General features: G+C 44.3%; 4 protein-coding genes, 1 long non-coding RNA gene and 1 other non-coding gene across 16 annotated transcripts in view; 1 reads left to right on the top strand and 5 right to left on the bottom strand.

Moving 5' to 3' along the window:
- Positions 1–574, bottom strand: part of Rbm3 (RNA binding motif protein 3) — a 9,746-nt gene extending 9,172 nt beyond the window's left edge. For all 4 annotated transcript variants that reach the window (XR_009226642.1, XR_009226643.1, XM_046442482.2 and 1 more), the window contains exon 1: positions 425–574. The gene's annotated coding sequence lies outside the window, so the exon portion shown is untranslated. The remainder of the gene's footprint in view (positions 1–424) is intronic.
- Positions 575–11,216: 10,642 nt separating this feature from the next.
- Positions 11,217–23,490, bottom strand: Tbc1d25 (TBC1 domain family member 25). 2 transcript variants are annotated; one of them, XM_046442480.2, is made up of 6 exons: positions 23,273–23,490; positions 21,511–21,620; positions 20,399–20,553; positions 13,379–13,506; positions 13,053–13,241; positions 11,217–12,777 (listed from the first exon to the last, which is right to left on the bottom strand). In XM_046442480.2, exons 1-6 carry the CDS (start codon positions 23,393–23,395, stop codon positions 11,419–11,421), a joined length of 2,064 nt encoding a protein of 687 aa, XP_046298436.1. In that variant the 5' UTR covers positions 23,396–23,490; the 3' UTR covers positions 11,217–11,418. The 2 variants fall into 2 exon arrangements, with proteins under 2 accessions (XP_046298436.1, XP_046298437.1); XM_046442481.2 differs by lacking the exons at positions 20,399–20,553; positions 23,273–23,490 and adding an exon at positions 22,084–22,867.
- LOC124091521 (U6 spliceosomal RNA) lies at positions 13,695–13,801 on the top strand. Its single transcript, XR_006851365.1, has one exon. It is a non-coding gene; the product is annotated as a U6 spliceosomal RNA (small nuclear RNA).
- An 8,954-nt stretch (positions 23,491–32,444) lies between the features above and the next one.
- On the bottom strand, positions 32,445–39,610 carry Ebp (EBP cholestenol delta-isomerase). Of its 2 annotated transcripts, none has more exons than XM_046442478.2 (5): positions 39,469–39,610; positions 37,992–38,354; positions 34,371–34,407; positions 34,118–34,248; positions 32,445–32,939 (listed from the first exon to the last, which is right to left on the bottom strand). In XM_046442478.2, the coding sequence occupies exons 2-5, from the start codon at positions 38,290–38,292 to the stop codon at positions 32,716–32,718; spliced, it is 693 nt and encodes a 230-aa protein (XP_046298434.1). In that variant the 5' UTR covers positions 38,293–38,354; positions 39,469–39,610; the 3' UTR covers positions 32,445–32,715. The 2 variants fall into 2 exon arrangements, with proteins under 2 accessions (XP_046298434.1, XP_058434662.1); XM_058578679.1 differs by lacking the exon at positions 39,469–39,610 and adding an exon at positions 38,916–39,150.
- Positions 39,611–40,539: 929 nt separating this feature from the next.
- Positions 40,540–53,477, bottom strand: Porcn (porcupine O-acyltransferase). 6 transcript variants are annotated; one of them, XR_009226641.1, is made up of 16 exons: positions 53,336–53,477; positions 52,506–52,678; positions 50,997–51,189; positions 50,553–50,596; positions 50,005–50,186; positions 49,794–49,924; positions 49,659–49,676; positions 48,491–48,505; positions 48,267–48,392; positions 48,008–48,108; positions 46,698–46,774; positions 46,544–46,607; positions 46,355–46,440; positions 45,024–45,235; positions 44,786–44,896; positions 40,947–40,963 (listed from the first exon to the last, which is right to left on the bottom strand). XR_009226641.1 is itself a non-coding variant. In XM_046442472.2 (15 exons), the coding sequence occupies exons 2-15, from the start codon at positions 52,639–52,641 to the stop codon at positions 40,862–40,864; spliced, it is 1,386 nt and encodes a 461-aa protein (XP_046298428.1). In that variant the 5' UTR covers positions 52,642–52,678; positions 53,336–53,477; the 3' UTR covers positions 40,540–40,861. The 6 variants fall into 6 exon arrangements, 5 of the variants coding, with proteins under 5 accessions (XP_046298428.1, XP_046298429.1, XP_046298433.1 ...); XM_046442472.2 differs by lacking the exon at positions 45,024–45,235 and having other exon boundaries at positions 40,540–40,963; XM_046442473.2 differs by lacking the exons at positions 45,024–45,235; positions 48,491–48,505 and having other exon boundaries at positions 40,540–40,963.
- Positions 53,478–65,993: 12,516 nt separating this feature from the next.
- LOC124091510 (uncharacterized) lies at positions 65,994–67,719 on the bottom strand. Its single transcript, XR_009226647.1, has 2 exons — positions 67,266–67,719; positions 65,994–67,060 (listed from the first exon to the last, which is right to left on the bottom strand). It is a non-coding gene; the product is annotated as an uncharacterized LOC124091510 (long non-coding RNA).
- Between the last annotated feature and the right edge of the window lie 1,877 nt (positions 67,720–69,596).

Genomic DNA, 69,596 nt, shown 5'->3' with positions numbered 1-69,596 from the left:
GTACAGTTGAGCTCGGACATTTGGGGCCGCCAGAGCGCATGCCCATTACATGCTACGCCGCCACGCCCGTCATTTTGTGCTGTTGCGCAGGCCCAGTACATCCTTGCATTCCCTCCGCGCCCGCAGAACAAGATGGCGGCGGTCACGTGGAAAAACGGGGACAGCAAGTCGGCTGTCACGCAGCCGCTGCGGACACCTAAGCTGCCAGTCCCGCCCGGTATCCCTGGCATTGAAGACACAGAGAGCCAACCTCCCACCAACCAAGAGGTTGAACCTCAGAGCCTGGGACCCGCCTATCCCAGGAAAAAACAAGCCTACGTGTCAAGCAGCCGCTAATCTCCTCACTCGGGTCCTCCGGAGATGCCGGCATGGCGCACGTAAGTGAGGTGAGGAGCAGCCTCTCCTCAGGACCTACGCTACTTACCTGGAAATTGAAAAGTAAAAGCGCTGGAGAGACAGGAAGCTCTGAGGAGCAGGAAGAATAGGGAGGCTGCCGCGCGGGAAGACGCTTGATAAAGCAGACGTATATGGACACGTCACGGAACGCCCTTCCAGCGCGCTTTGGCGTGCGTGCTCATTGGCTGAGGCCAGCGTTGGGGGGTGGTGGAGAGGAAAGGACGGCAGAGCAAAGGGAACAGTCACCCCGCGCGCTTCCGCAAGTGAAGGGGACCTTTGTGCAGTTGGTATACCCTGATGTCAGCACCCCACCCCCACCAACTGAACAGTTTTCATTCTGTAAACGCGTGAAACTTCTCCCTCTCAATCCCTTTCCGTTTATGACGTCATCCTCACCACCCTGATGTCATTTCCCCCATTGCATCTGAGGTCCTGCACGCTAATGCACTAGATCTCTGCCAACATAATTAATGTCCTCTAATGTCTTATTTACTTTCAAGACCTTTGACCACATATCCATGAAGAATTTGATGTTTGGTCTTCCACTGTCCCTGAAGCATCATACTTTTTGGTCCTTGATGATTTTCTGGGTGCCTGACCCTGGTCCCTTTATTTTCTCCTCTGTGCCCAACAACTAGCCGCCTGTCAGGGACTCCTCTCCCTGTTTTCATCCTTCTCAACTCTGGCTTCAGCTCTCATCCTTATCTGACTGCCCACTTAAGCCAGATTTGATTTTCTCATCAGTAGATTGCCTGAGATGTGTTCTGCAAAACATGCTTTTTCCTAACTTAAGGGGGTGTAAATCCCAATCCACAGAATGAATTTTAGGGTCACTCAGGGTACTGAGCATTTGCCCCGTAGAATGGACTTTCACAATATGCAATGAACTATAAAGCAAATATTGTCCCAGCCTGCTGCCCACAATTTGGTCTTGTCATGCCTTCAGTGTCTAAGCTACCTTTACAAGGGATGGATTTAACAGTCTTCATTTCTGAGTTCCTATCAATGGAGAATGAGTTAGTTTTCCTACAGATACTCTGATCTTTATCCATACAATGAATGTGTCTATCCTTCCAAAGGCCTGCCCCCGACATAACCTAGATTTTTTAAGCTTCAGAGTACATACTATGCTACTTATCCATATACCTATTGGGCCTATTCCCCTACTTCTCTTATTATTGATTTCAGGAGTTCCTCATATAGTCTAATTATTAATCCTTTTAAGTGTTGAAAATTGTAAAATCATTCTCCCTCTATGGCATTTGTGTTATTCAGTGGTATCTTTAGTTGAATAAAGATCTTTAATATTGATATAATCAATTTTCCTTGGATGATGAGTGCTCCTCCACCCCATTCCTCGCCCAGGCACTTATGCTTGTGGGTACTCTACCATTGAGCTACATTGCCAGCCCTGGTCTGTGCTTTTAAAGAAATCCTTCACTTCCTCTAGGACACAAAGATGTTCTCCTAGTTTCTTCTATTAACTTTATAATTTTAGATTTAAAGTCTTTAATCCTTGTATGTGATATGAGATAGAGATCCTGTTTTAGGGCTGGGGATACAGCACAATAGTAGAGCATTTGCTTAGCATAGGCAAGGCCTTGGATTCAATCCCCAACACTACACAGGGAAGGAAAGAGAGAGAGAGATATGAGAGATGCCTAGTTTTATTTTTTTCCCATGTCATTGAGCCAGATGTGCTATCACATTTACTAAGCAATCTGTCAAATTCTCGTGTGTGTGTGTGTGTGTGTCCATCTCTATCATATACTAAGATGTGTAAATATATAACTCTGTTGCTGAGCTGTTTTTTTCTCTTCCATTGGTCTAGTTGTCAGCTCTTGAACCGACATTTTCTTTCTTAAATGATTAGGACTTTAGTTTGTAGCAACGTCTCCATGTTAACTTACTTTTGGAGGTTGCCTTAGCTATCCATGATCATTTAGTATTCTAAATTCTTTGTGTGTGTGTGTGTGTGCGTGCGCGCATGAGATACACTGGGGATTGAACCCAGGGCACTCTTCCACTGAGCTACACATCAATCTTTTTTATTTTATTATGAGACAGGTTCTCATTAAGTTGCCCTGGCTGGCCCCAAACATGCCATCCTCCTACCTCAGCCTCTCAAGTAGTTGAGATTTCAGGTGGGTTCCACCATGCTAGGCTAGTATTCTAAGTTTCTAATGGAAGTTTATTGTAGCTCAAAAAAAGTAATAAAATTTTTACTGGGATTGCATTGAATGTATAGATTTGTGGACAAGTATCTTCATAATAATATTAGCTGTTTGGGGTGTTAAGTATCACATGCTGATACTGCTTCTGTCAAGAGTTGGCACCTAGGAACCAGGTGAGGTGGTACATGTCTGTAATCCCAGTGACCCAAGAGGCTGAGAAGCAGGAGGTTTGCAAGTTCCAGAAGAGCCTGGGCAACTTAGTGAGACCTGTCTCAAAAAAGTAAAAAGGTGGGGCTGGGGATGTGGCTCAAGCGGTACTGCGCTTGCCTGGCATGCGTGCAGCCCGGGTTCGATCCTCAGCACCACATACAAACAAAGATGTTGTGTCCACTGAAAACTGAAAAATAAATATTGAAATTCTCTCTCTCTTCTCTCTCTCTCTCCCTCCCTCTCTCTTTCTTTAAAAAAAAAAAGTAAAAAGGTCTAGGTATGTAGCTAAGTGTTAGAGCACCCCTGGGTTCAATCTCTGGTACTGGAAAAAATAAAGAGAGAGAGTCTAATTCCCTTCCCTGTGAGTGTGGCCTGGATTTCCTGACTTAATTGTAATGTATAGAATGAGGCAAAAGTGATAGTGTGTCACTTTAAAAATTAGGCCATAACAGGAATCTCAGCTTCCTGCTCCCGACCCCCAAGGAAGATTGCTCATTCTGTGGGACATTAGCTGGTATATCTTAATCAGTCCTATAGAGGGGCTCTGGTGGCAAGGACCTGAGGCCTCTTTCCAACAGCAATGTGAGTAGGCCTTCTTCCAAGCTTGAAATGACTACAGTTCTGCCTGACATTCTGTCAGCAATCTCAGGAGAGATTCTGAGAGAGAACTACCCAAGCCACTCCTGGAATCCTGACTCTCTAAAACCATTTTTGATACTAGGGATTGATACATTTTTGATACTAGGGATTGAACCCAGGGGCGCTTTACCCTGAGATACATCCTCAACCCTTTTCATTTGTTTTTAAAGAGAGAGAGAGAGAGAAATTTTTAATATTTATCTTTTAGTTTTTGATGGACAGAACATCTTTATTTTACTTTTATGTGGTGCTGAGGATTGAACCCAGCGCCCTGCACATGCCAGGCGAGCATGCTACCGCTTGAGCCACATCCCCAGCCCTTCATTTTTTATTTAGAGACAGGGCCTCACTAAGTGATCCTCCAGCCTCAGCCTCCTGAGTCACTGGGATTACAGGTATGCACACCTGGCATGTTTTTTTTTTCCTTTTTTTTTTTTTTTTTGGGTAGTGGTATTGGGGGTTGACCCAGGGCCTCATATGTTCTGGACAAGCACTCTTTCAATGAGCTACACCCCCAGTCCACGTTTATTTTTTGTTTTGTTTTGTTTTTTTAAAACAATAAGTTTTGGAATAATTTGTTACCCACAGATAACTAAAACTTCAGTAAAATCTTCCCAGCAGAGCATGACATGTCTCTCCTTAGCTGAGTGAGGTAGTGCATACCCGCCTGTAATTTCAGCAAGTTGGGAGGTTGATATGGGAGGATGACAAGTTCAAGTCCAGCCTCAGCCATTTAGCAAGGTCCTAGGCAACTTAGCAAGACTCTGACTCAAAATAATAAATTAAAAATAAATAAATAAATAAGTAGATAAATGTATGTTTGTCATTGTATTCAGATCATCTTTCTATTACAGTTTAACCTTTTTCTTTTTCTTTCTTTCTTTCTTTCTTTCTTTCTTTTTTTTTTTTTTTTGAGACAGTGTCTCTCTATATTGCCCAGGCTGGCCTCAAGCATGTCATCCTCCTGCTTCAGGCTTCCAAGTAACTAGGATTACAACTGTGTGACACCTTGCCCAGCTTTAGATTTTTCTTTTTTAATAAAGGTCTTTTGTATTGGTTAAGTGCATTCCTAGTTACTTTATTTTTTATTGCTTATTGATAGTGTAGAGAAATGTTTTTGATTTGTGTAGGTTGACCTTGTATCTGCAGGCCTCATTGAACTCTCCTTAGTCCTATTACTTTTTCTCATATCATTTGCAAATTAGTTTTATCATTTTTTTTCTACAATTTATACTTAATTTATTTTTCTTTCCTTATAGCATTAACCAGGATTTTTTTAAAAAATAGTTTTTTAGATGTTGATGGGCCTTTATTTTATTCATTTATTTGTATGGGATGCTAAGAATCTAACCCAGTGCCTCACACATGCTAGGCAAGTGCACTACCACTGAGCCACAATCCCAGCCCCACATTAACCAGTTTTATATTAGAGTATTGAGAAGGACTATTCTTTCCTTGTTCACTTGTTAACTGGAAAATGCACTTAAATTTCTATAGTAGAGGCATGGAGTGTGGCTCAGTGTTAGAGTGCTTGTCTATCATGCAGGCAGCTCTGGATACCATCCCCAGCACTCCCCCAAACCAGCTCCCCCCAAAAGAAAATTTTACTAGGCATTTTTGCTCTAAGTTTTTGCTGTGTTACCTTCATCAAGTTAAGGAGGTACTCGTTTGCTAGTTCTTTTCCTTCTTAATATCATAATCATGTATTGAACCTAGTTAAATCCTTTGCTGCTTTGAGATGATCATATGATTTTCTCTGTTAATAATGTGGTAAATTATATTCACAAATTTTCTAATTTGGATCATGTTTGCATTCTAGGATATATGCTCTCTTTTTTTTTCAAATGCACTGTTTAGCAAGGTGTGATGGTGCACACCTGTAATCCCCAGCTACTTTACAGTCTGAGGCAGGAGAATCACAAGTTCAAGGCCAGCCTCAAAAATTTAGCAAGGCCCTAAGCAACTTAGTGAGATTTTTGTCCCAAAAATTTTTAAAAAGGGCTGGAGATGTAACTTTGTGGTTAAGCACCCTGGTACCCCTCCCCCCACAAAAAAAGGGCTGGGTATGGCTCAGTGCTAAGTGCCTAGCACAGAAAAGACAAGGCCCTGGGTTCAATCCCCAGTGCCCCCAGAAGAAACAAAACCAATTCAAACAAAAACCCTGTTGAGGGGCTGGGGTTGTGGCTCAGAGGTAGAGTGCTCGCCTACCATGTGTGAGACACTGGGTTCAATCCTCAGCACCACATTAAACTAAAATAAAGATATTGTGTCCACCTATAACTGAAAAATAAATATTAAAAAAAAAACTGTTGAGGGACTAGGAATATAGCTCAGTTGGTAGAGTGCTTGCCTCGCATGCACAAGGCCATGGGTTTAATTCCCAGCACTCCCACACATACACAAAGAAACCAACCCTGTTGAATTTGGGTGGCTAATATCTTATTAGAATTTTTGCATCTATTTTCAGAAGTGAAATGGTTATGTAACTTTATTAAATTATCTTATGTGCTTTTAGAATCAAGATTATCCTAGCCTCATAAATTGAGCTGGGCAGCTTTTGTTCTTTTCCTATTTTCTGGAATGATTTGTATAAAATTGGAACTAAGAGTTCCTGGAAAGTTTGAGAAAACTACCAAATGCAAAATATCTGGATCTGGGATCCAAAGTATTTCATTACAATGAGATAGAGTGCCTTTGACTACCATTTTAATTTTTCTGAGAAAGTATTGTTATATGTAAGTTTTCTCTTTGCTTTTATATCTAGTTAAACACACTTAACTTTTTTTCTGGAAACTTTGCCTTTTGTTTTTTGAATCATGTTAACTTAAAACGTTAGCCTCTTTTGTGTGGGCAATTTTTTTTTTTTTTTTAACACTGGGGACAAGGTAGAACCCCAGGGCCTTCACAAACCAGGCAAGTACTGTACTGTGGAGTTCCAACTCCAACCAGAAAAGCAACTTTTTATTTATTTAAACTTTACTATTTATTTAGTTTGCAGTACTGGGAATTGAACCCCGGGGTACTCCACCACTGAGCTACATCCCCAGCCCATTTTATTTATTTATTTTTTAAATTTTGAGTCAGGGTCTTGCTAAGTTGTTTAGGGCCTTGCTAAATTGCTGAGATTGGCCTCAAACTTGTTTGCCATCTTCCTGCCTCAGCCTCCCAGTCACTGGGATTACAGGAGTGAGCCACTGAACCTGGCTTTTATTTTTCATTTTGCTATCCAGGTCTCAGTAAGTTTCTGAAGCTGGCCTTGAATTTAATATTCTCTTGCCTCAGCCTCTTGAGTCATTGGGATTACAGATGTGCACCATCATGCCCAGCTCCCAACTTTTGATTTGAATGCTTAGATCATATTTTTAAATCTTTCTTCTTTCCTGATGAATTGATAAATGTATTTAAAACTGTACCTTTTGTCCTCTTAACTAACTTTGCTGTGTCCCACAAATCTTCAGATTTTTTTTCTTTTTCTTTCTTTTTTCTTTTCTTTTCTTTTTTTTTTTTTTTTTGGCACTGAGGCTTAAATCCAGGGGCTCTTTACCACTGAGCCAGCCTCAAAATTTTAGTGGCCTCAAAAATTCAGCCACTTTTTATTTTTTATTTCAAAACAAGTTCTCACTACGTTGCTGAGACTAGTCTTAACTTGTGTTCCTCCTGCCTCAGCCTCCGAGTCACTAAGATAACAGGTGTGTGTGTGTGTATACTGGGGTGCTAGGGATTAAACACAGGGGTGCTTAACCACTGAGCCACATCCCTGGCCCATTTTCAGTATTTTAATATTTTTTTTTTTAAAGAGAGAGTGAGAGACAGAGAGTAAAGAGAGAATTTTTTAATATTTATTTTCTTTTAGTTATCGGCAGGCACAACATCTTTGTATGTGGTGCTGAGGATCGAACCTGGGCCGCACGCATGCCAGGCGAGCGCGCTACCGCTTGAGCCACATCCCCAACCCCATTTTCATATTTTATTAGAGATAGAATCTCACTGAGTTGCTTAGGTTCTTGCTAAATTGCTGAGGCTGTGTGAATGGCCTTAGGCCTGAGCCTATACAACTCCAGTTTAAAAATTCCTGGTTGAAACAAGCAGTCTCACCAGGCACGCTTAACAGAGCCCTCCAGTATGGCCTGCAGGCATAAACAAATCACTTCTCCCCACCCTGATAATCTCAGAATAAGCCTCTGGCAGATAAGAAGGAAAGGCCTCAGATAAGAGGGAAAGGCGCCTGATAAGAGGGAAAGGCGAAAATATCAGGGTGTGGACCACCAGACCAGATGTTTTAACCCCAGGGTAAACAATGTCATCAGGAGATCCAGTGGCAGCTGATAAGGACTGAAAGGGGGGTCTAAAATCCCAAAATTTGGTACAAATAATAAAGCAAATGAAAGACTTTCAGCCAGCCAATACTGATGCCCTCCCGCTGAGGGCCTGATGAGGACCTGGACTGACATCCCAACACTTTTCATCATTTGGTGATCTTTTGCCTCTTCCTCACCGCTCTCAAACTCTACAGCCACATCTAGACCCTAATGAGAGCTGCAACTTCTCTCTATGACCCTCTCCTCAGCCAGCTGTCAGCTCCACCCCAGGAGAAGCCTGCCTTGGTTCCTGATCTGATCACCGCCATCTGAGTAAGGGTGCATCTGTAGGATTTAAAACCTAAGGCTTGATATTTTTTTGTGTGTTTTTTGTAAGAGAGAGAGAGAGAGAAAATTTTTAAATATTTACTTTTCAGTTTTCGGTGGACACAACATCTTTAGTTTATGTGGTGCTGAGGATAGAACTCAGGGCCTCATACCTGTGAGGCAAGCGCTCTAACATGGAGCTCCAGCTCCAGCCCAGGATTGTCATTTTCTTCATTAAGAACCTATAGAGTGAAATTGTATGGAGTGATTTGAGTGAATAAAGTATTGAAAAGGGCAGAAGCACTTGGACATTCTTTATTTCTCCCCCGGGACTGCATAAGTTTCACCTTTTGCCCATTGCAACAGCCTGGTCTTGAACTTTCAATCTTCCTGCTGCCTCCCAAATTGCTGGGATTATAGGCTTGAGCCACCTTGCCTGGCTTTTTTTTTTTTTTTAAGGCACCAGGGATTGAACCCAGGGTTGCTTAACCACTGAACCACATCCCCAGCCCTTTTTTGTATTTTACTTAGAGACAAGGTTTCACTGAGTTGCTTAGGGCCTTGATAAGTTGCTGAGGCTGGCTTTGAACTTTTGATCCTCCTGCCTCAGCCTCCCAAGCAGCTGGGGTCCCTATCATTTTATGTATATATTTCTTAAATTCATATGATTCCTTCTTTCATCCGAGGGTTATTTAGTAATGTTAGCTACCCAAAATTGGGAGTCATTTTTTAGCTGCTCCTGTTAATTGTATTACATATGGTCAGCGAACATGCTTAATATAAACTTTGTGTATGGTACTGGGCCTTGAACCCATGGCCTTGTGTGTGCTAGGAAAGTTCTCTATTACTGACCTACCCACCTTGTTTTGAATATTGATACTTATTTATTGAGGTCTTCTTTGTGCCCTAACATGATTTACTTCTGTAATTGTTAACTGTAAACATAAAAGGAGTCTTCTCCATTTATTAAGTGGAGGGTTTAAAAAACATTTTAGTTGTAGATGGACATAATACCTTTATTTATTTATGTGGTGCTAAGGATCAAATCCAGTACCTCACACGTGCCAGGCAAGTGCTCTACCACTGAGCCACAACCCTAGCTCCAAGTGGAGGGTTTTATATATAGTACATATATGTAAATACATACCTATGTAATGTATATCAACATAAAAATTCAGAATATATATATATATATGTATAAATGTATGTACATATGTATGTGTGTGTGTATACATATTTCAAGCTTAAAAATGTATTATCCAGGGCTTCCTAGGAATATACATGTTTATGGCACACATATCTGGTGTTCAATATATGGTGTTCAATTCTATATTAGCTATTAGGATGGCCATCTCAGCTTTCTTTGGTCTTTTATTATCTACTCTATCTTTTCTTCATCCTTTCACATTGAACATTTCTAAATTCCAAATATTTGTGTGTATGTGTACTGTTGGACTTTTCTTATTTTAATCCAGTGATGGTCTCTGTTATATATATATATATATATATATATATATATATATATATATATATATATATATATATTTGTAATTACTATTATGAGGACTCAATTCTGACATCTCATTTCATGTTCTCCACTTACATTATATACTTTGCTTCTTTTTCCTTTTTTTTTTTTTGGTACCGGGGATTGAACTCAGGGGCACTCAACCACTGAGCCACATCCCCAGCCCTATTTTATTATTTATTTAGAGACAGGGTCTCACTGAGTTGCTTAGCACCTCGCTTTTGCAGAGGCTGGCTTTGAACTTGTGATCCTCCTGCCTCAGCCTCCTGAGCCGCTGGGATTACAGGCATGTGCCACCATGCCCACCATTTCTTTCTACCATCAAACACATACCTTAAATTTTGGAGGGTCTTTTTACAATCTTTTTCCTGTTTTATATTCTGATATTATCTGTCATTTTTTAAATTTAATTAAAAGTCTTCTGTCTGTTCCATTACTTCTGCTTCAGATATTGTTACCTAGTGCAATAGCCAGCCTCTATTATAGTCCTCAGTGGTTCCTCCTATATGTGGTCCCCTCCCATGTTTTACTAGAGTTGGTCTATATGACCCATTTAAATGTAACAGAAATGATGTTATTTCTGAGAAAAAGTCGTAATAGGCATTGTGTCTTGACTTGGTCATGGTCTCTTGCCCGCTTGCTCAGATCACATGTTGTGAGGAGCCCCGGAAGAGCATCAAGTGGTGAGAAACTAAAGCCTCCTGCCAACAGAGCCATGTGGAAGTGGGTCCACTAGCCAAGTCAGGCCTCCAGCTTAATGCAGTCCTGGCTGACAAACTGAAATCTCAGGAGTGGCCCTGAATCAAAACTACCCAGATAAGCTGCTCCTCAGATTCCTGACCCTCAGAAACTGTGAGATAAATAAATCCTTGTTGTTTTAAGCTGATGCCCCTCATTCTCTGGCATCATTGTCCAGTGGAACAACTTCTGTCCAGAACCTAGCACAACTAAGCCATGATGTATGGACCCCAGTTATCTCACCCACTGTCTTCCATGTCCGCTGTAGAGGATAGCACCCAGCCTGAGAGAACCCTACCTTCTGAGAAGTGGGCAAAAGGACCTGCTTTTGATGACTATCCTCCAAATAAACAGGTGAATTCTTTTAGGGCCGGATTTTAATGGTGCTTGATTTGTTTGTCCATATTAGTGGAGTGGAGAAGAAAAATAAATGGTTTCTATTGCCGAAAAAGTTAAGACAGGTACTCATGAGCTGGAGACACAATATAGGGCCTTAGGCATGGCAAGGTCACAGTTCCTCAAGCTGGCTCCAAAGGACGTGGTAAGATAGTAACTGTAGAAAGATCCCTGACCAGAGTTGCCAGCATCAGTGCTTAAGACTCACAGAGAAGGGTGTAGATCTAGAAAGGCTGGCCCAATGTTTCTAAGTAGGCCATGATGTCTTCTTTTCCCTTTAAGATATTGTTATCTAGTGCAGTAGCCAGCCTTTCTGAAAACTGGGCATTAGACATCCTACTCTTTGTACTGAATCTTGCAAAAATTTCTCAGCAGCCCTCTCCCCACCACTGGAGAAGCAGGAGCCCACCTCACTATTTTGGCCTCATCAGGTAAAGAGCCACTAGAGACTCCATTTAGAGTAAAATCCAAGAAGGGGGCAGAGAAACACACACACAGACTACAGTAACCTTCATGTGTTCAAAGTATTGTTGTTTAAAAACAACACAACAAAAATAGGAAAAAGTGCCAAAGCAGAGCCCTCCACACTCAAACCTGGGGAGAGATGGTTCCTGGCTCCAACAGGTCTAGGGCTGGCAGGCAGGGAGGTGGGATCTCACATGTGGGCCCTGATGGCAAAGGTGGGGCTGATGGGGGGTTGGAGGGAGTTCAGTCAAGATGGGGCTGTGGCCTCGGCCCCCTCCTCTGAGTCCCACACCTCTGACTGCAAGTAATCAGCAAACAGAGCCTTGGCTCTGCGCAGGACACGCCCCAGGTGGTGTTTTCGCACTAGGCGGTCAAAGTGCATGGCCAGCTCATTGTAATCCAGCCCATTGCGCATGATGTGGTCACGGTGCTCCAGCAGGATGGCCAGGCAAAGAAAGAGCATGAATGGGTTCCCCCGGCCAAACTCCTGGGGTGGGGGCAGGCCCATTGGGGGTGGTGGCAAGGACTTCCGAGTATCTCGTGGGGATCCTACCTCCTGCATCAAGGGGGAGCCTATACCCATGTCACCAGCAGGAGAGGCCTCCTGGGTAGATGGTGGAGATGAGGAAGATGGGGAGTCAGGGCGGGAAAAGGAGGAAAGCAGTGGATCTGGGGAGTTCAGCAAGGGCTCAGAGAGGGACTTGGAGCTAATGAGGGAAGCTGGGTGGGGTAGTTGGACCAAAGGGTCCCTCCTGGGGCCCATATTATCCCTGAGTTGCTGGAGGCCATCCAGGCTGGCTTGTCTCAGGAGACGCCCCCCACTACCAGGCCCCTGGCTGGACGTGGTCAAGTGTTTAACAGCATCTTCGAAGGCACTACCTCCTCCACCTGCAGGCCTCAGCATGTGCCTCTGTCGCATGGGCCGCCCCCGGTGGCCACCAAAGCCAACGTCTGCTACTTGGCTGGGAGGTCCAACAAGCTCTACTTCATGTTCAGGAGGATCAGGAGGCAGTGAACTCCAAGTGACCTCGAGCATGCGGAGGGCATCATCAAAGGCAAACTCACGCTTGAGCTCAAGCAGTAGCCATCGGTAACAGAAGAAGAGGTCATCAGCACCTGCTTCTTGAAGGTACTGGTAGAAGTCAGGGTCAGCATGTCGAAGAAGCAGCTTGAGGTGGGCAAACTTAGTGGCCATGGCGCGACCATCAGGATGGAAGTTGGCAGCCAGGCGCTTCATGATGCCACAAAAGCAGACAAAGGCATGGCCCTCGTGGTCCATGACAGCAAGAATGGGCGAAGCCAAGTCACTCATGCCCTGGCAGTAGGACACCTGTGGGTGTGTAACAGCATAGGTGGTGAGCAGATCATGTAGTGCCCGCAGATGTGGGCCATCCTCAGGCCCTGCATAGTAGGGGTGGGCCCGGTCAGTGCGCAGCACATCCTTGAGGACAGTGCTGCGGATGAACTCCAGGTCCTCAGGGCTTGCTCGCTGGGCCCACTCACTCTTGAGCTGCTCATACTCGCGACTCTTGCGTTTCATGTAGTCCATTCGTTCACGGCCTGTAAGCCCATCTGGGTACACATTCAGCAGGTACCGCCACACCACCTGGCCATGTACGAAAGAACGGGAGGCTAAGGTTCTGGAGGTGAGCATTGCAACACTGTGTATCAGTCACCACCCACCCAGCCCCTGGGGCCTCTCTACTTCTTATGCCAAGTCTGCCTTCCCACTACTGACTTCTAGTTCCACCTGAAAGACAGCTTCCTACCCTGGAGTATCTCCACCCCACCTACAAGAGTGTGCCCCACTAATGTATCTCATGAGCTACCTCTGAGCACAGCAGTGATGGATGCAACAAGTGAGTGGGAAGACAGATTTACCTTTCGCAGAGAGGGTTCTACACCCCCATGATAGATTCGCAGGCGCAACTCCTCAGGTCGGGAGAGCTGGCCTTCATGATTCAGGTATGTGTGAAATTCAGCATCACTCAGGGGTGGCTTAAAGGGCTTCACATCTTCACCATATGACCAGCTCAGCACCTGCTGGACTTTAGACAAGGTTCGACCCACCTGGGAAGGAAGGAGGGAAGGAAGCCACCAGTCAGTTGGGCAGGCTAGGAACAGATGACAACCAGCATGCTTTGGATCAGATCTAGATAGGCTCTGCCCTCCCACCACAAATGGGCCCCCAGGGTCCCTGAGACCACCTGAGATAGGATGGACTGTGTAAAGGGCAGGGCGGCTGTCGTCAGTGATGACCGTTTCTCAGCCAGCAGCACATCAGAGCCAATGACATCCTTGGGGCTGATTATGTCCCAGTCTTCCAGCAGTGGGCCTGAGTACACAGAGTGAAGTGCTATGAGAGTGAGGAAGAGCACTGAGGACCTAGTTTCTCTCCTTCCAAAGTCAGGCTACCTAAAGAACAATGACTCCCACTCGCTCTTCCCATATTATCCAAATCATGTAAAAACATCAAACCATAAAGAAATCTTTTGTAATAAATGTCTCAAAAATGGTTGGGAAGTGCTCGCTTCGGCAGCACATATACTAAAATTGGAATGATACAGAGAAGATTAGCATGGCCCCTGCTCAAGGATGACACGCAAATTCGTGAAGCGTTCCATATTTTTACAATGAGAAAAAAAATGGCTGGGAAGACTCTAATATTTTATTTTTATTTATTTATTTATTTGGGGGGTACTGGACATTAAACACAGGGGCACTCCACCACTGAGCCACATCCCCAACCCTATTTTGTATTTTATTGTGAGACAGGGTTTTCACTGAGTTGCTTAGCACCTCACCATTGCTGAGGCTGGCTTTGACCTCACGATCCTCCTGCCTCAGCCTCCTGAGCCACTGGAATTACAGGTGTGCACTACTGCACCCAGCTAATATTTTATTTTTATTTTGGTACTGGGGATTGAATTCAGGGGTGCTTTACCCCAGAGCTACATCCCCATTCCTTTTTCTTTTTTTATATTTATTTTTTTAGTTGTAGTTGGATATAATACCTTTGTTTTATTTATTTATTTTTATGTGGTGCTAAGGATTGAACCCAGGGCCCTGCGTTCGCTAGGTGAGCACTGTACTGCTGAGCCATAATCCCAGCCCTCCTTTTTCATTTTGAGAGAGACTGTCACTAAATTGCTTTATGGCCTTGCTAAATTGCTAAGGCTGGTTTGGAATTTGTGATCCTCTTGCCACAGCCTCCTGAGTTGCTGGGATTACAGGCATGTACCACCACACCCAGCCCTCTAATATTTTAATAACATAAAGTAATAATATTTATTGAATGCTTACCATGTGCCAGGTACTGGGACAATGACTAACATAACAAATAATAATACTAATGAGCTGAGCATTGTTATGAGTACCTATAGTCTCAGCTACTGGGAGGCTAAGGCAGGAGAATCACTTGAGACTAGGAGTTTGGGACCAGCCTGGACAATAGAGCAAGACCCTGTCTCTTAGCTGGCTGTAGTATCACACACCTGTAATCCCAGCGATATAGATAGATAGGACCAACTGGGCTGGCAACTTTTAAGAAGAAAAAGAAGCTAGGTGCAGTGGCACACATAGCGCAGTGGCTCAGTAGGAAAGCACACCTGGTTCAATTCCTCATACCAAAAAAAAAAAAAAAAAAGGTTGCTTACAATGAAATGAATGTCAGACTGGAAACAAACAGACTGCTGTGACTCAACTTTGGAAGCAGGACAGTAGCTCAGGCACCCAGAATACTTGAGATCCAACAGGCCTACACATAGTTAAGATAGTAAAGACCTATTTAGCCAATTTTTGCAGTGCTGGGGATCTAACCCAGGGTCTTAAGCATGCTGGAGAAGCATTATACCACCGAGCTATACCCCCAACTCAAGAAAGAAATTTTTTGGGGGGGTACTAGAGACTGAACCCAGGGGCACTCTGTCACTGACCTACAGCCACAGACCATTTTAATTTGAGACAGGGTCTCACTAAGTTGTTTACAGTCTCACTAAATTGCTGAGGCTAGCCTCAAACTTATGATCCTCCTGCCTCAGCCTCCCTAGTTGCTGGGATTACAGGCATGTACCACCATGCCCTGGTAAGAAAGACATTTTGACCATTAGAGTACATCTAACCCATGCACCCTATTGGAGGAGAACAAAGAAGTTCTGGAAGCAAATGACCACTAAAGGGTTCAAGATAGGGAAAAGCAGGCTGGGGTTGTGGCTCAGTGGCAGAGCACTTACCTCGCACATGTGAGGCACTGGGTTTGATCCTCAGCACCACATATAAATACATAAACAAAATAAAGATATTGTATCCATATATTACTAAAAAAAAAGAAGGGAAAGGAGAAAAGGAAAGAGTAAAGGGTTAGGGGGTGTAGAGTGTGTGCTGAGGTTTGATCCCCAGCACCAACAAATTTTTTAAAAGAGAAGGGTAAGTGGTGGTGGGGCATAAGTATTTAATATACACAGTCATTAGGTTGGGGGAGTGGCTCGGTGGTAGCACACTTGCCTAGCATGTGTGAGGCCCTGGGTTCAAACCTCGGTACCACCACCAGGAAAAAAAATACATTTCAAATACAAGAATACTAAAAATAAGATAATAATATATGTGAGCCAGGCTCAGCGGCGCACATCTGTAATCCCAGTGGCTTTGGAGGCTGAGGTAGGAGGATTGAGAGTTCAAAGCCACCCTCAGCAACCTATCAAGGCCCTAAGCAATGTGGAAGTTCTTGTATCAAAATAAAAAATAAAAAGGGCTGGGGATGTGGCTCATGTAGTTAAGCACCCCTGGGTTCAATCCCAAAACAAAAACCTATCATAAAGCTACAATGATTAAAAATACATGAAACAATTTAGGAGTTAATGAAGAGATCAGTATGGGCTGGGGCTGTAGCTCAGTCATAGAGCACTTGCCTAGTATGCATGAGGCACTGGGTTCGATTCTCAGCACCACATAAAAATAAAAAAAAATAAAATAAATGCATTCTGTCCATCTACAACCACAAATAAATAAATAAATAAATTAAAAGATCAGTGTAAGAAAATCAGTAATTCAGAAACAGACCTGTGCATATGCAGGAATTTTGTAAGTCAGACAGCTTCTAAAAACAGTAGGGAAAGAAATGACTCATCAATGGAAAAATGAGTCTCTTTAAAAAGATAACTTTCTAAAATGTATTTTTGACAGAGATGGATATCTTTGTTTCTCTTTACTTTATTGGCACTTATATAGTTGGAGTATTCCTCATATGTTAATTAGCCAGGCAGATTTAATTTCTTTACCAAAATAGTGCTACTTGTCTACTTTACAGGTAAGGAAACCAAGGCCTAGAGAATGAATTAATTGACTGACCTAAGTCACTGATGCAATGGCAGAAATTCCTGTCTTTAGCTGTCTATCTTCCTCAGTTTGTCTTTCTGTGCATCTCTGTCATTACCTTTCTGTCTGACATTTGTTCTCTCTTTCCCTCAGCTGCCAATCTTAAACTCAAAATGTTGTAGAGCCAAATGATTAAGAACAAGGATGAGGGGCTGGGGTTTTGGCTCAATGGTAGAGCACTTGCCTAGCATGTGTGACGACCTGGGTTTGATTCTCAACAGCACATATAAATAAATGAATAAAATAAAGGTCCATCAACAACTGAAAAACAAAATTTTTAAAAAAGAACAAGGTGTGGTGGTGCATGTCTATAATCCCAGCAACTTGAGAAGCTGAGGCAGGAGGATTTCAAGTTTGAGGCCAGCCTTAGCATCTTAGTGAGGCCCTGTCTCAAAATAAAAAATAAAAAGAGCTGGGGATGTGACTCAGTCGTTAAGCACCCCTGGGTTCAATCCTTGTAAAGGGCTAAGGAAAATATTAAAGATCTCTGTCCATGTGCCTGCTGTGACCTTTGTACATACATCCTTGTTAGAACATCTAAAGAATACAGATTTATTGGTTCAGCTCACTCATGGGAACTCAGAGACATTCAGTTATCTCAAGGCAAACACTCCCTCCATTTGGGGATCTGACCAGTTTTGGGGAGGATGAAGTATTCTTGAGGGAAACACTAGGTCATGCAGGTTATTGGAATGGAGCTTTGTTTGTTCTAACTTGTATTTAAAGAGCCCCACTGGGAGTAAGATTTTGGAGTCTCACCTGTGCAGAGGAGGCACTGCCTGGAACTTCCCAATCAGGACCCTGAAAAGCTGCCCCGGGACTCCCCAGCTATATGACTTCAGGTGTTGGTGTTTCCCTGATCTGGTGATGTATTTTCTTCTATTTTTCTCTCACCTATCACTTTTGATTTTGCTCTTGCTTTCATATCATTACTAAAATAAATGCTATTGTGTATAAAGACAGTGTCTTTATTGTCTATCAGATCTGACCTGCCAACATATGTAATACTTTACCATTACACCCTGGTAACAAAAAAAAAAAAAAAAAACAAAACAACAACAACAAACAAACAAAAAAAAAAAACACCAAGGTGACTCAAGCCAGTTATTCACTGCCTAGGTTCAAATTCTATCCTTCAATTAACTGTGTGTGACTGGAACAAGTCCTGTCACCACTCTAAACTTCAATTTTTTCTTCTATCACATGGGGAATTTACTGAAAAAAATAAGTGCATAGAATGGCCCGAGTGTTGAATCCATGTTGGCTATGGATATATTACTATAATGTCAATAAAATGCCTCACTTATCCTAAATAGTCATGTGAGCCCCCTCAGGCTGGGAACAGTATTTTCTACTATATAACTTCCTATTTAAAAAAAAAAAAAAACTTGAAACACACATTAAACAATAAAGAATACAGTGAACTACTCAAATATCTCTCACCTTGATCCTGTTATACTTGTACTGGGGATTGAACCCAGGGCACTCTACCATTGAGCTACATCCCCAGCCTTTATTATTTTTTATTTTGAGCCAGGGTCTTGCTAAGTTGCTGAGGCTGGCCTCAAACTTGCAATCTTCCTACCTCAGTCTCCAGAACTTCTGGGATTCCAACCTGATAACATTTTTTTTTTGCCACATTTGCTTTATCTCATTCCCTCTACATAGAAACATGTTTGCCAAATCACTTGCAGACATCATGACACTTGTCTGTTCTTACCTGTTTTTTCCAATGAACAACGACATTTTTCTTAAATAGCCTTGCTACCATTACCATACTGCTATGATTTGAATACATCTCCCAAAATTCATATGTTGAAACAATTGCCAATGTAATGGCACGGGTTGAACATCAACAATTTGAAATCCACAACCCAAACTTTTGAGTGCACATGATCTCATGTTCAAAGTGTATAGGATTTGGTAGCATTTCAGATTTCAGATTTTTGGATAGGGAATGCCCAATTTGTACAGTTTCTGAAAACATTCCAATATCTGAAAAATACCAAAATCTGAAAGATTTCTGGCCCTTAGAATTTTAGATAAGGAATACTAAACCTTAATTAAGGAGTGAGGCCATTAAGAGATGATTAAGACATGAGGGCAGAGCCTTATAGATGGGATCAGATCATATAAAAGGGCTTGAAGGAGTGGGTTCGTTTTCTTCTGCTCTTCTACTAGGTGAGAACACAACATTCCTTCCCTTTACTTTGCTCTTCTATCCCTTCTGCCATGTGAGGACATAGCAAGAAGGCCCTCACTAGACATGAAATCTGTCAGAACCTTGATTTTGTACTTCCTTGCCTCCAGAACTGTGAGAGATAAATTTCTGTTCTTCATAAAGTCCTTAGGCTGTAGTATTCTATTACAGCAGCACAAACAGACTGAGATAAGTCTGAGGAAGTTTAACACTGATAGAATACTATTAACTAATATGTTTGGTCCATAATCAAATTTTTTTTTTGGGGGGGCTGGGGTTGTGGCTCAGTGGTAGAGCGCTCACCTAGCACATGCGAGGCCCTGGGTTCGATCTTCAGCACCACATAAAAATAAATAAATAAAGATACTGTGTCCAGGGACTGGGATTGTGGCTCAGTGATAGAGCGCTTGCCTAGCACGGGTGGGACCCGGATTTGATCCTCAGCACCACATAAAAATAAAGGCATTGTGTTGTGTCCATCTACACTTAAAAAATAAATATTTTTTAAAAAAGATATTGTGTCCAACTAAAAAAAAATTGGGGGGGGGCCATGTCTTAATTTATCTGTGTGTTTGCAGGGACCAGCGTAGGCTAAATTGGAGGAACCGATATGAGAAGAAAATAAGTAGCTGAGAGATTTAGGGAACAAATGAATTAGTGAGCAAGAGTGCAAACAAATATAGGTACAGGATGAGTGAATAAATAAACAAAATTGCCATTAATATAATGGGCATTGTTATGTTTAGTTATTATAACTGAAATACACAATAATACAGCTATACTGTTATATTATATATTACTAAGTTATATGCTCTAACAGTATAATAGAGCTAACTTTTCTTTTCTTTTCTTTTTTTTTGGATCGGGGTAGGGGGCACTTGACCACTGAGCAATATCCCCAGCCCTATTTTGTATTTTACATAGAGACAGGATGTCACTAAGTTACTTAGTACCTCGCTAAATTGCTGAGGCTGCCTTTAAACTCAAGATCCTCCTGCCTCAGCCTCCCACACAGCTGGGATTACGAGCATGCGCGGCTCATTGTTTTTCTTTTTGTACTAGGGATTGAACCAAGGGGTGCATAAACACTGAGCTACATTCCCAGCCATTTTAAATTTTTTTTCATTTTGAGACAGGGTCTTGCTAAGTCGCTTAGGGCCTCCCTAAATTGCTGTCTGGCCTCAAATTTGTAATCCTGGGCTGGGATTGTAGCTCAGTGGTAGAGTGCTTGCCTTGCATGTGAAAGGCACTGGGTTTGATCCACATAAAAATAAAATAAAGATATTGTGTCCATCTACAACTAAAAAAATTTTTTAAAAATTGTACTCCTCCTGCCTCAGCCTTCCAAGGTGCTGGGATTATAGGCATGAGCCCTGTATCTGGCAAGTAGTAACACCTCTTTAACATTAACTGTGCAGCCATGTATTGTTCTAGGCATTTGATGTGAATTCCCTATTTAATCCTCACAATAGCCCTAAAATACTACCATCTTTGTTTTATAGGTGAAGAAATTAAACCCCAGAGGCTAAGCCAGGATCTGAGCCTAGGATACATTGCTGCCCAGCCCACTGAGGGAGTGTACTGTAAGGGGTGGAGTCATCCTATAGGGAAAAGGTATGACCCAGAGCAGTGCCCAAAGGCACTGGGTACTCACTGTCCTCTGAGGGCCGAATGTCTACACGCAACTGCAGGTAAGGTTTAGAAGCAGTGGCGAAAGCTGTGCTGAGGTCCCAGTCAGACAAGAGAGAGAGGTAAACTTCCTGTCCTAGCCGGTCCCGGGCCAGGTAGCTGATGCCAAAGTTCTTCTTCCTGGACAGAGGATATGAGGGAGCTCTCCAGAGGTCCTCAATGCCCTGGAAGCCTCAGGGACAATTTCCAAAACAAGAGGGGTGATATGGAAGGTACTGAAAACAACTTCCTACTATCTGCTGGGTACTATACTAAGTACTGTGGGTAGTTTGAGGTCAGGTCATTTATATCCACTTTGTTACACAAATACAGAAACAGATACACACCTGCTTATATCTGGAGGGCACACTGAAAACTGGTAAAATGTTGATCCCCTCTGGGGACAGTGACAGTGTAGTTGAGGGACAGAAGTGGGAAGAAAGCAGCCTTCTTACTACATAAAAAAATAAAGCGATCTGTATGTTTGTTATTTTTCACAACAGAAAGTGTTTATGTGAAAAGTCAAGTAACAACTAATTTATTCTTCAGCTAGACTTGTGCAGCTAAGCAAAGAAGTATGTTATAGGATAATCACTGTAACCATGGAAACATCCTAAATACTCAACAGTTCTTTATTGTTTACATTTGTTACCATGGGCATGTCTTCTTCCAAAACAACCACCCCACCAACACAAAATAACCACCACATCTGCCCCCAAGAGATACCAATGTTTGGCTATCAGACTGGCAAATTTTGAGTGTTTTCTAGCAATCACTGAGAGGGGGTGAGGGAAACAAGTATTTTATATGCTGCTGTTGAGATTTTAAATTTGTAAAAACCTTTCTGGAGAGCATTGTGACAATATCCACTGCAAGTTTAAAAAGCACATACCCTTTAATCTAGCAATACCACTACTAGGAATTTATCCTATGTGGGGACTAGACGTCCCCATGTATTCCAAGCTATTCATATCTGGATGTTCACTAAGGGATTATTTAATAGAAAAGTAAACCAAAATCCCATTTAAAAAAAAAAGCAAGACAACTGCTGTCGAGGTGAGTGGCCCACTGGCCAGTCCCCAGTATCCCTCTACTCACCCATTCAAATCAAAGGCTCGGATGAGGATGTGCTGTAATACGTCCAGTGAGGTGATTTGGGGGTCTACAGCAAAAGAGCGGAACTCATGTGGCAGGAAGCTCTCACATTTCTGGAGAGAGAAAACATGGGGTAGGCCATGAGGGGCCACATTTCCATGCTGAAGGGTAAGAAGTGGTAGAAGGCAAGATTGGAGAGGTGTTCTGGGCCATGGTGGGGACTTTGGTTTTTGTTCTGAGTGATGGGGAGCCACAGGAGGTTTCTGAGCAGAGGAGGGATGTGGCCCAATTTACCTTATGGCTGCTCTGCAAATAGACTGTGAAGGGCAAGGGTAGAACAAGGGGTCCAGTGAAGAGGAGGATACAGCAATAGTCCAGGCATCCAAACTTGCTATATTCCTTCAAATATGGTTGCCAGAATCATGATGACCAGTCTAACTACAACACTGCACCCAATCTAGCACATCTATCTATCACCTGCCCTGTGAATCTCTTCAGTGACAACCCTAGGGTCCCCAACAGGTGGGCCTGAGAGACCCCAGCAAGCCACACCACAGTTACTTTTTTATTTTTTACCTCTACACTCTGGTAGTACCAAATTGTTGGCTGTTATCTTCAACACATCCTGGTTTCAGGCCTTTGTGTGTGCTGATCCCCCTGTCTGGAACATCCTTTCCGCTTTCTTCATCTGGGTCACTCACAGATCAGGCATCCTCTGTTTTTCTTAATTCCCAAACTGCTCTCTTACAGCACTATTACACAAAGCGATCTATTGACTCTCTTCTCATCTCTGCCAATTCCACCACCCTAGTCTGGGCCACCATCACTGCCTGCTGGAACTACTGCAACATCTTTCTTCCTCAGAGTACACACCAAAGGCTCTTTACCACCTGTGCCCCAGTTGCCTCTCTGTTTCACCTCCTTACCACTCTTCCTTCGCCTCACTCTTGCTGTTCTAGCAATATGGGAACCTACAGGAGCATGCCAAGCTCATCACCAACCCCCAGCCTTTGCCCTGCTGTTCCCTTGGCCTAGAACTCTTGCCCATCCCACTACCTGCCATGAAATTCACATAGCTGACCCTTCTTAATTTGGATCCCTGAGCCTTTAATATTTTCTCCAGAAGGTTTTCCTATACAATCTGTACAACCTTGGCTAAACTCCCTAGTTCATAACCTTTTTCATTCGTTCCTCATGGCATTTAGCAATGTCTGAAGTATCTCATTTATTTAGCTGTTTATTTCCCCACAAGCACAGGGGCTCAAGGGTAGGGACTCGCACAAAAGTGCACTTTTTTTATTCTTTTGCCATGTTGAGGCTCAAACCCAGGTCCTTGTACATGGTAGGCAAACACCACTGAGCTACATCTCCAGCCCCAGAAGTACACCCTCACCATCTCTGTGTTGGGTCTGATTCGGAGCTCCTTTTTCAGTCATTATGGGCATCCCAGACATTAGTCAGGGCCCCACCCCTCCACTACTTCGACCCCTCCTCCTATCCTACAACCCCGCCCCTTCACCTACAAGCTCCACCCATCTATTTCATAATAGGCCTTTGCCCCTTCATTTTCAGTCCCACGCCCTAGGATGTGTCACTAGGACCCATTCCCTCAAGCCCTCCCCGCCACAAGGATCACTCTGCCTTCAAGCCTCACCCCTCGGGTAACGCCCCAAATTTCAGATCCCGCCCTCCATCCTAAGACAGCCACCGCCTTCCCTTCCCCTGGGATGCCAGGGCAGGTTGGCCGACCGGCCGCCAGCTTCACCTTGACTCGGACCCGTACCACCTCTCGCTCTTCCTCCTCAGCTGCCGCCGCCGTCTGGGCTGCCCCGCCAGGCGGGGGCGCTCCGGATCCCACCAAATCCGAGGACCCGGAGGCCGTCGCCATGCCGCCGTCGCCTGCCTCAAGGCGACGGTTGACCGTTGCCCCCCACCCCTGCGCGCACCCTACAGTGCGGGCGCTCACGGCCCCACCTTGCGCCTCAACGCAGGCGCAGAAGGCACCACGCGACCCTGCCCCCCACCGCCCCTCCCACCTGGCTCAGGAGAGAGGTCGCCTCTGCACATGCGCCTAGAGTGCCCTTACGCGGAGCTCCACCCCGGCAAAGCCGGGCATTTTGCTTCTTTTCTGACAGTGTGTAGCCGCCTCCTGAGGCCCCGCCTCCTTTGGTTCCGTGGCAGGTTGTTTTGGAGGTCTACTTCCGGATTCATATTCCGGTGTGTTAAACTGAGGTCCCTTTTGGGCGATGGAAGGGCGGGGAAAGGAAGCTGCTGCGTGAGCACGTGAAGTTTGGACACCCTGCCACAAATTGTCCAGCACCTCTGCTGACAGATGATGTAATCTGTTTCAAATACTGTGGCCCTCACTTCAAGTGAATCTCCTAGACGGGAAAAGAAAATCCTTAATCCAGAGTCTTTTTAAAAATAATGTACACGTTGTGAAAATTCATGGAACTGTACATTTATGATTTTTGCAGTTTGTATGCTTATACAAATTCAACAAATTTTATTGTTTTTATTATTATTTTGGTACTGGGAATTGAATGCAGGGGTGCTTTACCACTGAGCTACATCCTAAGCCCTTTTTAAAAAAATTTTTTTTGTAGTTGTAGATGAACAGCATGCCTTTATTTTATTTGTTTCATTTTTATGTGGTGCTAAGGATCGAACCCAGTGCCTCACACATGCTAGGCAAGTGCTCTGCCACTCAGCTACAGCCTCAGCCGCCTCCCCCCACCCCAGCCATTTTTATCATTTTATTTTGAGACAGTCTGAATGGCTTAAGGGCTGGGCAGGATGGTGCACTCCTATAATACCAGCTACTCAGGAGGTTGAGGTGAGGGATCGCGAATTCGAGATCAGTCTCAGCAATTTAGCGAGGCCCTAACCAACTTAGCTGGCTCAAAAAACATTTTTACACTCTCTGGAAGTCCTATCTTTTTATTTTTTATTATTTCTTTCTTTTTTTTAATACAATTTTTTTTTAAAGAAAGAGAGAGAGAGAATTTTATTTTATTTTTCTTTAGTTTTCGGCGGACACAACATCTTTGTTTGTATGTGGTGCTGAGGATCGAACCCGGCCGCACGCATGCCAGGCGAGCGCGCTGCCACTTGAGCCACATCCCCAGCCCATCTTATTATTTCTTATATTACAACAGGTTTTTATTTCTTAAACCTTTAAGACTGGTCCTAGGTTTTTCAAGTCTGCCTTTGTTTAATTTTTTTTTTTTTTTAGAGAGAGAGAGGGAGAGAAGAGAAAGAGAGAGAGAGAATTTTTTAATATTTATTTTTCAGTTTTCAGTGGACATAACATCTTTATTTTGTTTTTATGTGATGCTGAGGATTGAACCCAGTGCCCCGTTCATGCCAGGCGAGCACATTACCTCTTGAGCCATATCCCCAGCCCTGCCTTTGTTTAATTTAATCCTCACAATATGTTGAAGTAAGTCCTGATATTAAACAGTGTGTCAGGTTAGAAGTATCACTCAGTACTACAGCATTTTCCTAGTATGCATGAGGCCCCAGGTTTGGTCCCCAGCATCGTAAATTAAGAAGTGTCCAATAAACATCAACTAAATGATTGAATATATTTTGGATATTTTTTGAGAAAACTTATGTGTGGCAAAATGCAAAAAGGTATTCTTCCTACTTTATTCTACAACATAGCATCCATGTGGTTTGGACAAAATATAGGCTTGCCCTAACAAATGTTAGTTCTAGCCAAGGGGTTTTGTTAGATGGCTGGACTTTACCTAATGCAATGTTGGTATAGATAAGCTAACTTTTATTTATCTATCTATCTATCTATTTATTTATTTATTAGTCTAACTTTTTTGAGAGAGTACTGGGGATTGAACCCAGGAGTGCTTAATCACTGAGCCACATCTCCAGCCCTCTTTTTATTTATTTATTTTTTAATTTTGATACAAGGTCTCACTACAGGCTTAGGGCCTCAATCAGTTGCTGAGGCAGGCTTTGAACTTGGGATCCTCCTATCTCAGCCTCCTAAGTCACAAGGACTATAGTTGTGAGCCACCATGTCTAGCTAACATTTTTACTTTTATATGGTGCTGAGGATCGAACCTGGCGCCTCACGTATGTGAGGCAAGCGCTCCACCACTGAGCTACAGCCCCAGCCAACATTTTTAAATTTTTAACATTTTGAAACAGGGTCTCACTAAATTACCCAGGGTGGCCTTGAATATGCCATCCTCCTGCTCCAGCCTTCTGAGTAGCTGGGATTATAGGTGTGTGCCACTGCCATTTTAGACAAGTCTGCAATTTTATTTTGGTATATTTTTAAATGTACATTAAATAAGGGCTGGGGCTATGGCTCAGTGGCAGAGCACTTGCCTAGCATGTGTGAGGCACCACATAAAAATAAACAAATAAAATAAAGGCATTCTGTCCATTTCCAAATACAAAAAAAAGTTTTTAAAAATAAAATAAATATACACATTAAATAGATATCTTTGGAAGCTATAAATAATGGGGACTTTTACTTGAAAGCCAGAAGATGACTTATGGGTCTCTCTTGTCCCACATCATGGAGTCAAAAACACCTATGGTAGCTGAGCATAGTGGCCCATGCCTGTAATTCCAGCAACTAGGGAAGCCAACCTCAGCAATATAGCCAGGCTATAAGCAACTTAGTGAACCTTGTCTCAAAATGAAAAATAAAAAGGGTTGGGATGTAGCTCAGTAGTAAAGTGCCTCTGGGTTTAATTCCCAGTATCAAAACCAACCAACCAAACAACAACAATAAAAACAAAAAACTCTCCTATGACACTGGAGTTTCTTTTCTTCTTTTTTTGGGGGGAGATTACCAAGGATTGAACCCAGGGATGCTTAGCCACTGAGCCACATTTCTAGCCCTTTTTAAAATATTTTATTTAGAGACAGGGTCTCACTAAATTGCCTAGAGCCTCACTAAATTGCTGGGGCTGGCTTTCAACTTGTGATCCTCCTGCCTCAGCCTGCTGAGTGGCTGAGATTACAGGTATCTGCTACCACCACACCCTGCTTCTTTTCTTCCCTTTTTTTTTTGTGCTGGACATTGAACCCAGGGACTGGTACATGCTAGGCTAGCACTTACCACTGAGCTACATCTTCAGCCCCTGCTGGGTTTTCTAATGGAAACAAGTTGGACAGCCTACCTCTCATTTCAGTTATCACAGGGTGGGATGAGGAAACCCTTAGCCTGGAGCTGGGAGTTTATCCTGAAGGCATGGAGCATAGGTTTTAGACAGAGGTATGGTCAGATGCTCCTGTTTTGGTATTGCAGAAAACTTTGGACAGGAAGATACTGGAAGCAAGAAGATCAAAAAGGAGACCCTTGTCATAGTCCTGGGGAGAACTTTCTCTTTCATTTGTGTATTCATTCTTCCATTCAAAAACTATAAAGTATATGCTAAACCGTCTACATATATCAATTCATTTAAACTGTATAAAAACCCTATGAGGGGACTGGAGTTGTGGCTCAGAGGTAGAGCGCTCACCTAGCATGCCTGAGGCACTAGGTTCAATCCTCAGCACCACATAAAAATAAAATAAAGATAGCGTGTCCACCTATAATTTAAAAAATAAATATTTTGTAAAAAAAACCTATGAGGTAGGCATTATTATTAGTAGTAGTATTTTATATACAAGACATTGAAGGCCAGGGAGAAGCAAGCTCAAGGTTAACAGGTAGTAAGTGGCACAGAGAATAAGTAGTGCAATGGACAGAAAGATGGGCTATGCCTGGTATATTTGAGGCAGAGCAAAATCAGCATGCCTTTATAGTGAGTAAACAACAGAGTGATAGTATATTAGATGAGAAAGTAAATGAGTTCAGATTATGCAGGGCTTTGGCATTAACAATTAGACATTTCTTCAAGTCTATACTGTAGGCCTGAAGAGAGCCAGAGTTTGAACTGAAGTCTGGCTTTACACAGGTCACCTAAAACCAGTATTCAAGTATCTGCCATTTTATTATTCATTCTTTACCATCTCTTTGAAATCCTTCAAGGAATCAATTGCTTAATGATAGAGAGTATGGAATAAGGGATGGGGTCTTCAGGGTGAGTGAGGAGGAGTTCCACAGGGTAAGTGTGGAGCATCTATGGAGTGATAGGTTGCCATTAGGGAGATTTGCAGGTGGAATGAAGGGACTCTGAGTGTGTGAAAAGCAGTCTGTATAGTAAGCAACAGGTGTCTTTGGGGTGATTAAGGCATCTGTTGGTGACCAATGGGTTATATACCATGAATGGTGGAGAACTGCAAGTTGACAGATGGAATGATAGGTAAGGTGAGTGATAAGAGGTCTGTGGGATCAGTGATGGAACCTGGGGGTGGTCTATGATATGAGGCATGGGTTCTGTGAGATGAGTTAGAGGGCCAGGGATAGTGGCTCATATATGTAATCCCAGTGGCTCAGGAGGCTGAGGCAGGAGGATCACAATTTCCAAGCCAGCCTCAGCACACTAGTGAGGCCCTAAGCAACTTAGTGAGACCCTATTTTGAAAATAAACAGGGCGTGGGATGTGGCTCATTGGTAAAGTTCCCCTGGTTTCAATCCTTGATACCCCTCCTAAAATGATGAGTTATGGGGAGTCTATAGGGTTAGTTATAAGGGATCTATAGGATGAGTGGTGTATCTGTGATGTCAGTGATAGGGTTGGTAGGGTGAGTGATAGGGTTTTATGGGATAAGTTATGTGGTTTTCAGGGTGAGTATAGGAGACTTTGGGGATGAGTAGTAGGATTTAGTGGGGTGAGTGATAGGGGACTATGGTTGAGTGACGTGTCTAGGGTAAGTGATAGGGTGAGTGATAGTGTATGAATGATGGAGGTCTGTGGGGTCAGTTGTAGGGTATGTGGTGTGGATGATGGGCAGAGTGTCTGTGGAATGATTTATCAGAGTCAAAAAGGCTGAATAGAGAGGGGGGCGTGTGGTGTGAGCATTGGGAACCCTGTGAGGTGTGGGATGTGGCACCCATGAGTTCGGGGGGGGGGGGTCAGTGATAATGAATTTGTGAACTTAATTGTGTATCCCTGAAAGAAAATTCTTATGTTGAAACCCCACCCTCTAAAGTGGAAGATATTTGAGATAGAATCTTTAAGAAGGTAATTAAAGTTAAATGAGACCATAATGGCAGTGGTCTTTTTTCTTTTTCCATTTAAAATATATTGTTGCTCTGGTGCAATGGTACATGCCTATAATCCCAGCAACTTGGGAGGCTGAGGCAAGAGGATCATAAGTTAGAGGCCAGCCTCAGCAATTTAGGCCCTAAGCAACATGGTGATACCCTGTCTCAAAATAAAAAAAATAAAAATGGCTGGGGATGTAACACAGTGACAAAATGTCCCTGAGTTCAATCCCCAGTACCTAGATAAATAAATCAAATTTCTAGGGGTGGGGATGTAGCTCAGTGGTAGAGTGCTGGCCTAGTATATGTGAGGCCCTGGGTTTGATCCCCAGCATCACAACAAATAAAATAAATCAAATAAAGTTGGTATTCATGTAAAAACTTCATTTTAAAAAATAAATAACCTAGGCATGTAATCTCGGTGACTCAGGAGACTGAGGTAGGAGAATGGCAAATTTAAGGCCAGCCTTAGCAACTTAGCAAGGCCCTAAGTAACAAGCAACATAGTGAAAAAAAGGGGGGTCTGTGGATATAGCTCAGTGGTAAAGTGCCCCTGGGTTCAATTTCTAGTACCAAAAAATAAAATTAAATAAGTAAATTTCTGTTGTTTAAGCCATCTGGTCTGTGGCATTTTTATTATGGCAACCCTAGCAAACTAATATATATTTTGATACTGGGAAGTGGGGTGCTAATGTAATATATAGAACTGTAACTTTGGAACTGGGTGATGGGTAGAGGCTGGAAGAGTTAATTTTTTTTTTGTAGTTGTAAATGGACAGACTGCATTTATTTTATTTGTTATGTGGTACTAAGGATCAAACTCAGTGCCTCATACATGCTAGGCAAATGCTCTGTCACTGAGCCACATCCCCACCCCTGAGGCTGGAACAGTTTTTGAGGTATATGTTAGAAAAAGCCTTGATTGTGCCACGTATGGTGGTACATACCTATGATCCCAGCTGCTCTGCAGGCTGAGACTCTGCAGGAGTCTGCAAGTTCAGGAATGAACTACAGGAGGATTGCAAGTTCAAGGCCAGTCTAGGAAACTTAGTGATAACCCTGTTTTAAAACAAAAAATAAAAAGAGGACCTGGTATGGTGGCAGTGGTGCTCAACTGTAATCCCAGTGACTTGGGATGCTGAGGCAAGAAGATGGCAAGTTTGAGACCGCCCTCAGCAATTTAGTGAGGCCCTAAATAACTCAGCAAGACCCTGCCTCAAAATAAAAAGGGTTGGGGATATGGCTCAGTGGTAAAGCACCTGGGTTAAATCCCCAGCACTGCCCCACCCCAGAAAAAGAAATGAAGAATCTAGAATTCAATCATTCCACTATATGTGGATACAGCAAGAAGGTGCCATCTATGAGGAAGTGGGCCCTCAACAGAAACAGAATGTATCTGTGCTAGCCTCAAGAACTGTGATAAATAGCTGGGCGTGGTATCACACCCCTGTAATCCCAGTGGCTTAGGAGGCTGAGGCAGGAGGATCTGAGTTCAAACCCAGCCTCAGCAAAAGTGAGGCCCTAAGCATTTCAGTGAGACCTTGTCTCTAAATAAAATACAAAATAGGGCTGGGGATGTAGCTCAGTGGTAGAACTCCCATGGGTTCAGTTGCTAGTACAGAAAAAAAGAAAGAAAGGGAGAAAAGGAAGTATTAGGAAGGAAAGAACAAAAATGTGAAGCTTCATAAAATTCTCAGCCTGTCCAATATTACAAAATCAAAAAGTGTTCTGGAGGGCTAGGGTTTAGCCCAGTGGAAGAGCACTGCCTAGCATGTGCAAGGCACTGGGTTCAATTCTCAGCACCACATAAAATAAATAAAATAAAGGCCCATCACCAACTAAAAAATATTTTTTTTAACAATGTGTTCTGGAGGGCTGGGGATATAGCTTAGTTGGTAGAGTGCTTGCCTTGCATGCACAAGGTCCTGGGTTCAATCCCCAGCACCACCACCACAACAACAAAAAAAGTGTTCTGTAGAGAACAGTATGGGTGTGGCAGGAAAATTACTCCATAAAGAAATCATGAGTGTGCTGTACTGATCTAATCTGCTGTCTCAGCAGAATTCAGGAATAAAGGTGGGGCAATACCAGTGGAAACACTCAGGTAGCTGGGACTAAAGGGAATAGAGATGGGATAAAATGAAGGAAGGCTGTCTACCTTCTGAGATTCTACAGAACAAAACAATAGAACTTTCTGGCTGTAAATATATTTTAACTTTCAAAAAAAGGAAGAGTGACCCTAATGGTACTGCCATGCCCTCCTCAATTCTGGAGGGCAGGGCCACGAGTTTTAGTTGTAGTGCATCAGGTAGAGAAAGCAACAGTGCTGCTCTAGTTGGCCCAGAAGGTGTTGACCCGACCCTGGTGGGCCAGGGGACCGAGTATCCAGCCAAAGAGGATTTCTCTTAGGCCTTAAAATGTAATGGAATTTGCCCTGTTAGGTTTTGGATTTACTTGGGACCTGTGATCTCATTATTCTTACCAATTTCTTCTTTTGGGAATGGGAATATCTCTCTTATACCTGTCCCAACACTTCATTTTGGAAACAGCAAACTGATCTGGTTTCACAGGTTCTCAGCTAGAGAATTTTTGCCTTAGGATGAATCATACCTCTCACCCATGCTTGATTTAAATATTTAGGTAAGAGTTGGGATTCAAAGTGAATGCAGGGGTTAGGGGTGTAGCTCAGTGGCAGAACACTTGCCTAGCATGTGCAAAGCCCTGGGTTCCATTCCCAGCAACCCCCCCCCCTCAAAAAAAAAAAAAAGTCAATGCCAGAATGGGCAAAGAGTTTTGGGCTGCTGGGATATGGGTGAATATAATTTATATGCAAGAAGGACATGAATTTGGGGGAGAACAGAGAGCAAAATGTTATAGACTGAATCATGTCCTCCCCAAATCTATATGCTGAAGCTCTGAACTCCTGTACCTCAGAATGTGACTGTATTTGGAGATAAGGCCTTTATTTTATTTTATTATTATTTTTTTTAAATTTATTTTTTAGTTTTAAGTGGACACAATATCTCTATTTTATTTTTTTTTATGTGGTGCTGAGAATCGAACCCAGTGCCTCACACATGCTAGGTGAGCGCACTACCATTTGAGCCACATCCCCAGCCCCTGGGCCTTTATTTTATTTTATTTTATTTTTTTTTAAATTTTAATATTTATTTTTTTTAGTTTTCGGCAGACACAACATCTTTGTTTGTATGTGGTGCTGAGGATCGAACCCGGGCCACACGCATGCCAGGCAAGCGCACTACCTCTTGAGCCACATCCCCAGCCCAAGGGCCTTTATTTTAGATGAGGCTGTTAGGGTGGCTAATCCAATCTGACTAGTTCCTAAGACGAAGTTTGGACACACATATACACACAGACACCAGGAGCTTGGGTACACAGAGAAAAGACCACGTTGGGACACAGTGAGAAATCAGTCACCTGCAAGCCAAGAAGAGATCTCAGAAGAAATCAACCCTATGGACACTGTGATTAGCTCCTGAACTGAGAAAATAAATTTCTGTTGTTTAAGCCATGCAGTCTGTGGCATTCTGGTATGGCACTTCAAGCTGTCTAACAGAAGGGCCTATGGAGTCTGTGATAGGGTCTATGGGGTGAGTGATGGAGTGGTCTTAATGCGGAGTCCAGGTGGTGAGTTATGGGGTCATTAGGGTAAATGATGGGATCATGTGAGATCAGTACTGGGAGTTTGTGAAGTCAGAGATGATGATGGGGGGTCTGCAGATGAGTGAGTGAAGAAGAGATTAATCACAAGGCATTTCTAGGGTTAGTAATTAAAGATCTCTCAGTATTCAAGTTATGATATTTTATTTTCTGATTTTAAAAATTGCCACCATCATGGCTTATGTCTTGTTCCTTGCCTTATGTCTTGTTCCCAATGGCTCCTGGCAGTAGTGCTATACAATCCCTATCTTTCTCATATCTGACCCTTTTTGTGGCCACCCATCAGTCTGAGTGTCACAAATCAATAAGCTTTGGCCCCTCCAACCTGTGGGAGCAGGATTGGACTCCTCTGGAAGGAACACATCATCAGTCAGTGTTCCAGGCTAGTCCACTGCTTGTTAGTTCTGCTTGCTCTTGGCTTTTGTGCCTTTGCTGTCCAGTGTCCTCTGGGCACGAGTGAGCTGCTTCACGGAATCCAGCACGAAGATTGCAGGTAGCACTAGCCACAGGGCATTCATGAAGACGAAGTAAAACCAGAAATAGAGTGGGTGGCCAAATTCCCCATGCTGAAATCCATCACGGTACTCTGTCAGGAAGTATAGTACATCTCCGTAGAGCTGGCCTGTGGGAGGCAGGAGGGGAAAGGATCAACCCCTGTGAGGAACAGGAGGCTAACCCAGACTCTCTTTCAAGGCATTTCCCAAGTCATCCTTCAAGGTTTCAGATCTTAGGATCCTAAACTCAGAGAGCTAAGAATTCTGAAATCACAGAACTAAAAATTTCAGAAATCCAAAAATGAGAATTCTACACATCAGAGCATTTAGAAGATTTTGGCAGCTCTGGGGATTGAACCCAGAGGTACTCTACCACTGAGCTACATCACCAGTCTTTTTTAAGTATCATTTTGAGACAGGGTCTGGCTAATTTGTCCAGGCTAGCCTCAAATTTGTGATCTTCCTGTCTCAGCCTCCCATGAAGCTGGGATTATAGGCATGTGCCATTGTACCCAGCTAGCACTGAGAATTTCTGAACTTAGGAGAGCTCATATGTCCAGAACTGAAGGAAGTTCAAAATCCTAAAATTCAAGACAGCTTAGATTCCAGGGCTAAAGGGAACCCCTACATCCAGAACTAAAGAAAGTTAACAATTTAAGAATACAAGAAGACTAGCTGGGTACAGTGGTGCACACCATAATCCTAATGGCTTGGGAGGCTGAGGCAGGAGGGTTGTGAGTTCAACTCAGCCAGGCCCTAAGCAACTCAGTGAGATCTTGTCTCTAAATAAACTACAAAAAAGGGTTGGGGATATAGCTCAGTGGTTAACTGCCCGTGGGTTAAATCCACAGTACCAAAAAATATAAGAAGACTGAGTCTTAGGGCTAGGATTATGGCTCAGTGGTAGAGCGCTTGCTTAGCATGCACGAAGCACTGGGTTCAATCCTCAGCACCACATAAATGTAAAATAAAGATATTGGGTCCACCTAAAACTAAAAAATAAATATTAAAAAAAGAAGACTGAGTCTCAGATAAGGGAACTCAGAATCCTTGTCCTGGAGGACCCAGGGGCTTCTTGAAAGCATAGGACATTACATATAACTTTCATAGGAGACTCTGTGATGAAGGAAGAAGAGAAATTGAGATGCAAGATCAGAGAGGGGCATGGCTGTTTTAGTACTTTAGGGAGTTGGTCACTCAGGCTGATGTGCCTCTGGATGGACACAATCAAGAGAGATACTACCCAGAGGGCTATACCTGTGTCTGTGGATTCCCCCATCAATCCCTCTAGTGCCCAGTGCCTCACCCACAGAGACCAAGAACTGTAGAACAAAGCGGAGGGGTTGCTGGCGGAGAAAGGCAATCACCACCCATAGGCTGAGTGGTCCCCACAGGCAAGCTGTGATGGTTTCCATACAGATAGTGAAGTTGTCATTACTGCAAGAGAAAGGATGGAGGGATACTGGAATTAGTATGCTGTGTGCACAGGGCACCCTATTAAAGCTGACTTACCACCACCCCAAACCTATGCAGGGCTCCATTGACCCACAAACACTTACATGATGTATCGGCTGTCTCCCTTGGAATACTCTTTCCCTGAAGAAAAGAAAAACACACATGAAGAATTAAGAAAGAAAAGGAACTTTCCTTTGTGAGAGCTGGGGCCCCTGTAAGTTGGCAGACTTCATAACCTCTCCATGCCTCAGTTTCTTCATCTGTGAAATGGGGTAGCAGTTTGGATTCTAAAGTTTAATAATGTGTGTCTTCTACATCATGTACAACCATAAGAAGGGGAAGTGATACTCCATGTATGTATAACATGTCAAAATATATTCTAGTCATGTATATCTAAAAAGAACAAATGAAACATTTAAAAAAAAGAATGTGTGTGACACAGAACAGTGTTGCTGTGACTGCTTGATACTCAAGAAGTGTTTGGCCAGACTTGGCAGGTGCATGCCTGTATTGCCAGCTGTTAGGAAAGCTGAAGCAGGAAGATCACAAGTTGAAGGCCACTCGGGGGTAAATTTGCAAGACCCTGTCTCAAAATCTTAAAAAACAAAATAAATGAAAGGTAGCTCTGAGTTATAATAGCATCCTGGGTTCAGTCTCTACTACTGAGGGGAAAAAAAAAAGCATTTGTGGCATAAAAGGAGGCAGATATAGATAGATGATCGAGTGAATGGGGTGGGGGGTATAGTTCATTGATAGAGCACTTGCTTAGCATGAACAAGACCCTGGGTTCAATCCCCAGCACTGCCAAAAGAAAAAGGGATGATGGAGTGAATGAAATATTTCATGATAGACAGTGTGCAAGAGAGAGCATATATGCAGGTGAACAGATGAGTGAATGAAAGAATGAACAGAGAATAAGAAAAATATCACTTGGGCTAGAGCTGTGGCTCATAGTAGATGTTTACCTAGCACGTGCAAGGCCCTGGGTTCCATCTCCAGCATGGAGAAGAGAAAAAATTAAAAAAAAAAAAAAAAAAAAAAAACAAACAAACAAACCCAGAACCGCCCAAGGTAAAAGTAGGCAGGAAACCTAAACAGTTCTTCACAAAAGAGAATTTCCAAGTGGCCAATAAACATGAAAAGAGCTCAAACTTTTTTGTTTGTTTGTTTGTTTATAGTAATGGAGAATAAACCCAGGGGTGCTCTACCTCTGAACTACATTCCTAGCTCTTTTAATCCATTTGTTTTTGATGAGGATCAAACCCAGGGCTGCTTAACCACTGAGTTACATCCGAGCCTTTTTTTTTTTTTTTTTTAGTACAGGTGCTTAACCACTGAGCCATATCTCCAGACCTTTTTTATATTTTATTTAGAGACAGGGTCTTGCTGAGTTGCCTAGGGCCTTGATACATTGCTGAGGCTGGCTTTGAACTCAAAATCCTTTGGCCTCAGCCTCCAGAGCTGCAGGGATTACAGGCATATGCCACTGTGCCCGGCTTCCCCAACCCTTTTTATTTTTTGAGACAGGGTCATATTAAGTTGCTGAGGCTGGCTTTGAACTTGTGATCCTCCTGCCTCAACCTCCTAAATCCCTGGGACTACAGGTGTGTGCCACAGTGCTCAGATAAAAGTTTCTCAAACTTTCATTAGTCATTAAGGAAAAGCAAATTAAAATAATGAGTTATCATTCACATTCACTAGAATGACTAAAATTTAGGAAATATCTGACAATACCAAATGTTGGTGAGGATGTGGAGGAACTAGAATTGTCCTGTTTTGCTGGTGGGAATGTAACATGGTACAATCATTTTTTTTTTCTTGGTACCAGGGATTGAATTCAGGAGCACTGAAACACTAAGTCACATCCCCAGCCATTTTCTATATTTTGTTTAGAGACAGGGTCTCACTGAGTTACTTAGGACCTTCCTAAGTTACTGAGACTGGCTTTGAACTCATGATCCTCCTGCCTCAGCCTCCTAAACTGCTGGGATTACAGGCATTGCCATTGTGCTGGCTAGGTGCAACCATTTTTGAAAACAGTTTAGTAGTAGTTGTTGTTGTTTTCAGTGCTGGGGATGGAACCCAGGGCTTCAAATATGCTAGGCAAGCATTCTACCATTTAGCTGCAAAACCAGCCCCGGGTAGTTTTTCATAAAGTTATATGCACACCTACCATAAGACCCAGCCATTCTACTTCTACATCTTTATTCAGAGAAATAAAAGAGGTTTAGTCAACACAAAGACACATATTAGAATGTTCATAGCAGCTTTATTCATGAGACCAGAAAGAAATATTGTCGAGACAGTAGAAGATTAGAGGGAAATGCACTGTATTGATTGTACATATCAAATAAATTTATTACATCTATGCTTTGAAAGCTCTTTATAAACTGGGCACAGTGGCACATGCCTATAATTCTAGCAGCTTGAGAGGCTGAGGCAGGTGGATTGTGAGTTCAAAGCCAGCCTCAGCAAAAGGGAGGTGTTATGCAACTCAGTGAGATCCTGTCTCTAAATAAAATACAAAATAGGGCTGGGGATGTGGCTCAGTGGCCGAGTACCCTGAGTTCAATCCCCGGTACCCCCCCCAAAAAAATAAAGGAAAGAAAAAAGGAAAAGCTCTTTATGATAAGGAGTGACCTCAGTTTATTTTATTTATTTGTTTTGGGTACTAGGCATGAACCACCATCCTGGCTAGGATTGACCTCATTTGAAAAAGCAAAGTTCAATGGGGCACAGTGGTGCATATCTGTAAACCCAGTGACTTGGAGACTGAGGCAAGAGGATCACAAGTTCAAGGCCAGCCTGGGCAACTTAGTGAGACCTTGTCTTTTTTTTAATATTTTTTTAAGTTGTTGATAGACCTTTGTTTATTTATTTATTATTTATTTATATGTGGTGCTGAGAATCAAACTCATTGCCTCACACATGCCAGGCAAGCGTGCTACTCCTGAGCCCCAGACCCAGCCCTCTTTTTTAAAAAAAAATCTTTATTTTTATATTTATGTGGTGCTGAGGATCGAACACAGTGCCTCATGCTTACTAGGCGAGCGCTCTACCACTGAGCCACAACTCCAACCCCGAGGACCCTGTCTTCAAGTAAAATAAAAAATAAAATGGGCTAGGGATATTGCTCAGTGGTAGAATACCTCTGGGTTCCATCCCCAGTATCACACACAAACACACACACACAAAATCAAAGTTCAGAAGTATAAATAGCTTGTTTCCATTTACTTAAAAAGGGAAAAAATAAATATAATAATGATAATAAAATAATAGTAAATAACTGCCACTGTTCTAAATCCCTTTCATATATTTAAGTAACTACTATTATCCCCCTTTTACAACTGAGCAAACTGAGGCCTATATATAAATAAACTCAAGAATTTGTCTCTGTGTGTGCTGGGGATTTAATCCAGGGCCTTGCACATACTAAAGTTCTCTCTCTCTCTCTCTCTCTCTCTCTCCCTCCCTCCCTCCTGCTGAGCTACATCCCTAGTCCCAGAAACAATTACTAATAGCACCTAAGAGATTTGGGGGATTCTTGGTGGAGAGAAGGCAGATTTTCACTGCATACTTATTTAAATGGCTTTGTTTCTTGATCCATGCAAATATATGTGGGGCACAAAAGTTTTATAAACTTTTCAAATAAATTAATTGAAGAATTTGTAAGCCAATCCCTGCCCAGGAAGTTCCCTCCCATAACATAAGAATTCAGGACTCACAGAGTTGAGACAAGAAGACTTGATCTCCAAGAAGGACCTCGTGGTAGAGAACGAACCAGCCCTCAATCACCAGATGAATGAATGCACACACTGCAAACCAGCACAAGGACAGTCGCCGCCAAGTCCCCAGTGGGACAACTGCAGCACGACCTGACAACAGCCATGTGGTCACAACTATGACCCCAGAGATGGAGAATAGGCCAGCCAGGATATGCCAGGTGGGGAGGTCATTAGGCACAAAGTTGTCCAGCCTCAGGTGCCGAGGCCAATATGGGTGCAAGGGGCCTGCGTTGGTGGCCATGTCTCTGTGGGCTGACAGCCACGTGTGGACCAACAGGAAGGAGAAAAAAGGAACAGAATAACCTGGGCAAATAAAAAGCAAAGTGAGATAATTAAATTAAATCCAAATACTTTATTACTACAAGAAATGTAAATGGACTGAATTGACCAGTTAATGGACTGACTATAAAACTGGATTATAAATAATCTAATTTTAGAGATAGATAGACAATAATGGAATTGTATACTGTTTAAGAACATGATTATAATAAGGCCACAGAAAGACTGAAAGTCCTTCAAGCCCTCTGGGAGCTGCAGTAATTGGAAACAGGTCTCTGGTTTAGCCCTCAGGGGTCACAATCTTGTTAAGGACATACAGAAACAAGGCCCTCACTGGTTCCAGCCCTCACTGGTCACAGTCTAGAGGAGGTGACAGGTATCAGGTCTGGTTCCAGCCCTCAGGGGTCACAATTTGGTGTGGGACACACAGGAACTACTCCTGATCCCAGCCCTCATTGGTTACAGTCTGGTAGGTGAGTTCAGTCACCAAGACAGACCCCAGAAGTCAGGGCTAACACTATTTTCTTTCTTTTTTTTAGTGCCCGGTTTTGAACCCAGGTGTGGGTTAACCACTGAACCACATACCCAGTCGTTTCTCTATCTTGTTTTTGAGACAGGGTCTCATTAAATTGCTGAAGCTGGCCTCGAAATTGCAATCCTCCTGTATCAGCCTCCTGAGTCGATGGGATTACAGGCATGCAGCACTGAAAGTTTGTTGGCAAGACACAGGAACCAGGCCAATGTTTACACTACTGAATGGAAAGGTATTCCCTCCCGCCAGAGGGAAGGAAACCGCGGGCAAAGCATTTAAAGCCCACCATTCAAAAGCTACAGCCGGCTGGCAAGAGTATATTATGCTGCCAACCTGCACGCGACTAGGAAGGGCTGGGGTCTCCCGGGCGACGCTAACGAGGAAAAGGGGAGTCAAACACAGAGACCACCAATCAGAACCAGAACCCTCCAGTCCAACAACCCAACGAGAAGGCGGGTCTTCCGTCGTCCGGACAACCGCGGGGAGCAAGGGGTCCCGCGCAGGCGCAAGGGTGGGGGATAAGAAGCCGGCGAGGCTGGCGGAGGGCGGGCCATCAGGTGGTGGAGAGCTAGGGGATGGAGTGGAGAGTCAGACGAGAGCACTCACCGAAGCCGCGCGATCGCAGCAGCCAGCAGCCGTTTCCCACAGGCTCCCGATCTCGCTAGGCTGACTTTCGCTTGAAAACGTCCCTAGTTCGGGCCCATCCCCTCACGGTTCCCCCGCCTAAAGGAGCAGGCCAATGGAGAAGCGGGAAAGGTGCCTCCCAACCAATAGGAGATCTCCGTGTGCTGCAGGTCCCATCCTCACGCGTGGTGCCATTTTCGCTGTTGGCTGAGACCAAGTCAGGAGTGGGGTGGAGGCGGGGACTGTCAAAGGTTGGTGGGCGTTTCCGACCGGTAACCAATCTGCAAGGATTCTTGGTTTCAATTTCCCCGACCCCTCAGCAATCGCAGCGGAGATAGTTTAGACATACATGCTCCGCGTTTGCTGGAGAGACAGCGTTTTCTTGCCCTCTCTGTTTTTATAGACAACCAATCCGTTCCCAGACCAACCGTCAATACAAGGAAACTATAATATGACAGGCAGGTCACATCATGCACACTGCAAAACCCTTGCCCTCCACTGGCCCTGGACTTTTGCTCTCATAACTCCATAGTCCTAATAGCAGCAGGTGATCCTCACCTCTTCCGACTTCAAGTCAGAAGAACCAATCAGAATCCAGGCCAATTGGCATGGAGACCCTCAACTGAGCCAATTCTAAAAAGCCAACCAGAATGAAATAACGCTAAACCTGGACACCCAAACCAAGCTCCCAGTCACAATTCAGACTCACCCAATTAGAACCCCCAACCTTCAGATCTAGGGACCAATAAGCGTCAACCCTTCATCTGTCATGTGTTCCTTCCCATCTGTCCCAGAACAACCAATCAGAACAGGGATCCCTGTTTTCTGGCCAATTAGTATCAGACTTCCCCTACATTCTGCTATAAAATCTGTACTCACTCCACTCAAGTCAAGCAGGACCAGGACACTGCCATCCTTGGACCCATCACCAACAATCATAAATTAACTATGAACTGCTCCCTCTACATGGTTTTCAGTTTCTAAACCTTTATCTGTGCTGTACCCCCCTTCCTCACACTCCTATTCACATCTGACCAGTGAAGAAAGAGCCTATTGTGTATTTCTACTTTTATTTGACAATAACAAACTGTATATAAAAAGGGAGAAGGCAGGCAGGGAAGCCCTGCATCTCCCCCTCTCTGCTTCCCCATGTATCCCCCACCCCTACGCCTTAACAGGGACCACCCCCTTCCCGCCTTGTGGTGGGGTGGGGATTGACAGGCATGGAAATGTGTGTGTGTGTGTGCGTGTGTGTGTAGGGGTGTGTGGGTGGTGTCATGAATGGAGACGGGTCCAGGAGTAGGGCCTTCTCTCACCCCCCATCAGAGCTGGCACTCTGAGGAGGAGTCTTGAGGGGCTATAAGGGTCATATGCCTCAGCCTATGAGACGGTAGAAGATCCAGCATCCAAAAGTGACCCAGTGACTGGCCCAGCTGAGCTCTGACCACTTGTGGACAGTGTATGCCATGCCGTAGCCCTGTGGGAGAGAAATAGGTGATGGTTCTATTCAACAAGGACAAAAAGGGTCTCAGGAAAACCCATCCTTTACCCAAGGATGTTCTGTGACTCCATAGTATCCCCAAGTGATAGAAGTACCTGAGTACATACACATGAAAGGTGACCAGATATAGTTTTTTATTTTCTTACTTTAAAATCATTTTAAGAGTCTGAGGGTGTAGCTCAGTAGTAGACTGTATGTTTAGCATGATAAGGCCCTGAGTTTGGTCTGTAGAAGCACCCCAAAAATATTTTCAAAATGAGACAATGTAATTCTACTCTCTGACCTATATTCTACCTAAATATAAAAAGTTGCTAGAAATATTTTTAAATATTTATTTTTTAGTTGTAGTTGAACACGATATCTTTATCTTATTTTTTTAAAAAAATTTTTAGTTGTTGATGGACTTTATTGTCTTTATTTTTATGTGGTGCTGAGGATCGAACCCAGGGCCTCGCACATGCTAGGCGAGTGCTTTACCACTGAGCCACAATCCCAGGCCCCAAGAAATAATTTTTTTAAAGACAAAAATTACCAAAGGAGGTGTGAAGGCCATTCTCATAAGGGAAAATAAAATGACTTCACTCATAATCTTACTCCTTTTTGGGGGGTGGGGTACCAGGGGTATTAGGGGCACTCAAACACTGACTCACATCCCCAGCACTTCTTTGTATTTTATTTAGAGACAGGGTCTCACTGAGTTGCTTAGTCCCTCACTGTTGCTGAGGCTGGCTTTGAACTCACAATCTTCCTGCCTCAGCCTCCCGAGCTACTAGGATTACAGGAGTGCTCCACTGCGCTCATAATCTTTCTTCTTTTTTTTTTCTATATTTTTTTTGTAGTTGTAGATGGACAGAATGCCTTTATTTTATTTGTTAATTTTTATGTGGTGCTGAGGATCCAACCCAGTGCCTCACGCATGCTAAGCAAGCGCTTTGCCACTGAGCTACCGCCCAAGCCTCTCATAATCTTTCTTACTCCTAACTGGCAAACATATCCAAAATGTCTCAGAGGCAGTCTGCTGGTGGGGTAACAGGTGCACTCACACATTGCTGGTGGGAACACAAAAAGATAACTTCTCCATTGACACTCTCTGGAATATATCCTAAACAGATCTGTCTACATTTGTGTGATTCCAAATGGGTACAACTTGATGCAGTGTCATTTGCAATAGGAAAGGACTGCAAATAACCAAGTGTCCATCAATTAGGGACATGTTAAAGTTTGTTGCATCACCACAATGGAAAAAAATGGATGAGGACACTATGTACTGATGTGAAAGATTTTTTAAAATTGCAGAATAGTGATTCATGTGTTATGTATAGGATAAAAATGGGGGGGATAATTAACATATATTTCTATATTTGCTTGATATGCTTGAATTTTGGAAGGATTTTTTTTTTTTTTGTGTGTGTGTGTGTGTGTGGTACTGGGGATTGAACCCAGGGCCTTGTGCATGCCAAGCAAGCACTCTACCAACTGAGGTATATCCCCAGCCCCTGGAAGTATATTTTTATAAAAATAAAAGTAATTACTTGTAAGAGGGCAAGTGATAGAGCATGGGAGAAAGACTTTTCCCTGTAAATATAAATATATTGCATACTGCTTTTATTTTTTCCAATGCTGAAGATAAAACCCAGGGCCTTACCTGGAGAAAGCAATCATTCTACTACTGAGATATACATCTAGCCCTAAAATATTGAGTTGTTTTTTTTTTTTGGTAGGGGTGGTTCTGGGGTTTGAACCCAGGGGCACTTTACCACTGAGCTACATTCCAGCCTTTTTTCAAAATTTTGAGACAGGATTTCACTAAATTGCTTAGGGCCTTGCTAATTTTCTGAAACTGCTCTCGAACTTGCAATACTCCTGCTTCACAGCCCTAAAATATTGAAATAAAAATAAAACAAAAAAAGTTATTAGCCAGCCTCAGTATAAAGTGAGGCGCTAAACAACTCAGTGAGACCCTGTCACCAAATAAAAAATACAAAATAGGGATGGGGGTGTGGCTTAATGGTTAAGTGCCCCTGAGATCAATCCCTGGTACCCCCCCAAAATAAATAAATAAAAATAAAAAGGAAGCCAAACCAAGGCTTTGCACACTCAGCCTGAATAAAAATTAAAAATTGTTTTAATGAGGAAAAAATGAAGTTTTATTTTTTGTTAAAAATTTAAATAGGAACCAAAATCTGGATTCTGCAAGTCATTTGAATAAACACTGTTTTAAAAATTGTTCTTAGTTTTTTAAAGAATATTTATTTTTTAATTGTAGTTGGACACAATATCTTTATTTTATTTATTTATTTTATGTGGTGCTTAGGATCCAACCCAGGGCCTCACAGGTGCTAGGCGAGCTACCGCTGAGCCACAATCCAAACCCCTGTTCTCAATTTTGAAAAGAGTAATATATTGAATTTGCACTCAACATTAACTAAAATAGTATAAACATTTTAATGTAACTTTTTTGAGACAGTGTTTCACTATGTTGCCCAAATTAGCCTCTAAATTCCTGGGATCAAGTGAGCCTCTCCAGTAGCTGGCACTACAGGCACATACCGCTATGCCCAGCAAACAAAATTTTTAAGGAACAGAATTTGGAGTTTGCACGCTCAACCTGAGTAAAATATAATACTTTTTAAAAAGTTAAATGAGGGGCTGGGGTTGTGGCTCAGTAACAGAGCACTTACCTCACACATGTGAGGCACTGGGTTCTAACCTCAGCACCACATAAAAATAAATAAACAAAATAAAGATATTGGGGCTGGGGTTGTGGCTCAGCATTACAGCTCTTGCTTTGCATGTATGAGGCACTGGGTTCAATCCTCAGCATCACACATAAAGAAATAAAGGGCAGCTGTAATAGTGGCTTAGCAGTAGAGTGCTCGCCTCACACGTGGGAGACCCTGGGTTCGATCCTCAGCACCACATAAAAATAAATAAGTGAAATAAAAGTATTAAAAACAAAAAGAAATAAAGGTATTGGGACTGGGGCTGTAGCTCAGTGGTAGAGCGCTTGCCTAGCATGTGTGAAGCATTGGGTTCAATCCTCAGCACCACATAAAAATAAATAATATTGTATTCATCTACAACAAAAAATTAAAAGAAATAAAGGTATTAAAAATTAAGGATATTGTGTCCGTGTAAAACTAAAAAATCTTTTAAAAAGTTAAATAATCCTGGCATAGTGGTACTTGTCTATAATCCCAGCAACTCAGGAGGCTGAGGCAGGAGGATCACAAGTTTGAGGACAGCCTCAGCAACTTAGTGAAACAGTGTCTCAAAATATAAAGTAAAAAGGACTGGGGATGTAGCTTAGTGGTAGAGCATCCCTGGGTTCATACCCATTACCACAAAAATGAAAACACAAGTAAAACAAAAAAAAAGTGAAACCTGGATTTTACACTCTCTACAAAATGAATTTTATTTTATTTTTAATTTTTTTTTCCTTTTAACATTTTCTTAGTTGTCAATGGACCTTTATTTTATTTATTTGTATGTGGTGCTGAGAATCAAACCCAGGGCCTCAGGTATGCTAGGCAAGTGCTCTACCACTGAGCCACAACCCCAGCCCTAAAATGAATTTTATAAGGAAAATAAGTAAACAGATTTTGCACCCTTTACTCAAAGAAAAGAGCCGACAGTGTGACTCAATCTGTGGGACAAAAGGAAAGGTGGAACAAGTTGCACTTGTTGCAGAAGCTAAGAAGCATGACCTGCAGAGCTCATGCCTGCTTTCCTGCTCTGTCCACGAAAAGGAAATCCCATCCCTGATTCACACCCCCCAACAAAGGGCCCCCACCTCACCTGCTCCTCTGTGGTGTCGTCCACATCAACATCAAACAAGGAACCCAGGTAGGCCAGGTGGAAGATGGCCAGGGCCCCAAAGAACAAGTTTAAGGCTCGCACCCCCAGGCCCTGTGGGGGACAAATGGATACACTTGGCAGCTGGACCTGTTCACTGTCCCCCACCTCCACCTGTGCAGGAAAGCCCCGGGGGACACACAAGGCACTGTGAGTCCCAGGAAGGAAGATGTCCATGTACCCCGAGATAGGAAAGAGATGGTTCAGGGGGCCTCTTATGGGAGCTCAGAAGTATCCAAGGACAAGGGTGCTGTTAACCATGAGAGCATCCAGGTTGGGGGAGATGCGAGCCTTTAGGCAGAGGAGCAAAAATGGTGGGACTTTGAACTGGGGGCTTATGGTGATGAACATTGGTACCAGGTAGGAGACGAATGGGAGTTGTCTGTATTTCTTCTGGCAAACAGAATGAAAACAACAACAAAACAAAAACAAATACCACCATAACCTAGAGAGCCCATATTTTCCCCACCCAAATCCTCCTTACTCTGCTCAAGACACCCTGACCTTCTCAGTGTTTGTCAAGGATTCCAGGCCTGCACCTGTGTTGGAGCCTTTTACACTGGGTGTTCCCATTACCCGGAGTGCTTCCCTCCCTCTCCTCCTTCACTTAAAACTCAAAAGTCACCACACCCAGGAGGACTTCTCCTACCCTAACTTCCCTATTTAAAATGGAAATCACACCCCGCATACTTCCCATCCCTTTTCCCTTACATTTAGCACTACTCATACCCTGACAAACTTTTTTTTTTTTTTTGGCACTGGAGATTGAACCCAGGGGCACTTTCCCACTAAGCCACACCCCCATCCTTTAATTAATTGATTGATTGATTGATTGATTTTTGAGTACCGGGGATTAAACTCAGGGGCACTCGACCACTGAGCCACATCCCCAGCCCTATTTTGTATTTTATTTAGAGACAGGATCTCACTGAGTTGCTTAGGGCCTCACTAAATTGCTGAGGCCATCTTTTTTTTTTTTTTTTTTTTTTTTTTTTTTGTGGTGCTGGGGATTGAACCCAGGGCCTTGTGCATGAAAGGTAAGCACTCTACCAACTGAGCTATGTCCCCAGCCCTGAGGCCATCTTCAAACTTGTAATCCTTCTGCCTCAGCCTCCCAAATTGCTGGGATTATAGGCATGACCCACCACCCGTGGCCCCTGACAAACTATTAGACTTCACTGATTTTTATTTTACTGTCTCCCCTATTAACATGTTTGTCCCAAAGGGCCAGAACTTTGGCCTGCTTTGTTCATTACTGTGTCTCCAGCATCTAGAACTAGCATGTGCTTAATAAATGTTCCTTGGAGGAATGAATGGCAGGTGCGTATACAGCAGGTATTCAATAAATGCCTGTTAGAGAAACAGATGCCAGTGAATAGATGTGAAGTTATGGGGATGGCTCCGGGACCAGAACAGTAGGCTGGACACTCTGAGACAGGTACAAGATGGAGACATAAGTGACATTTTTGAGGGGGAGCGTTGGGCACAAGGTTGCCCAGGCTGAACCCTCACCAAGCGATGCCGGTGTGAACAGTCTGGCAAACACCGCTTGGACAGGACGCAGGCACTGAGGATCCGAGCCAGGCGCTTCCGGAGGACTGGGACAGTGCAGAAGATAAGGGGTAAGTTTAGCCTCAGGGGACAGTGGCTCCAGCTTCCTACCAACATTCCATCTGTCTGCTAACTAGGCTCTGTACTCACCATGCTCCACATAAGTGATAAATGCCAGAGACAGGAGTACTGCAGCCAGGTGGAAGCTGAAGCCCTGGGGACCCAAGGGCAATGAGGTAAGTGAGGAGGAGGCTCTACTACCCCCGCGATGCATCCCCCCACCATCCTGTTCTGCCCTGCTCACGTGCAGGAGGGCGCTGGCTGCATAGGTGACCAGCACAGCTGAGAAGGTCCCCAGGCGGAGGGCATTCTTGAAAACATCTGGCAGGGAGAGATGTAGATTAAGGTTCTTTGGAGAGTCCCCTGCCCTTCCTAGAAAGCCCTGATACCCACAATCTATTGGTACCCCAGGATAAAGTCCTTAAGATGGCCTCCACCTCCACATATCTAAAATCTAGCTCCTGATCTTCCCTTCCAACATACTTATCCCATGGTCTTCCCAAGGTCAGTCAATGCCAAGTCCACCCTTCCAGGTCCTCAGGGTAAAATAACTTGGAATCACCTTCCATCTGCCTTTCCCCACTCCCACATCTAGAGATTTAGCAAATCCTGTCAGTTCCTTCTTCAGAATATATCCAGAATCTGATTTCTCCTCTCCATGTGCTCTGTGCCATTGCCCACCACCATTGCTAGTCTGGGTTGCTAACAGTGGCAGGAACCTAACACATTGCCCATGGCCCTCCTCTATGAAGAGCCCTGCCATTGAGTGCCTCAAAAAGCCAAAGTTCTCTCTGTGGCTCACAAAGTCCTACAGGACCTCTCTGACTTCATGTCCTATCATTGGCCTCCTCATTCACTGTGCCTACCCCAATAACCTATTTTTATTTCTTTTCAGTGCTAGCGATCAAACGCAGGGCCTCACACAGGCTAAGTGGAAGCTTTAACACTGAGCCACATTCCTAACACTCCACTGCAGTGACCTTGCTATTCCCCACACACCAAACAAACTGCCTCAGGGCCTTTGCACTTGCTGTTTCCTCCATCTGTCACACTTCTCCCATATATCCACATTCCTTGCTCTATTACCTTCCTCAGGTCTTTGTTCAAATGTCCTAATGTCCTGTCCTCATTCAGACTTGCCCTGGCTAATTTATTTTAAATTGCAGCACGCCCCCCTACTCTTGTCACCTGGATTACCTTTACCTGCATTATTATTGTGAATTTTTACCAGAGCACTTATCACCAACTAAACCATTTGTGTTATTTTTTTTCCCTCTTCTTTATTATCTGCTTCCCTCTTAAATGCCAGTTCTACCAGGGTAAGGATTTTTGTGACTTTTTTTTGTGTGTGTGGTGCTGGGGATTGAACTCAGGGCCTGGGCATGCTAGGCAACTGCTGTACCAATGAGCTACACCCCAGTCCCTTGTGAATTTTTTGTCTTTGCTGTATCTTCAGTGCCCACTCACAGTAATTGCTCAGTAAATATTTGTTACATAAATGTGTGAAAGGGCTAGGGTTACCAACTCCCCTGGAGTGGTGACTTGATGACTCACAATTATTTAGCCAGTAAGACATGGGCAGGTTCCAGCTTGTGACAACTTCCACCATTGACCGGGGCAATTCCACATTCAGTGGCTTAGACACTGTTAGGTCCCTGTAGACAAGAGACATGCAGATCCAGTTGGGATCTCAGTCCATCTGGATACCACACATTTGTCTTGGTTCTTTCCTCCCCTGGGAGTCCCCTCCCTCCTCCCTGCAGTTCCTCTAGGCAGCACCCTGTAGGAGAAGGGGCCCCCATGCCCTCCCCACCATTCAAGGTGATCCTTTTCCTCCGTGAAGCCAGCCCCTGCCAACGTGGCTGTGGCCTCGGATAGAAAGCCCACAAAATAGTTGCTGAAGTGGAAGGAGACAGCACTCTCATAGGCTCGCAGCCACCTGGGAAGAAAGGGGCAGGGGAGAGAGGCATCATGCCCAGGCCCTGCCAGGATACCCCACCATCTGTCAGCATCCCCTCCCCTGCTCTGTGGACTCACCTTACCATGGTGCCCCTAGGGCCCCCAGGGGTCAGGAAGGGAGCAGAGAAGAAAGAAAAGAGAGTCAGAGAGACCCTGGAGGTTGGCCTGAGATGTTCACAGACAAAACAGAAATGTAGTGGCAAAAGAGGCAGATACACAGACAAATACTGACAGGTGGCTGTTTTCATGCAACTTAAACGGATGCATGACATGACCTATGATATGGCATGGCCCTGTATCCTAAAACAGTCATAACATCAGACACAAACGTTATCAGACTTCCAGCTTTGCAGTGACCACAAGACAGTCAAAACAAACAAACAACGAGAAAAACCACCCCTTAGTCTTAGAGACAGTCAACTGTTCAATGTACACGCACACATATACACGCTGGCAGTTTTACGATCAGATGGTCAAAAACAGGCAGCATCCTGCACTGGAAAAAGCATAGGCTCTGAAATAAGTCCTGGGATTAATGCTTGGCTGCTCAGCTGGATGACACTGGTCAAGTGACTTTTTGGAGATTCATCAGCATCAGACATAATTAGCAGCCAGTGAATGGGGGAGGGAGGCATATAATCAGAGAGTAGATCCAGTCCTGGACAAACCAGAGGCAGACAGTGTGTCCTATGTGCAGGTGCAGGCTCATGATTGGTCATGACCTTTCAGTTAGACAATATCAGGCAGTCAGAGAAGGCAGACACACAGGCAGGATCAATCACAGAGAGGCACATACCAGAGTCATAGGCCAGCAGGAGTCATGAACTTAGATTAACCCTGTCCAATGACAGCTACACACTCTGTCATCGACAATGGCACAGTCAAAACTCTGAGTTCCATATTCAGGGGATCAGTGGCCATAGGCAAACAAACTATGCATCCCCCTACCTGGAGTCACAGACAGGTTAGTCACCAATGAACACAAACTTGTCATGTAACTTCCTTTGAATGGAGAAAGAACTGAACAGATGGACAGCCAGACACAGTAATGTGTCAGAGTGTCAGTCATACACTGAGTCACAGAGTCAATCTTGGTCAAATGGACAGTTAGAGATGGATATCCGATCTCTGTCTAGTCATGGGGTATATAGTCAGATACATTCCAATTTCTGGAACCAATTGGTCCTAGATTCTGCCCCCATCCCTAGTCAGCCCCCCGCCACCCTCAGCACCTGCCCTTATTTACCTGGCTTTGCGTTTCTTGCTGTAGTAACAGAAGACAGACAGAGAAGCATTAAGAGATAGGATCAGAGGTGGGGAGACCCCAGGCCCCTACCCAACCCCTTCACTGCTGGGCAGGAGCCTCAAAGATCATGCTCACTTTCGAAGGAGGCGGTCACCATCAAGGGGGATGAAGTAGGGAAAGAGGTAGGGGCCCACACAAGTGGAAAGTACAAGGCACAGCAGGGCCAGCGCCAGGCTCCGGGCCACCTTCTGCAACCATCGGCGGCTCTGTGGGGATTAAGGCTCAGTGAGCACTGTCCAGTGATGGCCCCCACAGTCCCTGCCCACCCATCCTCCCAGGACCTCACCAGTGGGCGGCCTTGGACAGCCTGTAGGTAGCTGTGGAAGGATATCCAGGGCCCAAAGACGATGGTGCCCACGAAGTAGAGGTAGCCCATGAACTCCACAGGTGAGGGCACTGCACCCACCTCGCCCCGGTCCAGATCGAAGCCCAGAGACACTGCCTTCATAGCCACAATCATCTGGGCCCCTATGTGTGGGGCCCATGGTCAAGTGGATGGGCAAGAGAGCAGGTCAGCATGGAGGGACAGGGCACACCCGGTGAGAGAAGGCGGGTACAAGGATGGGTAGGTGGGCATAGGGCCAAACAGGCAGACTGCTGGGTAAGTGGGCCCAAGACAGGCAGACACCCTTACTCAAAAGCATCAGACACATACATGAGATGACCCAGCAGATTCTCCAGGAAAACACGGTAGAAAGAGACATAGACACAAGGGAATCTGAGGTCTACATCATGGGGCAGCAGACAAGGGAGAAAAGTGGAGGAGAAGAGACCCAGGGTGGGGGCAGTTAGGAGTCATGGAGAGGACAGGAAGGCTGGGGCAGGGCTACCTACCTCGCATCTTGTGCCATGTCACGGTGTCCACCATGTGCATCTCACTGAAGAAAAAAAGGTGCTTGTCTTGGCCCCACAACCCCCATGGCCTCTGATACCACGGGGGTGGGGGGGACCAAGTTGCTGAGAGGGTTCTGCCTTCCCCTTTCCCCTGTTCTGTACAACTTCCTGGAGGAAAAATTCCCCTAGGCTCCCTCCTCCAGGGGAAACCCACACCCAATCGGGCCTGTACCACCTCATGAAAAGACACATCTCCTAAGCATGTTTCTCCAGGAATACTCCACATCCTCCCTGTTTGGTGCCTCCTCATTGAACAATTATCCCAGACCCTTTTCTTTCTACTCAAAATTCCGTGCCCTCCCTATCTTGGACAACTTCATCGGATGCCTAGGTACCCTCCTGCCCTCCTGCCAACAGGGCGAGGATGAGAATGCACACCCATACCCCATGAGTAGGTAGATGAGGATGGTGACGGAGAGGAAGACGCCGCGATGGGAAGAGTGTCGGCAGAGGAACAACACGAGGTAGCACAGGAGGCTGAGCAGCACGACCCAAACCATGTGCAGCTGGAAGAAGTGGTAGAGGCTGAAGAACCCGCCTGCCACGGTGCTTGCATGCTTCAGGTAGGATGGCAACCCTTCAGGGGAGAGGGAGAGAGAACAAGAGAAAAAGGGAGAAAGAGGTAGAGAAAGAGGGAGGGAAAGAAAGAACAAGAAAGGGAAGGTTGGTGGATTGGTAGGGAGGGGAGAAGGACCTGGGCAGAGGGCAAAGCTTGGGTGAAGGCCTGGAGGTTGGAATGTGGTGGAATTGGAGAAGACCCGAGGCTGATATTGAGGAGCTGAAGAAGGTGGCAAGGCCTGGGTTTAAGGAAAAGAAATCTATAAAGGACATTTTGGGGACCCAGAAGAAATTCAAATATCAATTTATATTGGGTAATATTATTGTCGGGGGGTGATGATTGAGGCTGTGGTTTGGGAGAGGATATTCTTGTTCTTGGGGGCTATACAATGAAGGATTTGGGGGTGAAGTGTCATGATATCAGCAAGTTATCCAAGTGATGCAGGAAGATGATAGATGAATGGACGGACAGAAGAGAGATAAAGATAGGTTGAGGGAGCTAATGTGGCAAAAGGTTAACAGTTGGAGAATCTGGTGATAGATGAGTAGTTCATTGTATTATTCCAACTTTTCAGTAGCTTTGAAATATGTCTAGATAATAAACCTAGGAGGGCTGAGATGTAGCTCAGTGATAAGAGAGCCTATTTAGCATGTGCAAGGCCCTGGGTTCCAAACCCAGCACCACAAAATATTAACAATAATAAAAAACCTAGGGGGATTAAAACATCCATTTAAAAAAAAAAGAGTAGACCCTTTGAATCTCAGATTTCCAAAAACAACTCTGCATCCTATAGGAACCTAGGGACTTGGAACCTTATCATTTGGATACAAGTCTGCTAGGATTTTGGAAACATTCCAGAATCCTAGTATCCAGAAATCTCATCAGGTCCCGATTATAGAAATCCAGAATGCCAACATTTTGGAAGCCTAGAATGTGAGGATTTCAACTTGTTAAAACCTCCACACCCTGTAAACATGGTATTTTGGGATTCCATAACCCTACAACATCAGCATTCCAGAATTTTATAATCTTGAAATGTAGACATTTCAGGATACCAAGAACCTTAGTTTTCCAGAATCACAGAATCCAGAAATACTAAAGGGCATGGCTTGGTATAATAGGATGTGGCTTGGCCTAGTGTGGCTTGGGGTAGCTGGGCAGAGTAGGATGTGGTTGGTAGAAGGGGGAATGGTCTGGTGGAATGTGATGGGGCTAGACATGTTGGGACCTATTTTGGCCTGGCTGGATGTGGCAGGGTAAGGTGTGGCTTATGGATGAACATGGCAGATATGATATCATCTGGTGTGGTGGCACACAGTGTGGCAGGCACTTACCAAGCCTCCAGAGGAGGCGACAGGCGAGGCAGATGGCAAGAAGCAGCCAGATTTGGTCAAGGCCCTGCTGGACTGTAGGCAGGAGACAGCCCTGCAGTAGCTGCTGGAAAAATTCCTGACGGCTGAAGGTGGCCATTGTAGACCCCCACGGATGGAAAGACAGATGGATAAATCTGCCAAGGGGGAACACAGAGGGAGCAGGATGTCCATGGGGTCACCCGTGTTCAAGGGATGGACTTGAGCACTTTTGGGAGCTGTGGACTCCACAGCTAGTATTGGGAGCCTGGGAGAGGATGTGAACATCAGGTACATCAGATTGAGCCACCAACTGTGTGTGGGGGGTGAGTGTTCTGAGTGCACACACACAGCTGTGACCTGCGGTGAATGAAGGACCCGTGTGTCTTGAATGCTGTGAACCGTCCGGTCTGAGGCGATGACTGAATGATGTGCATTCTAGGCCCATATATCAAATGGGGCGGGAGGGGGGTAGGGGACTCCTTGGTTTCCAAGATAGAGTCGCTCTGTGTGGAGGGCAGAGAGGGGGATTCTGTGACACTTTGGGGCCGTGTGCATCTCTCCTTGTATGGATGGGGGGGTGTCCTGTATCCTCCGCGTGCCCCATCTCACCCCCACCCGGCAAAAGGCCACCAACAAAGCCTTGCCCACATTCAAGGACTGCAGGGAAGTGTAGGTTTTGGCAGGGGACAGAGCAGGAGGGGAAGTCGGAAAGGTGATGAGAAGGGGGTCCCAGGACATGCGCTACAGATCTCGCGGGGAGGCCGGATCAGGATGGGAGCAGGAGAGCCACACGCACACTACTAGCAACCTACCTGGCAGAAAGGAAGCCGTGGTCCTGGGGGCCGGGGACGCGCCGCTGCTGCCACCGTCGCCTCCTCCTCCGGGCAGCCTTCCCCGCAGGCCGCAAGGCCAGGACCAGCAGCGGCTCCCAGGGCGGCGCGGCGAAGCGGGCCCTTTAAATCCCGGGGCGGACCGGCCGCCAGGATCAACCAATCGGGGAACGGGTGGGGGCGGGTATCAGGAGGAGGGAGCGAGAGGGTCGAGTGAAGGAGGAGCAGCTTGGTAGAGGGGAGCGGGGCGCGGGGCGCTGGAGGACGTCGGCGCGCAGAGTGTTCGCGCGCGCACTTTTCCGGCCTGTTGCTGTTCGAGCCATGGAATATTTCGCTTCGGGAGGTTTTCTGGTCTCCCTTGAATTTCCGAATGGACAAATTTCTGATCCTTGGGGACTGAGATGGGGAAAAATGGGGAGAGGGAGGAGGGCAAGCACCTTCTCCCCCAAATGCTCGCCCACTCATGTCCTCTCAACACCTGTGTGTCCGGTTTCACAAATGCGAAAATAAGCCGAAGTCTGTCCTTTCCCAACCTATGAGAAAACTGAAGGGATTTCCAATCCTCCCTACCCCCGGGGCCGACCAGGAACATTTATGGGTAATGACAGTGTCACCTATGAGCACACACTAGGCGCCTGCGCTTCCCCTAAAGGCTAACTGTGGGCAGTTGTCTTAGCGATAACTGATTTGCTTGCTTAATTCCCCACCAGATTCGATCCCGCAAGGAAGGTGACCCTAGCGATTAGTAAGTGCTCCTGTGCAGTAAAAGAAAGCCAATACAGAGCATTTAGAAAGGGAGAATTTATAAAGCACTTACAGTCGCCTCAACAAAGATCTGTATCGGGCTCTATGTACTCCTACGCTAAGGATTTTTCAGCACCTGCTGTCCACACTACCCTGCGGCTTCTGGGCATTACATTTCATTTCTAGGCTGAAGGGCCTTTGTCCACAACACCCCCCGCCCCATCCGGCCCCCTAAGAAAGGCCTGATTTTCCAAAGGAGAATTTACTGGGTACTAGGGGTGCTTAGCTTTGATGAGGAGGGGAGGAGGAGGCCAGGTCAAACCGGACACCACCCTGACTCAAGGAGCTAAGGAAAACAGATTCTAATAAGATTAATGCCTGTCTCTATGGAGTGAAGGAAGTCATGCCCACTCACCCAGTGGTGTACCTTTCCGTTAAACAAAAGGGTGGGATTAGCAATTCTTGGCTTGGAAACACCAATGGCAACTGGAGAGAAAAGTAGTCTTTTTTTTTTTTTTTTTTTTTTAGGTGTGGGGGCATGGAGTTCAGGGCTTTGTGAATGCTAAGCAAGTATTCTGCCTCTAGGCTACACCCCCAAACTGTTCTCTCTTTCTCTTTTACCCTCTCACCCCACCCCCCAATCTGGGGATTGAACCTGAGCCATCTCCACTAAGCTACATCCCCAATCTTTTTCTTTCTTTCGTTCTTTTTTTGAGACAGGGTTTCCTAATTTGCCCAGACTAGCCTCAAACTTGTGATCCTCCCACCTTAGTGAACCAATTACAGGCGCCCACACAGTTAATAATGTCCTTTTATGTCAAAAGGAAGGCCTAGGTAAAGAGATGCTTTGTGTTGTTAGCAGGTCTTAAGTCTTCCTTTAACTTTCATGGTCTTGACTTTTCTGTTTTTTTTATCTTGTTGCTTTTGAAGAACATGGGTCAGTTCTTAGGACGAATGTCCTTCATTGTAGGTTTATCTGATGTCTCCTCATGATTAGATTCAGATTATGTATTTTGGTTTTGGGCAGGAATTCCACAGAGTTGACACTGTGTTCTTCTTCTTCTTCTTTTTTTTTTAGTAGTTGTAGATGGACAGCATGCTTTTATTTTGTTTATTTTTATATCGTGCTGAGCATTAAACCCAGTGCCTCACACATGCAAGGCAAGCACTCTGCCACTGAGCTACAGCCCCAGCCGCAGACACTGTGTTTTTAGTGTATCAGGAGGCACAAGGTATTGGTTAATCCCCAAATTGTTGGTATTAGTTTTGGTCATTTAGTTAAAGTAATGGCTTTCAGGTTTTGCTATGGCAGATATATTTTTCTTTTCTTTTTTTTCCCAGGACTAGGAATGAAACCCAGGGAGATTCTACTACTGAGCTACATCCCCAGCCTTTTGTATTCTTTGAGACAGAGTCTTGCTAAATTGACTTGGCTGACCTTGAATATGTGATCCTCCTGCCTCAGCCTCCCTAGTCCCTGGGGTTATAGGTGTGTGCCACTGCACCTAGTTTTATTTTCCATTTACATTACATTATATTTCCATTAGTATCTTATAGATGATGATGATGATGATTTTTGGTACTGGGTGTTTAACCCAGGGGCATTTTAACATTGAGTATATCTCCAGTAAACCACCCCTTTTCCATATTGAGACAAGGCCTCATTAAATTGTTGAGGCTGGCCTTGAACTTGCTATCCTCCTCTCAGCCTCCTGGGTTGCTGGGATTACAGGCCACTACCTAGCTTATGCAGTTTTTTTTTCTCAAACTTCCACTTATAAGTTTAGCATCTAAAATCAGGTGTGGTGGTATGTACCTATACCTACTCAAAGGGGTGAGGCAGGAGGATCTCACCTGAGCTGAGAAGTTCAAAGCCAGCCTGGGCAACATAGCTAGACCCTGTCTCAAAAATCAAATAAGGGGCTGGGGATATAGTTGGTAGAGTACTTGCCTTACATGCACAAGGCCCTGGGTTCAATCCCCAGCACCACAATAAATAAATAAATAATAAAGCTTATCAACCTTTGGTGATTCTTGCCTCAATTACTACTCTGATGGTGGCCAAATGATGATTTATTTTATTTTATTTCAGTCTGTGACATTTACTGAGGCATCCATGTCAGAAAATCCACTAGGAAGTAGTAAATACAATTCTAGGTGGAGGTAAAATCTGAGGTAGATCCCGTTGTTAAGAATTAATGCTTTAGAGACAGGAGGATTGGGAGTTCAAAGCCAGTCTCAGCAACAGTGAGGCGCTGAGCAACTGAGCAACTAAATAAAATACAAGATAGGGCTGGGGATGTGGCTCAGTGGTTGAGTGCCCCTGAGTACAATCCCTGGTATACCCCCTGCCAAAAAAAAAAAAAGAATTAATGCTTAGGGCTGGGGCTGTAGCTCAGTGGTAGAGTGCTTGCCTAGCACAAATGAAACACTGGGTTCGATCCTCAGAACCATATAAATAAATTCTTTGTGTATGTGTGTGTGTGTGTGTGTGTGTGTGCGTGTGGTGCTGGGGATTGAACCCAGGGCCTTGTACATGCAAGGCAAGCACTCTACCAACTGAGCTATATCCCCAGCCCAGCATGACATCAATAAATTGATAAAGTTTAAATAAATAATTAATGCTTTAGCTGGGCACACCTGTAATCCCAGTGGATCAGGAGGCTGAGGCAGGAGGATCATGAGTTCAAAGCCAGCCTCAGCAATTTAGCGAGGTGCTAAGCAATTCAGAGAGGGCCTGTCTCTAAATAAAATATTTTAAAAAAGGGCTGTGGATGTTGCTCAGTGTTTAAGGCCCTTGGGTTCAATACCTGCTATATGGAAAGAAAGGAAGGAAGGAAGGAGTGAAGGAAGGAAGGAAGGAAGGAAGGAAGGAAGGAAGGAAGGAAGGAGTGAAGGAAGGAAGGAAGGAGTGAAGGAAGGAAGGAAGGAAGGAAGGAAGGAAGGAAGGAAGGGAAAACAAGAATTGACTCTTTACAAGTAGAGCAAATTGCCCAGAAGTGACAGAAAGAGAGGAGGACAGATACTATCAAAGTAAGTGATACAGCTGTGGGAACTCATCACCATGAATCTCACTCTTTTGTATAATTAACATGTACTAATTTCTAAGCACAATGGCACAGGCTTGTAATCCCAATGATTCTGAAGGCCAAGGCAGGAGGATCTCAAGTTCGACCCTGTCTCAAAATAAATGAAAAATAACAAGTAGCTCTGTGGGAGAGCCAGTGTGAATTTCAGTTTGGTTTCAAATGATGATTTAAAAAAAAAAAAAAAAACATGTATAGTGAACTTTTATTGTAAGGAAGAGCTGTCCTCCCTCCCTCCCTTCCATTTTTTGGAGAGTAGAGGGTGGGTATTAGGGATTGAACTCCCGGTCAGACTAAGTTGCTTAGGGCCTTGCTAAATTGATGAGGTTGGCCTTCAACTTGTGATCCTCCTGGCTCAGCCTCCTGCATTACTGTATACCTTTCTCTTCTTTCACTGAGCACAAGTTTTTTTTTTTTTTCAGTCCTAGGAACTGAACCCAGGTCTTTGTACTTGCTAGGCAAGACATCATAGAGCCACATCCCCAGCCTCAATGAGCATACTTCTTTAAATTTTGGTGAAATAAACCTAACACAAAATTTACCATCTTAACCATTTTTTTTTGTACCACACATTGAACCCAGGGGTGCTTAACCACTGAGCCATATCCCCAGCCCTTTTTTTTTTTTGTATTTTATTTTGAGACATGGTCTCACTGAATTGCTTAGGACCTTGCTAAGTTGCTAAGACTGGCTTTGAACTCATAATTCTCTTGCCTCAGCCTCCTGAGCTGCTGGGATTACAGGTGTGCATCGCTGTGCCCAGCATCTTAACTGTTCTGAAGAGTACACTTCAGTGGCATTAAGGACATTCATGTTGTGCAACCAACACCACCCTTCATCTACAGAACTTTTTTCATCTTTCCAAATTAACTGACTTCCCTTAAACTCTAACACCCCATTCCACCTGCTCCTAGTCCCTGCAACCCCACTCTACTTTCTAAGATTTTTTTTTTTGATGCCAGGGATTGAACCCAGGGGGTACTCAACCACTGAGTCACATCTACAGCCCTATTTTGTATTTTAGAGACAGGGTCTCACTGAGTTGCTTAGCACCTCGTCGTTGCTGAGGCTGGCTTTGAACTCAGGATTCTCCTGTCTCAGCCTCCCAAGCGGCTGGAGGCATGCACCACTAAGCCCTGCTACTTTCTTAGAATTTGACTACTCTATTCACTTCATAGAATCATAAAGCATTTGTAGTTTTGTAACTGGCTTATTTCACTTAGCATAAAGTGCTCAAGTTTCCTCAATGTTGTAGCACGTGTCCTTCATTTTTAAGGCTGGATCATATTCCATTGTAGGTATATGCTATATTTTGTTTATTCAGTCATCTGTCAGTGGATACTTGGGTTGCTTCCACCTATTTATCATTGTGAACAATGTTTCTATGAACACAGGTGTGCAAATATCTCTTTGAGATCCTGACTTCAATTGTTGTGGATATATACCCAGTAGTGGGATTGCTGAATCATATGGTAGTTCTATTTTTAACTTGCGTTCTACCATTGAGCCACATACCCAGCCCCTATTTTTATTTTTTTGAGGAAGCAGTTTTTCATAACTGCTGCATCATTTTAGTTTCCCACTAACAGCAACTTTCTCCAATTCTTGTCAATTTTATTTATTTTTAAAGTATGTGAAACAATGAGATGGTTTTAAAAGTCAGAACTAGACCAAAAAGTATTCTTAGAGAAGTATCACTTCTCTTTCCCCTTTCTCCCATTCCACTCCCAACCACTTTCTTCTTTATTTATTTTTGCAGTGATGGGGATTGAATCCTAGGGCCTTGTGCATGCCAGGCAAGCTCTCTACCACTGAGCCACATCCCAGCCCACTCCTCCTGACCATTACTCTCAAGGAACCAATCTCAATAGTTTCTGCTTTATTTTTCCTGTGTTTCTTTTTGTAAAGATAAGCAAATACATGTATATTTTCTTAGATCATCTTTGCATACTATAAATTTATTTATGTACTCACTTACTTACTTATTTTTTTGAGACAGGGTCTCCTTATGTTGCCCAAGTTGGCCTCAAGCAATTCTCTCACCTCAGCCTCCCCATTAGTTAGGACTATAGTGGCACACCACCATGCCTGTCTTTCATACACACTTTTTTTGCACTTTGCTTTCTTTCATCAACAGCATGTCAGTTCATAGATTTCTTTCTCAATCATTTTATAGCTGCATAAGACACCATTGTGTAAATGTTCTACAGTTTCTTCAACTACCCTGTGTGTAGGAACTAGCATTATTTCCACTATTTTGTCATTGTAAACCATGCTGCAAAAAAGAATCAAACAAATAAACAAAAAAGCCAAGGAAAAAGGAAAAAAAAACATGCTGTAATGAATAACCTAGTGCATATGTGTTTCCACATTGATGGAGGTGTCTCTTCAGAGTAAATTGCTGAGTGGGATTGCTGGGGCAAAAGAGAAAAATGTATTTTTGTTAGATGCCAAACTCTCTTCCATTAGTGTAATAAAAGGTCTTTTGAAAAAAAAAAAAGTATGCTCAAGGCCCTGGGTTAAATCCCCAACAGCAAAAAAAAAAAAAAAAAAAAAAAAAAAAAAAGATAAGTAATAAATAAACAAATAAAAAAAAGCACAAAGAAGAAGAAAAGCTGTTCTTCACAAAAGAAACCAGTCTTTCTTGTGGCCATCCAATAGTCCATGTTGGTTTTAAGATTGAGGGATTTAATTTCACAAAGACTGGTTTTTACAGAGTGATTTATTTCACATTGTTGGAGACTCAGCTGGTGGCTCTGCCCTCCATAGGACCTCATGCAGCCATAGGAGCTTACTACTTTACAAAAGCAGCAACTGAAGCTCAGATGTGATAAGCTGTTGATAGGCTAGATATATGTGACTCAAAGCCTGTTGATATATGTGACTCAAAGCCTGTTGGGGCTGGGCGTGTATCTTAGGGGAACCACACTTGCCTGGTAAATGCATGCAACCCTGGTTTCCATCCCCAGCAACACACACACACACACACACACACACACACACCCCAAACACACAGCTGTAAAGATTAATTGTTTGCTTCTCTGTGAGATCCCAGATCTCCCAGGAAATTTGGTGCAAATCGGGAGCCTATTTCTCAGCAACACACTAAGAAAGAGAAAATCAGCCTCCTGAAAGCTGGAAGCTTGTACTGGCACCCACAGCTAGGCCTTACTGTCTTCCTGTTGAACAATTTCACAAAACATCAGCATCAGACCAGACTGCTTTAATTGTAATGAATCAAGACAAAAATAAGACCAGCCTGCAATCTTTCTTTTTTCTGGTACCAGAGATTGAAACCAGGAGTGCTTAATCACTGCGCCACATCATCAGCCCTTTTATTATTTTTTAAAATTTTGAAACAGGGTCTCACTAAGTTGTTTTGGGCCTCACTAAGTTGCTGAGGCTGGTCTCAAACTTGTGATTCCCCTCCCTCAGCCTCCCAAGTTGCTGGGATTATAGGTGTACACTACCATGCATGGCACCAGCCTGCAGTCTCACCTTAGCACAAACACATGAACATTTTCCAAGCCAAAAAAAAAATGACCAAATGTCCCGCAAATCCAGCTAATATGCCTTTTTGTTTTGTTTTATATATATATATATATATATATATATATATATATTAGTTGTAGTTGGACACAATACCTTTATTTTATTTATTTATTTTTATGTGGTGCTGAGGATCGAACCCAGCGCCTTGCATGTGCTAGGTGAGCGCTCCATCACTGAGCCACAACCCCAGCCTTGTCCCTGTTTTTATTTCCTGTGCTTCTGGGGATTGAACCAGAGCCTTGTGCATGATAGGCAAAGACTCTGCCACTGAGCTACATTCCTAGCCCCAACCTAGCTAATATGCAGCTTCATTGCCAATTACAGCTTAAATCTCCTCTCTAGTGTACCTCCTGTATGACTTATTGAGATACCCAATCATAGACATACCTCCACTTCCTGTCCAGATCAAATGGAATCCCTTCTTCCTTAAACCCTCACCTGGTCTGGGTGCAGGCCAGGTAGTGTGCAATCGCAGCTACTCAGGAGGCTAAAACAGGTGGATCACTTGAGCCCAGAGATTCAGGATTAGCCTGGGCAACATATCAAGAACCCATCTCTCAATGAACAAAAAGGAAAACACAGTGACCAGGATGTTATTAACACAGTGGTAGCTAGGGCTCTTTGGCTGGAGGCTTTGGCAGCACTTACAGAGTTGGCTACAAGTTCAAGGACTCATTGGAACCCCATTTATGGATACTTCTGGTCCACAGACTCATTTAAATAGCCTCAAGCCCAGAGCATCAGTAAACAGATGGAGAAACTGAGGTTTAGACAGATGGACTTCTTCAGAGTCCCACTGTGAGCTAGTTGCTGGGTGGGAATTGGAAACTGGCCACTGACTCCAACGTGAGATACTTCCAGCAGATACAGGTCCCATTCCCAAGCCCATCCTGACCAAGACAGTGTCCTCCCTGCACCAGCCACAGAACTGCCCAGCAGGACGTGCACATGCTCATCTTTCAAGTATGGCTTCATTCTCTCCCAGCTTTCTTCCTGTAGAATCAGGCAATAAGATCCCAGATGGAGGTGAGAGGTTAAGAGAATCCTCACACGGGGATGACCCCTTAAGGAGGCTCAGGCTGTGAAGTCTCAGCTCAAAGGAGCTTCATCTTCCCTGTCCAGCAGCTCTGTGTCTTGAAGCCTACACCTTCACAGACACTGTAGCCAGGAGCAGACCTCGATTCCTTTCCTTGGTTTCCTTCTTATACCTCCCTGCTTTGTCTTTGCCATGCTCTGTACCTGGAAGCCCTCCCTTCCTTTCTCATCTTGGAGATGGTGCCATGTTCCTTCAAGCTCTGTTTCAATTCTGAATTGGAAGAAACTTCCCACCTCCTGCCTCTGGGGTTCCCTCGCCCTGACCAGGCCCTTTCTTCATAAGCCTTTTTTCCCAGTAGTGCGCAGTTGTCTCCCTAGGCCACCCCACTGCAGGAAGTGCATTGCACTCAGCTTCTATGTGATGCTTGGTCAATTTACTATAGGACTTCATCAGCCAGCCCAATAGCAGGGCCGAGGACCGGGTGGGTGCTATTGGCATCTCCCTGCCTGAAGAGCACAGGGTTGTGACACAACTGTCTGGCTTTGGGAGGAACCCTGAGGCCCCTTCTCACCCTGCAGCTCCATTCCCTAGGCTTCCTGCCTCACCCCACCTGCAGTCTGCTTCCCCCTTTCTTTCAGAGCTACCTGGGATTTCCCCAGAGCACTTAGCACCCCAGGACCTCCCAGTACAACATCTTCTGCCTCAAGTTCCTCTGGCACCCCGAGACCTGCCTGCACTAGCTGTCAAGGCTGAGGGCTTTTCTTGACCAGGCATGAAACCTGGAAGCCTGGCAGCATTGGGCAGGAGGCTGGGTCACTGAGCCCTGTTCCCTGCCAGGGTGTTATTCCTGGGACACATTCTCAACTATTCTAGCTCTCTCTCTCTGTGAAAGAGAGCTTCCTCTGAGCAGGGTGTGGTAGTGCACACCTATAAACCTGGTGGCTGGGGAGGTAGAGGCAGGAGGATCACAAGTTCAAAACCAGCCTCAGCAACTGTGAGGTGCTAAGCAACTCAGTGAGACCCTGTCTCTAAATCAAATAAAAAATAGAGCTGGGGATGTGGCTCAGTGGTCATGTGCCCCTGAGTTCAATCCCTGATACTCAAAAAAAAAAAAAAAAAAAAAAAGAAAGAAAGAGAGAGAGAGAGAAAGAGCTTCCTCTGATGGATCCAACAGTGTTCCTAAGGGAGGCCTAGGGTAGTTTCTTAAAATCCAAATTCAGCTATTCTCAGGATAATTCAGAAGGGGCTGCCCTCTAAGAAATTCTTAGAGCCCCAGCTAGGAGAGGCCTTGACTTTATGGTTCTGTTCCTTTGGGGGATATGGCTGGGTATTCTGTGAGCCCCCAAGCCCTGTGGAACCAGGTACATTGGGATGCACATGTCTGATGCTCCTGACCACATGATTTCATCTGCATACCCACTTGTCCATCTATCCATCTATCTTTTTTAAATTAATTTTTACTTATAGGTGGACAGATATCTTTATTTTATTTTTTTTATGTGGTGCTGAGGATTGAACCCAGGGCCTTGCACATGCTAGGTGAGCACTCTACGTCTGAGCCATAATCCCAGCCCCTGTCCATCCATCTTTGAGTTGGTTCCTATGAATGGCCTCTTTCTTGAGGTTTAAGGTCTTTTTGTTTCTTTGAGTTGTAGGCTGCAGTTTGGCACATATGTATCCTTGGAATCTGGAATGAGAACCTGATGGCCACCTTGAGCCTCTGGCTACACTCTCTAGGTGCTGCCTGTTTCGCTCAAAACTCATCCATGCCCCTCAGAGTCAGGGATTAAAGGCCCCTACTCAGCTTCCCACTCAACTTATGCCTCAGCCCTCTATCCATCCCATGCTTCAACTCTACTTGTTCACTTTTTTAAAAAACTTATTTTTTAATACCTATTTTTTAGTTGTAGGTGGACATATATCTTTATTTTATATTCATGTGGTGCCAAGGATCGAACTCAGTGCCTCATGCATGCTGGGCGAGCACTCTACCACTGAGCCACAACCCCAGCCCCCTACTCGTTCTCTTTTACACATCCCAAGGTTTACACATACTGTGCCCACTTCCAGGAATGTCCTTCCTCCTTTTGTCTCCTAGAAAACACTGACATATCTGTCAGCACTCAGTTAAAATGTCAATGTCATAATCAAATGGTTCTTGGGATGCCCACAGCATTGATCACAGAATCATGCTGAGAGATATATGTGTGGATATCTCTCCTGCTAGACTGGGAGGGCTTCAAGGGCAGGGGATGAATAGTGCTCACATCTGTGCTTCCAGTGTGCACAGAAGGCTGGATCTCTAGCAGTCATTAGGAATGTGGGTACACAGATAGGTGGTCAGACAGATGAATGGAAAGGTGGGTAATGGGTGAATGATAGGTGGATAAATGGGTACAAGGCTAGGAGAGTAGTTGAGTAGATGCACTGTGGCTGGATAGAAAAGCAGGTTAATGATTGATGATGCTTTTTTTTTTTTTTGGTACTGGAGATTGAACCCAGGGGCACTTAACCATTGAGCCACATCCCCAACACTTTTTATATTTTATTTAGGGACAGGGTCTCACTGAGTTGCCTCACTAAATTGCTGAGGCTGGTTTCAAATTTGCAACCCTCCTTCCTCAGCCTCCCCAGTTGCTGGGATTACAGGCATGCACCACTGCACCCAGCAGGTTGATGATTATTCTAATGATCTAACTTGACCCATTTATTTCCTGGTCCTTCCCTCTGACCCTCTTACACACAATTCATCTTAAATTAATCCATAAGAGTAGACCTCCCTCTTTAAAAAAATGAGTGGTAGATGCTTGGAGTTGAGGATGTAACTCTGTGGTACAGTGCTTGCCTAGCATGCATGAAGCACTGGATTCAATGCCCAGCATCACCAAAAGAAAAAAAATTCATGCTTGATGAATACATACCTACACAACAGCTTTGAAACAGAGCTGAACTGATAGGATGACAGGGGACAGACAGATCCCTCAGAGAAAGAGGACAACAGAGCCAGAAGCTCAGATGTGCCTGGGAGGGCCATCTGCTCTACATGGAGACATGAACTGGAAAGGGGGTTGCTCTCACCTCCCAGGCTGCCTTTGAGCTGCTAGATTTATTGAGTACTTGGAAGTCTCCCCAGAGATCTCCTGTCCTTTTGCCACACTGCACTGAAGTCCACCAGAAGATTCCACTAATTCCATTGAGGCTTTGCCTTTTCCAGACAGCCTCTGTCACAAACATGTTTTAACATTTCTGGGAGCCACTGACATTTTAATATAAATTACCTTGCTTGACAAAGTGGCATGTGCCTATAATCCCAGTGATTTAGGAGACTGAGGCAGGAGGATCACAAGTTCAAGGTAGCCTAGGCAATTTAGCAAGATCCTATCTCAAAATAAAAAATAAAAAAAGGCTGGGCATGTAGCTCAGTGGTAGAACACTTCTGAGTTTAATCTCCAGATATATAATCTCTTTTCCATCTGTAATGGGTGGCAGAATTTTGAGTAGTTAAGAGAGAAGGGGCAACTTCTTTGGGGCATAAAACTGGGGACCTCCAGATAGTGGGTAGAGAGGAAATAGGTCTGCTGGTGTTTTTACTGAAGGATTGAACTCAGGGGCACTTAACCACTGAGCCACATCCCCAGCCCAATTTTGTATTTTATTTAGAGACAGGGTCTCACTGAGTTGCTTAGCACCTCGCTTTTGCAGAGGCTGGCTTTGAACTCTTGATCCTCCTGCTTCAGCCTCCTGAGCTGCTGGGATTACACATGTATGCTGCTGCGCCCGGCTCCATTTTCTTTTGATGACACACCTCACTCTGCTCACTGTATGTGGTTCTTGTGGATTTGGAATACCCCCAACCTCCCATTCAAAGCTCTAGACATGAACTCATGATTAGTCTGGCCAATCACAGTAATTTGTCATCTTGACTACAGAATTAGGAATGTGCATGGGACCCAAGCCAGGCTACATGACCTACAGCTGGAACTGAAGGTAATGAAACTTCTCCATGATTGGGTCTCCTAGCTGTTAAGGGGTAGGTGAGGCAGCCTCTACTGGGAGAGTTGAGGGCCAAGCTGTCAAAGGCAAAACAAATCCCCCTTTGCAGAGACAGGTGGAGTGCTTGGACAAGGTGTGCACACCCAGAGCTTGGCCCCAGACCTTGTACATTACTTGGTGTTTTAGTCTGCTTTGTGTCACTATGACCAAAATACCTGACCAGAACAACTTAGAAGACAAAAAGTTTATTTGGGGCTCACAGTTTTAGAGGTTCAATCCATGGTAGGCCAAGTCCATTGCTTTGGGCACAAGATGAAATAGAGCATCATGGGGGACAGGCCTGGGGGTTTCATGGGGCAGGAAGCTGCTCATCTTACACCAGGGTCAGGAAGGGGCCCCCAGAAGAACAACCCTTTCTGGGCATGCCCCCAGTGACCTACCTCCTTTAGCCACATCCCACCTGCTTTTTAAAAAAAAAATATTTTTTTTAGTTGCCAAGAGATCTTTTATTTTATTTATTTACATGTGGTGCTGAGGGTTGAACCCAGGGCCTCATACATGCCAGGCAAGTGCTCTACCACTAAGCCACAATTCCAGACCACATCCCACCTGCTTTACAGTTACCACCCAGGCAGTCCATTCAAACTAGGATGGACTGATTAGGTTATACCAGTCACAATCTGATCGCTTTACCTGAGAACATTCCTGCAGGGACACAGGAGCTTTTGGGGGACACCTCATACCTAAACTATATATATGTATACACATATACATATATACATATACCAGGTAATTTCCTTCTACCTTAAGGTGGCTTGACTTGTCTTTCTGCCACTTAAAACCCAAACATTCTTGGAGAATACATCTGCCTTCCTGCCATCTCAGCCCAGGTGAGGGTCATCTTCCCATTTCAGAGATTAGTCCTCTGGGGTAAGTGCATGCCAATGCCACAGACAGGAGTCAGGAATGGAAGGAATGCCCTCAGGCCACTGAATCCGCCCTCCCTGGTCCCCACAAGTTCCCAGGCAGGCCTCAGGAGTGGCCGGGATCCAAACCTCCTCTTCACTGGCCCAGAAACTTGGGCATGCAGGCTCTCTGCTGCTCCACCTGCTGGGTAACTTCCCACGCTGTGCAGGGGAGTTTGTTTTCCCTTATTGTCTGATGGACTTTGTCTCCAAGAGCAGCGCCTGGGCTGGGAAACTTCAGCTTCCAGCTGTTAGGCTTGTGCAGACCATCTGTTCTTTTCCCCAAAAGGTGGTTGCAAATGTCCTCAGCAATTCACAGCTCCAGAGTGCCCTTTATGCAGATACAGAAACGAAGGGCACCTAAGAGCCAATTTTTAACCCCAGGGCACCCCACAGTTACCTATTGGGAATTCACCTCCCCATTTATTCCTTCCTCTTTGATTCCCGGATGGGCCCTAGGAATCCCCAGAGGGCAGCATGGGGGTTCCACAGAGAGCAAGCCAGGCATATCCTCCCTGGCCAGGGGTCTGACCTACCTCATCCATCACCCAGGACAACTTGTTGTGTGTCTTATCCAAGAATGGAGGAGCTGGGTCCTGCTAGGCAAGCATCTGGAAGAGGTTCTGAGGTGGGAGTTTAGAGACCTCAAGATGGCGGAGACAGGATACAAGAAAAATGCCGTCTGGAATACAAGACCAGGATATGACTCATCAAGTCCCTGTTTACCATAAGTCCCATTACCATGACAACTCCCGCCACTGAGGGACTATGCTCATGGCAACTCCCCCCACAGGCTCTGTATTCTAATTAGGCAAAAATAAAGTATTCAGTGTGAACAATTGGGGCACGATCTTCTATCAGGTTCATACAGAGTGGGTAATGAGGCACAGCTCAGCATATAAGACAAGAGTTGCCCAAACATCAGGACCTTGGGTCACTCTCTCGCTGGATGCACTCAGCTCTGCTTTACGGGGTGTTATTTTCACTCTCAATAAATCTATGCTCTGCCTGTTACTTCTGTGTGTCGGTTTCTCTCTCTCTCTCTCTCTCTCTCTCTCTCTCTCTCTTTCTACTGGGGATTGAAACCAAGGGTGCTTAACCACTGAGCCACATCCCTAGCCCTTTTTTAAAAGACTTTTTTATAGATATACGTATATTTTCAGTTGTAGATGGACACAATACCCTTATTTATTTATTTAATGTGGTGCTGAGGATTGAACCCAGTGCCTCACATGTGCATGGCAAGTACTCTACCACTGAGCCACAATCCCAGCCCTCCCCAGCCCTTGTTATTTTTTATTTTGAGACAGGGTCTCACTGAGTTGCTTAGGGCCTTGCTAATTGCTGAGGCTAGCTTTCAATCTGCAATCCTCAGCCTCCTGAGTTGCTGGGAATAAGGCATGTACCACCACACCTGGCTGTCTTTCTCAATTCTTTTTTTCAGCATGCCAAGAACCTGGACTCCAACTGGTCCCCCCACCAGTATCAGTTCTAAGCAGCCTTTCAAAAATATCTGCCATGCTGCTATGTTGGTGCATGCCTATAATGCCAGTGTCTTGGGAGGCTGAGGCAGGAGTATCACAAGTCAACCTCAGCAACTTAGTGAGATCCTTTCTCCAAAAAATAAAATAAAGACTGGGGATTTAGCTCATACCCAGTTGCAATTACATCACCTCACTTGACATAACCAATGGACAATCCCAAGTATAAAAACCACAACAACAAAACTGCCACTATGCTAGGTGCAATGGTGTGCACTTGTAGTCACAGTTATTCGGGGGCTGGGAAACTGAGGTGAGAGGATTGCTTAAGCTCTGGATTTCTGGACCAACCTGGACAATATAGCAAGATTCCAGCTCAAAACAAAATAAAAACAAAAGTACTACTGGAAGTTCTGTAAAACCAACAGATCCAATGACTAGCCGCTGATATAATATTGAGTGCTTACTCTGTACTGGGCGATCTGAAGTGCTTCAGGTCAGTTATGTCATTTATCTTCTCCAGATCAGGAACCATAATTGTCTGCATATTATCGATAAGGAAGCTGAGGCTCTGCAGTTGAAATAACCTGCCTGAGAACAAAGGCCTTCCCACAGGTGTCTCCAGAATAGCAATCCAGGATGACAATGCGGGTATTTCAACACTGCCTCAGGCCAGGATGGCCTGGGGGTTGGGAGATGGCTGAATCTTGGGTGTGAATCAGGACACAGCACAGAGGGTAGATACCTACAGGGAGACCTTCACCACAAAAGGTCATTCCACATCTGCATGGTAGAGGTGTGTCACAGTTCCCCAGTTACACACCCTGGACAAAACACAGCCCCCTCCCTCCAGGATCACAGCAGAGCCCTGAAAAGCCTGAGTTTATCTCTGTCTCCCAATCCTAGTCCCTAAGGGTCACTTTAACTAAGATTCTCTCCTCCCCATTTGGTGATTTCATTTGTATTATAAACTGGTAGATGCAGGGAAAGGATTCTTTCCAAAATTGTAACATCATAACTCATGCAAATATAAAGTGAACACATGTAAGGAGCATCTGCTATAGACATGCTGGGACATGCTGGAACTCACTAAGTTGCTGGCCATAAGGAACAGTAGCCATTGAACTGCTTAGTCACCTCTGCTTACAATTGATAAAGAGTTGCAAGAGGTATTAGCCATAGGCATGCTTAGCAAAGGACATACCTAATTGCAATTATATCACCTCACTTGACATAACCAATGGACATTGACTTTCACTGGGTGTAACCAATCACCAACGTACAAGATCAACTTGGAACTATATTCAAATTGCTGGTCCTGCTACATTGAAGAGTTTTTGCTCCAAGGATATTGGTGAGACTGCCCGCCTTGCTGTCTATCCCTGG

Source organism: Marmota monax, unplaced genomic scaffold (assembly GCF_021218885.2).
Source record: "Marmota monax isolate L192 unplaced genomic scaffold, Marmota_monax_Labrador192_F-V1.1 WCK01_AAM20220418_F8-fsc00170, whole genome shotgun sequence".
NCBI lineage: Eukaryota > Metazoa > Chordata > Mammalia > Rodentia > Sciuridae > Marmota > Marmota monax.
Note: the sequence above shows the minus strand (reverse complement) of the source record. Positions and strands in the feature narration are given on the sequence as shown.

Bases quoted from the DNA above. Each gene is read 5' to 3' on its own strand.
- Tbc1d25 (XM_046442480.2), bottom strand. From the start codon at position 23,395: ATGGCGACGGCCTCCGGGTCCTCGGATTTGGTGGGATCCGGAGCGCCC. The intron at 20,554-21,510 runs GTGAGTAGAGGG...TCCTCTGTCCAG, and splicing joins CGAGCCTTTGATTTGAATGG to GAAGAAGAACTTTGGCATCA. The intron at 13,507-20,398 runs GTGAGTACCCAG...CTGTGTACTCAG, and splicing joins CATTCGGCCCTCAGAGGACA to GCCCACTGCTGGAAGACTGG.
- Ebp (XM_058578679.1), bottom strand. From the start codon at position 38,955: ATGAGACCCTGTCTCAAAAACAAGATAGAGAAACGACTGG. The intron at 38,355-38,915 runs GTATGTGGTTCA...TTATTTGCCCAG, and splicing joins CAAGATAGAGAAACGACTGG to GTTATTCTGTTCCTTTTTTC. The intron at 32,940-34,117 runs GTGAGGCACTGG...TGCCTCCCACAG, and splicing joins ACAGTTCTTGGTCTCTGTGG to GCCAGCTCTACGGAGATGTA.
- Porcn (XM_046442472.2), bottom strand. From the start codon at position 52,641: ATGGCCACCTTCAGCCGTCAGGAATTTTTCCAGCAGCTACTGCAGGGC. The intron at 50,187-50,552 runs GTAGGTAGCCCT...CCCCACACATAG, and splicing joins GACATGGCACAAGATGCGAG to GGGCCCAGATGATTGTGGCT. The intron at 46,441-46,543 runs GTGAGTACAGAG...GCACTGTCCCAG, and splicing joins TATCACTTATGTGGAGCATG to TCCTCCGGAAGCGCCTGGCT.